General features: G+C 39.3%; 1 long non-coding RNA gene across 1 annotated transcript; it reads left to right on the top strand.

The window, feature by feature from the left end:
* Positions 1-30792: 30792 nt before the first annotated feature.
* On the top strand, positions 30793-55175 carry LOC129032371 (uncharacterized). The gene is made up of 3 exons (XR_008501349.1): positions 30793-31082; positions 32274-32365; positions 55131-55175. It is a non-coding gene; the product is annotated as an uncharacterized LOC129032371 (long non-coding RNA).
* The last annotated feature ends 11522 nt before the right edge of the window (positions 55176-66697 follow it).

The following is a 66697-nucleotide window of genomic DNA, read 5'->3' as shown; positions in this document are numbered from 1 at the left end:
CATGAAGGCCCATGGACCCCATGATAGACTCTTGATCTAAATTAACTTCTATCCTTGCTCAATATTGACTTATAATGAAATGGCAGGTGAGAGAGACTGGCTCAGAAATTGGACAAGCACTCCTGCTCACATCTTTCAAGTCCATGGTGTTATCGCCACTGTTCTGGGCTTGGTTCGGTGAAACCCCTCTAAGGTAAAGGGTTTTAGTGGTGTCCTGACAGGGTGTTTGTTAATTTCCAGTCACTCATTCTTGCCCTGTAGGTGTAATGGACTGTCTAACACCTAGAAGAAATCATTTGGATTTTCTAGCAAGTGGTCACATATCTCCATCTTCTAAGTTTTTACTTAGAAATTTAAGTGGCAATGACTATGAAGAAATTTAAGAATGCAACGATTCCATCAAGAAAGGAAGCATCACTCTTTTTCCAAACAGGTGCACAGCCACCACCTCTAGACCCTGTGATGCCTGTGAGGTGATGTGCTCTTCTGCGCCTTTACCTTTTTCATTCTGTAGATGCAGCTCCATTGGATTTAGGGTTCTAATAAAGGAAGGAAGAAGTGTGAGACAAAATTATTTTCCTTCCTTTGCAGGTAAAAAAAATATTTTTTTTCTGCCTGGCTTTTTACAGTGTTTTAATTTTTAATTTTTGTGGGTACATAGTAGGTATATATATTTATGGAGTACATGAGATATTTTGACACAGGTATGCAATGCGTAATAATCACATCATGGGAAATAGAGACTCTATTACCTCCAACATTTATCCTTTGTGTTGCAAACAATCCATACTCTTTTAGTTATTTTAATATGCACAATTAAATTATTATTGACTATAATCACTCTGTTGTGCTATCAAATACTGGATCTTATTTATTAGATTTTTTTCAAACCCATTAGTCATCTGCACTTTCATCCCACTCCCCTACTACCCTTCTCCAGCCTCTTAGTAACCATCTTTCTACTCTCTATTTTTAGCTCCTACAAATAAGTGAGAACATGTGAAATTTGTCTTTCTGTGCCTGACTTATTTCACATAACATAATGACCTCCAGTTCCATCTATGTTATTGCAAATGATAAGATCTCATTCTTTTTTTGGGGGGAGGGTGAGGGAGGGATACATATATATTATCAAAGGACTTAAAAAGACTTTTTAAAATTGTTCATTTCCATGTGGTTTTTGTCTTTGGTTCTGTTTATATGCTGGATTACATTTATTGATTTGCGTATATTGAACCAGCCTTGCATCCCAGGGATGAAGCCTACTTGATCATGGTGGATAAGCTTTTTGATGTGCTGCTGGATTCGGTTTGCCAGTATTTTATTGAGTATTTTTGCATCAATGTTCATCAAGGATATTGGTCTAAAATTCTCTTTTTTGGTTGTGTCTCTGCCCAGCTTTGGTATCAGGATGATGCTGGCCTCATAAAATGAGTTAGGGAGGATTCCCTCTTTTTCTAATGATTGGAATAGTTTCAGAAGGAATGGTACCAGTTCCTCCTTGTACCTCTGGTAGAATTCGGCTGTGAATCCATCTGGTCCTGGACTCTTTTTGGTTGGTAAGCTATTGATTATTGCCACAATTTCAGATCCTGTTATTGGTCTACTCAGAGATCCAATTTCTTCCTGGTTTAGTCTTGGGAGAGTGTATGTGTCGAGGAATTTATCCATTTCTTCTAGATTTTCTAGTTTATTTGCATAGAGGTGTTTGTAGTATTCTCTGATGGTAGTTTGTATTTCTGTGGGATTGGTGGTGATATCCCCTTTATCATTTTTTATTGCATCTATTTGATTCTTCCCTCTTTTTTTCTTTATTAATGTTGCTAGCGGTCTATCAATTTTGTTGATCCTTTCGAAAAACCAGCTCCTGGATTCATTAATTTTTTGAAGGGTTTTTTGTGTCTCTATTTCCTTCAGTTCTTCTCTGATTTTAGTTATTTCTTGCCTTCTGCTAGCTTTTGAATGTGTTTGCTCTTGCTTTTCTAGTTCTTTTAATTGTGATGTTAGGGTGTCAATTTTGGATCTTTCCTGCTTTCTCTTGTGGGCATTTAGTGCTATAAATTTCCCTCTACACACTGCTTTGAATGCATCCCAGAGATTCTGGTATGTTGTGTCTTTGTTCTCGTTGGTTTCAAAGAACATCTTTATTTCTGCCTTCATTTCGTTATGTACCCAGTAGTCATTCAGGAGCAGGTTGTTCAGTTTCCATGTAGTTGAGTGGTTTTGAGTGAGATTCTTAATCCTGAGTTCTAGCTTGATTGCACTGTGATCTGAGAGATAGTTTGTTACAATTTCTGTTCTTTTACATTTACTGAGGAGAGCTTTACTTCCAAGTATGTGGTCAATTTTGGAATAGTTGTGGTGAAAAAAATGTATATTCTGTTGATTTGGGGTGGAGAGTTCTGTAGATGTCTATTAGGTCTGCTTGGTGCAGAGCTGAGTTCAATTCCTGAGTATCCTTGTTGACTTTCTGTCTCGTTGATCTGTCTAATGTTGACAGTGGGGTGTTAAAGTCTCCCATTATTAATGTGTGGGAGTCTAAGTCTCTTTGTAGGTCACTCAGGACTTGCTTTATGAATCTGGGTGCTCCTGTATTGGGTGCATATATATTTAGGATAGTTAGCTCTCCTTGTTGAATTGATCCCTTTACCATTATGTAATGGCCTTCTTTGTCTCTTTTGATCTTTGTTGGTTTAAAGTCTGTTTTATCAGAGACTAGGATTGCAACCCCTGCCTTTTTTTGTTTTCCATTTGCTTGGTAGATCTTCCTCCATCCTTTTATTTTGAGCCTATGTGTGTCTCTGCACGTGAGATGGGTTTCCTGAATACAGCACACTGATGGGACTTGACTCTATCCAATTTGCCAGTCTGTCTCTTTTAATTGGAGCATTTAGTCCATTTACATTTAAAGTTAATATTGTTATGTGTGAATTTGATCCTGTCATTATGATGTTAGCTGGTTATTTTGCTCGTTAGTTGATGCAGTCTCTTCCTAGTCTCGATGGTCTTTACATTTTGGCATGATTTTGCAGCAGCTGGTACCAGTTGTGCCTTTCCATGTTTAGTGCTTCCTTCAGGAGCTCTTTTAGGGCAGGCCTGGTGGTGACAAAATCTCTCAGCATTTGCTTGTCTGTAAAGTATTTTATTTCTCCTTCACTTATGAAGCTTAGTTTGGCTGGATATGAAATTCTGGGTTGAAAATTCTTTTCTTTAAGAATGTTGAATATTGGCCCCCACTCTCTTCTGGCTTGCAGAGTTTCTGCTGAGAGATCTGCTGTTAGTCTGATGGGCTTCCCTTTGAGGGTAACCCAACCTTTCTCTCTGGCTGCCCTTAACATTTTTTCCTTCATTTCAACTTTGGTGAATCTGACAATTATGTGTCTTGGAGTTGCTCTTCTCGAGGAGTATCTTTGTGGTGTTCTCTGTGTTTCCTGAATCTGAATGTTGGCCTGCCTTGCTAGATTGGGGAAGTTCTCCTGGATAATATCCTGCAGAGTGTTTTCCAACTTGGTTCCCTTCTCCCTGTCACTTTCAGGTACACCAATCAGATGTAGATTTGGTCTTTTCACATAGTCCCATATTTCTTGGAGGCTTTGCTCATTTCTTTTTATTCTTTTTTCTCTAAACTTCCCTTCTCGCTTCATTTCATTCATTTCATCTTCCATTGCTGATACCCTTTCTTCCACTTGATCGCATCGGCTCCTGAGGCTTCTGCATTCTCCACGTAGTTCTCGAGCCTTGGTTTTCAGCTCCATCAGCTCCTTTAAGCACTTCTCTGTATTGGTTATTCTAGTTATACATTCTTCTAAATTTTTTTCAAAGTTTTCAACTTCTTTGCCTTTGGTTTGAATATCCTCCCATAGCTCGGAGTAATTTGATCGTCTGAAGCCTTCTTCTCTCAGCTCGTCAAAGTCATTCTCCGTCCAGCTTTGTTCCGTTGCTGGTGAGGAACTGCGTTCCTTTGGAAGAGGAGAGGCGCTCTGCTTTTTAGAGTTTCCAGTTTTTCTGCTCTGTTTTTTCCCCATCTTTGTGGTTTTATCTACTTTTGGTCTTTGATGATGGTGATGCACAGATGGGTTTTTGGTGTGGATGTCCTTTCTGTTTGTTAGTTTTCCTTCTAACAGACAGGACCCTTAGCTGCAGGTCTGTTGGAGTACCCGGCTGGCCGTGTGAGGTGTCAGTTTGCCCCTGCTTGGGGGGTGCCTCCCAGTTAGGCTGCTCGGGGGTCAGGGACCCACTTGAGGAGGCAGGCTGCCCGTTCTCAGATCTCCAGCTGCGTGCTGGGAGAACCACTGCTCTCTTCAAAGCTGTCAGACAGGGACATTTAAGTCTGCAGAGGTTACTGCTGTCTTTTTGTTTGTCTGTGCCCTGCCCCCAGAGGTGGAGCCTACAGAGGCAGGCAGGCTTCCTTGAGCTGTGGTGGGCTCCAACCAGTTCGAGCTTCCCAGCTGCTTTGTTTACCTAAGCAAGCCTGGGCAATGGCAGGCGCCCCCTCCCCCAGCCTCGCTGCCGCCTTGCAGTTTGATCTCAGACTGCTGTGCTAGCAATCAGCAAGACTCCGTGGGCGTAGGACCCTCTGAGCCAGGTGCGGGATATAATCTCCTGGTGCGCCGTTTTTTAAGCCCATCAGAAAAGCACAGTATTGGGGTGGGAGTGACCTGATTTTCCAGGTGCCGTCTGTCACCCCTTTCTTTGACTAGGACTCCCTGACCCCTTGTGCTTCCCGAGTGAGGCAATGCCTTGCCCTTCTTCAGCTCGCGCATGGTGCACGCACCAACTGACCTGAGCCCACTGTCTGGCACTCCCTAGTGAGACGAACCCGGTACCTCAGATGGAAATGCAGAAATCACCCGTCTTCTGCATCGCTCACACTGGGAGCTGTAGACCGGAGCTGTTCCTGTTCGGCCATCTTGGCTCCTCCCTGCTAAAATTGTTCATTTCCATAGGTTCGTGGGGAACAGGTGGTATTTAGTTACATGAGTAAGATCCTTAATGGTGATTTGATGCACCTATCACTCAAGCAATATACACTGAACCCAATTTGTAGTCTTTTATCCCTCACCCCCTTCCTACCCTTTCCCGCTGAGTCCCCGAAGTCCATTGTATCATTCTTAGGCCTTTGCATCCTCATAGCTTATCTCCCACTTATGAGTGAGAACATACAATGTCTGGTTTTCCATTCCTGAGTTACTTCACTTAGAACAATAGTCTCTAGTCCCATCCAGGTTGCTGCAAATGCCATTAATTCATTCCTTTTTGTAGCTGAGTAGTATTCCATCATATATATATACACCACAGCTTTTTATCCACTTGTTGATTGATGGGCATTTGGGCTGGTTCCACTTTTTTTTTTTTTTTGAGATGGATTCTTGCTTTGTCACCAAGGCTGGAGTGCAGTGGCACCATCTTGGCTCACTGCAACCTCCACCTCCCGGGTTCAAGAGATTCTCCTGCCTCGGCCTCCCATGTAGCTGGGACTACAGGTGCCTGCCACCATGCCCAGCTAATTTTTGTATTTTTAATAGAGATGGGGTTTCACTTTGTTGGCCAGGCTTGTCTCAAACTCCTGACCTCAGGTGATCCACCTGTCTCGGCTACCCATAGTGCTGGGATTACACGCATGAGCCACTGTGTGTGTCCTTGGTTCCACATTATCGTAATTGTGAATTGTGTTGCTATAGACATGCATGTGCAAGTGTCTTTTTCGTATAATGACTTCTTTTCTGCTGGGTGGATACCCAGTAGTGGGATTGCTGGATCAAATGGTAGTTCTACTTTTAGTTCTTTAAGGAATCTCTACAATGTTTTCCATAGTGGCTGTATTAGTTTATATTCCCACCAGCAGTGTAGAAGTGTTCCCTTTCCACTGCATCCATGCCAATGTCTATTATTTTTTGATTATTTGATTATGGCCATTTTTGTGGGAGTAAGGTGGTATTGCATTGCGGTTTTGATTTGCTTTTCCCTGATCATTAGTGATATTCAGCATTTTTTCATATGTTTCTTGGCCATTTGTATATCTTCTTTTGAGAACTGTCTATTCATGTCCTTAGCCCGCTTTTTGATGGGATTGTTTGTTTTTTTTGTTGCTAATTTGTCTGAGTTTTTGTAGATTCTGGATATTAGTCCTTTGTCTGATGTATAGATTGTGAAGATTTTCTCCCATTCTGTGGATTGTTTGTTTATTCTGCTGACTGTTCCTTTTGCTGTGCAAAAGCTCTTTAGTTTAATTAAGTTCCATTTATTTTCATTCTGTTGCATTTGCTTTTGGGTTCTTGGCCACAAAATCTTTGCCAAGCCAATGTCTAGAAGAGTTTTTCCAGTGTTATCTTCTAGAATTTTTATAGTTTCAGGTCTTAGATTTAAGCCCTTGATCCATCTTGAGTTGATTTTTGTGTAAGGTGAGAGATGAAGATCTAGTTTTATTCTCCTACATGTGGCTTGCCAATTATCCCAGCACCACTTGTTGAATAGGGTGTCCTTTCCCCACTTTATGTTTTTGTTTTCTTTGTCCAAGACCAGTTGCCTGTAAATATTTGGGTTTATTTCTGGGTTCTCTATTCTGTTCCATTGATCTATGTGCCTACTTTTATACTAGTACCATGCTGTTTTGGTAACTATGGTTTGATAGTATAGTTTGAAATCAGGTAATGTGATGCCTTCAGATTTGTTCTTTTTGCCAAGTCTTGCTTTGGCTGTGCAGGCTTTTTTTGGTTCCATATGAATTTTAGGATTGTTTTTTATAGTTCTGTGAAGAATGATGGTGATATTTTGATGGGAATTGCATTGAATTTGTAGATTGCTTTTGGCAGTATGATCATTTTCACAATACTGATTCTATCCATCCATGAGCATGGGATGTGTTTCCTTTTGTTTGTGACATCTATGACTTCTTTCAGCAGTACTTTGTAGCTTTCCTTGTATAGGTCAATATACCTCCTTAGTTAGGTATATTCCTAAGTATTTTATTTTTTATTTTTGCAGCTATTATAAAAGGGGTTGAGTTCTTGATATGATTCTCAGCTTGGTCACTGTTGCTGTATAGCAGAGCTACTGATTTGTGTACATTAATTTTGTATCCTGAAGCTTTGCTGTATTCATTTATCAGTTTTAGGAGCTTTTTGGAGGAATCTTTGGGGTTTTCTAGGTATACAATCATATCATCAGCAAACAGTAACAGTTTAACTTCCTCTTTACCAATTTCGTTGCCCTTTATTTCTTTCTCTTGTCCGATTGCTCTGGCTAGCACTTCCAGTACTATGTTGAATAGAAATGGTGAAAGTGGGCATCCTTGTCCTGTTCCAGTTCTCAGAGGGAATGCTTTCAACTTTTCCCCATTCAGTATTATGTTGGCTGTGGTTTTGTCATAGATGGCTTTTATTACATTGAAACATGTCCCTTGTATGCTGATTTTGCTGAGGGTTTTACTCATAAAGGATTTTGTCAAATGCTTTTTCTCCATCTATTGAGATGATCATGTGATTTTTATTTTTAATTCTATTTATGTGGTGTATCACATTTATTGAGTTACACATGTTAAACCGTCCTTTGATCCTTGGTATGAAACCCACTTGATCATGGTGCATTATCTTTCTGATATGCTGTTGGATTCGGTTAGCTAGTATTTTGTTAAGGATTTTTGCATCTATGTTCATTAGGGATATTGGTCTGTAGTTTTCTTTTTTTGTTATGTCCTTTCCTGATTTTTGGTATTAGAGTGATAATGGTTTTATAGAATGATTTAGGGAGGATTTCCTCTTTTTCTATCTTGTAGAATAGTGTCAGTAGGATTGGTACCAATTATTCTTTGAATGTGGTTGAATTCAGCTGTAAATCCATCTGGTCCTGGACTTTTTTTTTGTTGGCAATTTTTTAAATAACTATTTCAATCTCACTGTTTGTTATTGGTCTGTTCAGGATTTCTAATGCTTTCTGATTTAAGCTAGGAGGGTTGTGCCTTTCCAGGAATTTATCCATCTCCTCGAGGTTGTCTAGTTTATGTACATAAAGGTGTTCATAGTAGCCTTGAATGATCTTTTGTATTTCTGTGGTGTTGGTTGTAATATCTACTGTTTCATTTCTAATTGAGCTTATTTGGGTCTTCTCTCTTCTTTTCTTGGTTAATCTTGCTAATGGTCTATCAATTTTACTTATCTTTTTAAAGAACCAGCTTTTCATTTCGTTTATCTTTTGCATTTTTTTTGTTCATTTTAACTTCATTTAATTCTGCTCTGATCTTGGTTATTTCCTTTCTTCTGCTGGGTTTGGGCTTGGTTTGTTTTTGTTTCTCTAGTTCCTTGAGGTGTGACCTTAGATTGTCTGTTTGTGCTCTTTCAGACTTTTTGATGATGTAGGCATTCAAGGCTATGAACTTTCCTCTTAGCACTGTCTTTGCTGTATCCCAGAGGTTTTGATACGTTGTGTCACTATTATCATTTAAGTTTGAATAATTTTTTAATTTTCATTTTGATTTTGTTGTTGACGCAGTAATCATTCAGGAGCAGGTTATTTAATTTCCATGTATTTGCATTGTTTTGAAGGTTACTTTTGAAGTTGATTTCCAGTTTTATTCCACTCTCTCAGTGGTCTGAGAGAGTACTTGATATAATTTAAATTTTCTTAAATTTATTGAGACTTGTTTCATGGCCTATCATATGGTCTCTCCTGGAGAAAATTCCATGCACTGATGAACAGAATGTGTATTCTGTGGTTGCTGGGTAGAATGCTCTGTAAATATCTGTTAAGTCCATTTTTCCAGGGTGTAGTTTAAATCCATTGTTTCTTTGTTGACTTTCCTCTTGATGACCAGTCTAGTGCTGTCAGTGGAATATTGAAGTCTCTCACTGTTATTGTGTTGCTGTCTATCTCATTTCCTAGGTCTAATAGTAATTGTTTTATATATATATTGGAGCTCCAGTGTTAGGTGCATATGTGTTTAGGATTGTGATATTTTCCTATTGGACAAGGCCTTTTATCATTATATAATGTCCCTCTTTGTCTTTTTTAACTGCTGTTGCTTTAAAGTTTGTTTTGTCTGATATAAGAATAGCTCCTGCTTGCTTTTGGTGTCCATTTGCATGGAATGTCTTTTTCCACCCCTTTACCTTAAGTTTATGTGTGATAGATGAGTCTCTTGAAGGTAGCAGATACTTGGTTGGTGAATTCTTATCCATTCTGCAATTCTGTATCTTTTAAGTGGAGCATTTAGGCCATTTACATTCAATGTTAGTATTGACATGTGAGTTACTATTCCATTCATTGTGCTATTTGTTGTCTATATACCTTGGGTTTTGTTTGTTTGTTTGTTTTATAGGTCCTGGGAGGTTTATGCTTTAAAGAGAGTCTATTTTGATGTGTTTCCAGGATTTGTTTCCAGATTTAGAGCTTCTTTTAGCAGTTCTTATAGTGCTGGCTTGGTAGTGGCAACTTCTGTCAGCATTTGTTTGTCTGCAAAAGACTGTATTTATCCTTCATTTATGAAGCTTAGTTTTGCTGGATGCAAAATTCTTGGCTGATAATTATTTTGTTAAGGAGGCTGAAGATAGGGCCCCAATACCTTCTAGCTTGTAGGGTTTCTACTGATAAATCTGTTGTTAATCTGATAGGTTTTCCTTTATAGGTTACCTGGTGTTTTTGCCTCACAGCTCTTAAGATCCTTTTCTTTGTCTTGACTTTAGATAACCTGATGACAGTATGCCTAGGTGATGATCTTTTCGTGATGAATTTCCCAGGTGTTCTTTGAGTTTTTTTTTTTTTTTTTTTTTTTTTTTCTGAGACAGAGTTTCACTCTTGTTGCCCAGGCTGGAGTGCAATGGCATGATCTTGGTCTCTGAGCTTCTTGTACTTGGATGTCTAGGTCTCTAGCAAGGCCGGGGAAGTTTTCCTTGATATTCCCCCAAATATGTTTTCCAAACTTTTAGATATCTCTTCTTCCTCAGGAATGCCAATTATTTTTAGGTTTGGTCATTTAACATAATCCCAAACTTCTTGGAGACTTTGTTCATTTTATTTTATTCTTTTCTCTTTGTCTTTGTTGGATTGAGTTAATTCAAACACCTTGTCTTTGAGTTCTGAAGTTCTTTCTTCTGCTTGTCTGATTCTATTGCTGAGACTTTCCAGAACATTTTGCATTTCTCTAAGGGTGTTCTCTATTTCCCGAAGTTGTGATTGTTTTTTATTTATGCTATCTATTTCACTGAATATTTCTCCCCTAATTTCTTGTATCATTTTTTAAATTTCCTTAAATTGGACTTCACCTTTCTCTGGTGCCTCCTTGATTAGCTTTATAATCAACCTTCAGAATTCTTTTTTCAGGTAAATCAGGGATTTCTTCTGGGTTTGAACCCATTGCTGGTGAGCTAGTGTGATTTTTTGGGGGCTGTTAAAGAATCTTGTTTTGTCATATTACCAGAATTATTTTTCTGATTCCTTCTCATTTGGGTAGGCTATGTCAGAGGAGAGGTCTGTGGCTCAAGGCTGCTATTCAGATTCTATTGTCCCACATTGTGTTCCCTTAATGTCTTCCCTTTTTCCTAGGGATGTGGCTTCCTGAGAACTGAGCTGTAGTGATTGTTACTTCTTTTCTGGATCTAGCCACCCAGCAGGGCTACCAGGCTCTGAGCCGGTACTGGGGGTTGTCTGCACAGAGTGCTGTGATGTGAACTGTCTTCAGGTCTCTCCGCCAGGGATACCAGCACAGTATTTGGGTCCACAGGAGCAATCCGCTTCCTTCAGAAGGTCTGTGGATTCTCTCGGCTTTCCTGGTATATTCATGCAATAGTTCTGGAGCAAAAGTTCACAATGCAAGTCCTCACATGCTGCTCTGTCCATCTGAGTGGGAGCTGAAATCCAGTCATGCCTCCTATTCACCATTTTCCTTCCTTCAGTTGATCTCATTCTTTTCTATAGCTGAATAGTACTCCATTATGTATATGTACCACATTTGCTTTATCCTTTCATCTGTTGATGGACACTTAGGTTGCTTTCAAATGTTGGCGATTGTTAATAGTGCTGCAATAAACATCAGGAGTGAAGATATCTCTTTGATATACTAATTTTCTTTCTTTGGGTTTTGTTTTCCCTTTCATTTTTCTTTTTCTTTTTTTTTTTTTTTAGATAGAGTCTCATCTTGCTTTGTTGCCCAGGCTGGAGTGCAGTGGTGTGATCTGGACTCACTGCAACCTCTGCCTTCTGGGTTCAAGTGATTCTCCTGCCTCAACCTCCCGAGTAGCTGGGATTATAGACACGCACCACCACACCCAGCTAATTTTTGTATTTTTAGTAGAGACAGGGTTTCACCATGTTGGCCAGGCTGGTCTTGAACTCCTGACCTTGTGATCTGCCCGCCTCAGCCTCCCAAAGTGGTGGGACTACAGGCATGAGCCACTGTGCCCAGCCTTGTTTTCCCTTTCTTATTTACTACAGGAAAATTAATTAAGCTTGTCAACCATATTAATTATTCTGTTTTCTGCCTTGTTAATTCTGTTCTCCACTGCTTCCAGTTCAGCATGCAGTTTCACAATTGCATAGTTATTTTGAAAATGTTCTTTCTTTAGTCACCTGGTTCTCCTTTTAGTCACCTGATTTCCCTTTCTAGCTTAGCTAATTCTTTTCTCAACTCTGCCTGTTACTGATCAATTTATCTTTTATCACTTTTTTCAGAGTATACATGCATTTTGAAAATTAAGAGCACAATATAGATGCATTTAAAAATTTATGTTTCTAAAGTAGATAGGTTTCTATAGTCTGATCTTCCTCCACCTTTTGCCTGCTATGTTTTCTTTCCTTTACACTACAAATTCTCCTGTGGGGTTATGGAAGAATCTGCTAGTTGTCCCTGTGTGTTCCAGCCTTCCTGGTAGCTAGATGTGCTCATAAAACTAAGTTCCAGGGGCTTATGCCTGTAATCCCAACACTTTGGGAGCCTGAGGTGGGCAGATCACTTGAGGTTAGGAATTCGAGACCAGCCTGATCAACATGGTGAAACTCAGTCTCTACTAAAAATACAAAAACTAGCTGGGCATGGTGGTGCATGCCTGTAATCCCAGCTACTCAAGAGGCTGAGACAGGAGAGTAGCTTGAACCCGGGAGGCAGAGGTTGCAGTGAGCCAAGATCATGCCACTGCACTCCAGCCTGGGCAACAGAGCGAGACTCTGCCTCAAAACAAAAACCAAACAAAACAAAAACTAAGTTCCAGCCAAAGGGATATAAATGGATATGCTATGTACAACTTCTGAGGAGTGTCTTTAAATAGAAGGAGGAGTGCCTCTTTGCCATATTTTCTTGTAGCTGGAATTCAGATGTAATGACTATAGCTCAAGCAACCTTCTTCCACAGTGAGGTAGAAAACAAGTGCCAAGGATGGCAGAATAGTAAAATAGAAGCATCCCAGGTCCTTGACACTATTGAGCACTGTAGCAGCTCTCAACTGCCTGCTTTTGAACTTCTTTTAGATGACAGTGAACTAAATTTCATCTTGTTTAAGTTAGCATTATTTTGAGTTTTCTGTCACAGCTAAACCTAGCCCTAGCTATGTGAGAGTTTTCTGTTTATTTATAATTAAGCAATGAAAATTTGTTCTAGTTATCTCCCCCACAAAAGCAGGTGAAGGGATTTTTAAAAACCTTTTCCTTCTTTTTTGGGGAATACTTTAAGGGATCTCTTAAATCTGAAAAGGAGGATTGTGACTAGTTTCTTAATCTAACAATTTCAGGGAGTCAGGACCATGTATAAACCTGGAAAGGCACCTCTTTCCTACATCTCCACCCTTTTTTAGTAAGACTGTAACTTACATATCATAACGTTAAGTGTATGGCTTATTGAATTTTAAGATATGTATATATTCATATAATCACTATCCAGATATAGAAAGAAAATATTTCCTGCAACCCAACAGGGTCTCTCTTGCCCTCCCCTAGTCAAATCCCCATGCTCTTCTGACCTCTGTCACTGCACATTATATGTGACAGCTTTAGACTTCATGTAAGTGCAATCAGAATGTACCTGTGCACAGAATATACCTTGTGGCAGTCATAGAGGTGTATTGCTCAGATCTCCTTCAAGAGAGAATCTGCTACAAGAGAGTGCAGTTGTTTAACAGTCTCCAAATGTATGAGCTTCAGCGTCTGTCTTGGCTTTTGAGACATGACAATGTGCTCTCTGGGTAGCAGCAGTCAATGATTGAGCATGGATATGGTATAAAGACTTCCCATTTCTGGCCAGTGAGTGATTCCTATATGGATAACTCTGTATTGAAGCTTCTCATTGCACTGGAAAAGACTTTCCCACAGCTGTACTGGAGGCTGAGGCCCTTTCTACCCAATTCTCCATCCTTCACCCTCTAAATGTCAGGATTAACGGCTTTTCATGTCCACTTATATTCCCAGCAAATCTTTTGCACTTCTAACTCAAATTTGGCATCCGTTTCTTGAAGGACTCAACCATTGTCCTATTTTTTGAGTCTGGTTTCTCTTGCTCAACATTACGTTGATGAAATTCATGCATGGTTTTGCACATGCAGGTAGTTTGTTCTTTTTCTAATGTAATCTAAAAATGGTATACTTAGGCCAGGCGTGGTGGCTCACGCCTGTAATCCCAGCACTTTGGGAGGTTGAGATGGGCAGATCACCTGAGGTCAGGAGTTTGAGACCAGCCTGGCCAACATAGTGAAACCCCGTCTCTACTAAAAATACAAAAATCAGCTGGGTGTGGCAGTGTCTGGCTGAGACACTAGAATTGCTTGAACCCAGGAGGCAGAGGTTGCAATGAGCTGAGATGGCGCCACTGCATTCCAGCCTGGGCAACAAAGTGACACTGTGTCTCAAAAAAAAAAAAAAAAAAAAAAAAAAAAAAATATATATATATATATATATATATACTAGTTCTACTATAAGTTTTTGACATCATAAATAAAGCACCTGTGACCATGTTTGCAATGTATTTTGATAGATTTAAACACTCGTTTTTGTAGGTTTCATACCCAAAAGTGAAATTCTGGGTAATAGATTATACATATGTTTAGTGTTAGTCAAACATTTTTCCAAAGTATTTAAAAAATCTGTTTACACTTTTACCAACGATTTTTGAGAATTCCAGTTGCCCTACATCTTTGTCAACACTTCTTACTGTCAGCTATTTGTCTTTCCCTGTGACTGGTGGTTATTCACTTTTTGGTCAACCATCCATACGCTCTCCACTTCTGTAAAGTGTCTGTTAAAGTATTTTTTTTAACTTATTTTTAAGTGGTTTTTAGTTATAGTCTTACTGATTTGTGGAAATTCTTTACATAGTCTGGGTATGAGTCCGTGGTTGGTTAAATCTATTACAAATATCTTCTCCCAGCCTGTGGCTTGCCTTGTCGCCCTCCCCATATTGTCTTTTGATAAACATAAATTCTTCATTTTAATGAGGTTCAATTTTTTTCAATCTTTTATTTTCTAGCTAGTGTTTTTGGTGTCCTATTTAAGAAACTTTGCCTAAACAAAGATCATAAAGACATTATGTTTTCTTCTAGAAGCCTTATTTATTTATGTTTTACATTTAAATCTATGGCCCATTTCAAATTAATTCTTACATATTATGTGAGGAGGGGTCAATTTTTTAAAAATATATTTATCTAAACTTCATCTTTATAGGGTTTCTTTTCTTTTCTTTTTTGAGATGGAATCTCACTCTGTTGCCCAGGTTGGAGTGCAGTGGCATAATCTTGGCTCACTACAACCTCTGCCTCCTGGGTTGGAGCAATTCTCCTGCCTCAACCTCCTGAGTAGCTGGGATTACAGATGTATGCCAACACGCCTGGCTAATTTTTGTATTTTTAGTAGAGACAGGGTTTTGCCATGTTGGCCAGGCTGGTCTCGAACTTCTGACCTCAGATGACCCACCCACCTCAGCCTCCCAGAGTGCTGGGATTACAGGCGTGAGCCACCGCACCTGGCCTATAGGGTTTCTTTTCGTATTTGGTGAAAGTGCTGGGCTAGTTGATAGATTTTGTGGTGAGCTTCCTATCTAGGGCTTCTGAGGGCCCCCAGGCTCATTTCTGGCATGTGATATAGCTGCCCTGATCCTACTTCCCAGGCGAGGTCTCTAGCCAGGTGCCCACTGCCTTATCAAAGAATGTTGCTGTCAGCGATGGCCTGCTATGTGGGGTAGCCACTTAGGCCTTGCCTTCAGGGCCTGCTCCACGGAGACTGTGAAAAATCTCCAGAGCTTTGGGAAATCATCCAATATTACAGCTATTGCCACCATGCATGGGCTTTCTGCTTGAAATATTTACCACTGTTTTCCAACTCTAATACCATCAAACTCTCACCATTTTCAAGAGCCGAAAGAATCACTGACGGGGTCCTGCTGTCGGCCTCCAGGCCTCATCCCTCCAGGTCAAGCTGCTTCTTTGGTGATGGCAAATTGGCCTTTGTTGTCCTTCTTTAATCAGGTCCAAACTGCACAGGATTTAAAAGAAATTCTTTGAAGTTTCTGGCATTTATATGGCTTCCTTCCCTAGCTTCCAGTACTGATTTAAGATTTTACATATTTTAAATTTTCTAGGTCATTTTGGATGGAACTGGGAGGCAGGTGGTTCAAATATGTGCTCTCAGCCTCCAATATTACCCTTAAAATGTAGTAAGATGTGTTTTACTTTAAGCCTTATGAGAATTGTGAAGAGAACAATGCTCTGTTAGTTCTAGGAGAAAAGATTTCTTATTAATAGTAAACATTATTCATTAATATTTTTAATTAGTACTTAATACTCATTTATTTACATACTTGTATATTTCACTCTAGACTTTTCTAAGCTCCAGAAATAGTAAATATTATTCATTAATATTTTCAATTAGTACTTAATCCTCATTTATTTACATATTTATTATATATTTCACTCTAGACTTTTCTAAGCTCTAGAACTAGTAAACATTATTCATTAATATTTTCAATTAGTACTTAATACTCATTTATTTACATATTTATTACATATCTCACTCTAGACTTTTCTAAGCTCTAGAAGTTGTAAACATTATTAATTAATATTTTCAATTAGTACTTAATACTCATTTATTTACATATTTATTATATATTTCACTCCAGACTTTTCTAAACTCTAGAAATAGTAAACATTATTCATTAATATCTTCAATTAGTACTTAATACTCATTTATTTACATATTTATTATATATTTCACTCTAGACTTTTTCTTTTTCTACTTTTGAAATGTAGTTGAGATCTTGCTGTACTGTATCAAATTTTATGTTGCTTGTAAAACTTGTTATTGTAAAGTAAACATTTCTCCATGCTATTCATAATTTTTCTTTTAAATATGTGTTATAATCCAGTTTTTTAAAGTCTTCGTGTATCTGAATACATATCTGCATGTGTTTGTATAGACAAAGGAAAAATTATGGAAAGATATGCACCAGATTGGAAAGAGTTAGAGATATGGATCTAGAATAGGAGAGGGAGAGTATTACTTCCAGTTCACGAACTTCTATATTGTTTAAATTGTTACCGCAAAATGCTTTTTAATATAAAAATGCTATCAATTTCTTGGGTTAATTTCTCAATCTCTTGAGTTAATTCAATTTTTTGAATTAATTTTTAAATTCAATGGTTACATCGTATTTTATTACCCATTCCATTATGTTGCATGTTTAGGTAGTTTCAATTTTTTTGCATGACTTAAATGTCTTTATTCTTAAAGCTACACACACACACACACACACACCACACATACACACAATTGTTTTGTTTTCTTAGAATTTATTCTTGGAAGTAGAATCACTCCAGTGAGAATATTACAAGCCAAATGCTTAATCATTTTCCAAAATAATTTTTCACTTTTTATTTTACTAGCAGAGCATATAATTACCCATCTGTTTAAATTATAATTAGATTTGGTAGTTTATAATAGAAAATTAGAACCAACAGTGGCTCAAATACCTAACGACAAAATTTCACATACAATGCACAAAAACCCCTTCACAAAATTGTGAAATCCAGAGGTAGCAATACAGGGGATATGGCGTCCTTTGAAATCAGTAGACACCCAGCTTCTCTTTGTGTTTCACCATGCTTCCATCCACAAGGCCACAATATGATTGTTAAACTCTAACCATTGCACCCCCATTCCAGGCGGCTGGAAGGAGAAACGGGGATACAGAAAGAGGAATACCTACTATCTGAGCCTAGTTTCTTAAAGATCCGTTATTTGGCGGTCCAGTAACATTGACATTTCAGTGGTTTTATCTTAGTCATATGGACACACCTAGCTACAAGAGAGGCTAGAAAATATACCTTCTGGTAGAGTACATTACTGCTTCAAATAAAAAAAGGATTATGTTACTCAGTAAAAAGAGGAGATGGACTTTATACAGAAAACTAACATGTTCTGCCACACCCCAGTGGCTACCATCCTGCTCTCATCATAATTATGTTTTCTGGTTTTAATTGGAGCTATCGTTTGTCATTAGTGAGCTTTTGTATTTATCTACCTATATACCACAAGCAGAATTCTCCAGAAAGCAGACTCTGAGATAGACATATGTAAACAGAAAAGTCCCTGGGACCAATACTTGTGGGGCAAGGAATAAGCAGGACTGGACAACAGACGACAGAGGAAAAAGTTGGGCTGAGGGGCAGTCTCAACAAATATCTCAACTAAACTATAGGGAACTCTGAAGCTGGGATGTCTCTTCAGAATTGTTCCAAGTTTGACTGAGGGGGTCAGACTTTTATACCCCGCACTGGCCAGTCACTGGATGAAGGTTGACTGGGTAAAGGAAGCATGCCAAAGCAATTCCTGAAGCTGGGGGAATAAGTTATTCAGTCCAGAAGGGTAACCTAGGTGGGGAAATTTTATGTCCTTTTGTGATTTGTCTGTTTATTTCCTTTGCTCATTATTACAACAACATTAGACTTTTAAAAGCCAATTTAAAACTTCAGTGTAAGGGTGGGCACGGTGGCTCACGCTTGTATTCCTAACACTTTGGGAGGCCGAGGCGGACTGATCACCTGAGGTCAGGAGTTTGAGACCAGCCTGGCCAACATGGTGAAACCCCGTCTCTACAAAAAATAGAAAAATTAGGGCTGGGCACGGTAGCTCACGCCTGTAATCCCAGCACTTTGGGAGGCCGAGGTGGGCGGATCACGAGGTCAGGAGATCGAGACCACGGAGAAACCCCGTCTCTACTAAAAATACAAAAACTTAGCTGGGCGGGGTGGCCGGCGCCTGTAATCCCAGCTACTTGGGAGGCTGAGGCAGGAGAATGGCATGAACCCGGAAGGCGGAGCTTGGAGTGAGCAGAGATCGCGCCACTACACTCCAGCCTGGGCGACAGAGCAAGACCCTGTCTCAAAAAGAAAAAAAAAAAGAAAAATTAGCTGGGCGTGGTGGTGTGCACCTGTAATTCCAGCTACTTGGGAGGCTGAGGCAGAAGAACACTTGAACCCAGGAGGCAGAGGTTGCAGAGAGGCAAGATCATGCCACTGCACTCCAGCCTGTGTAACAGAGTGAGACGACGAATCAAAAAAAAAAAAAAAATTTCAGTGTTTCTTTTGTTTAAATATTTTGTTATTATCTGTTCATTAAAATTAGACGTTCAAGAATCTCCTATCCAGATTTCACACATTACTATTAATGGTATATTTGCTTCAAATCTCTGTGATCCTCTCTTTTTAAAAAAACCCCAAATCTTTACCTACACAGCTGAAGTCTCACCTCCGATACTTTCTCACTCTCTCCCCCTCTAGAAATGGCTTGTATTTTATTTGTAGCCTTCCCATACATGTGTTTATACTTTTAGCACAAATATGTGGCCATTGATTAATTTTTACAACTTAATAGATTATTAACATTTTAATACATAAATAATTTGGTATCTTTTTTTCTTTTTTGAGAAAGAGTCTCACTCTGTCGCCCAGGCTGGAGTGCAGTGGCATGATCTCGGCTCACTGCAGTCTCCGCCTCCTGGGTTCAAGTGATTCTCCTGCCTCAGCCTCTCAAGTAGCTGGGATTACAGGTCCATACTCCGACACCTGGCTAATTTTTTATTTTTAGTAGAGATAGGATTCCACCAAGTTGGCCAGGCTGGTCTCGAACTCCTGACCTCGGGTGATCTGACTGCCTCAGCCTCCAAAAGTGCTGGGATTACAGGTGTGAGCCACTGCACCCAGCCAATATGATGTCTTTTAATGAGAATTCAAAATAAATAGAACATTATATTTATAAATATTATGCCTAAATTTTCTTGCAAATCATAATAAAAAGATATCTCTTCACAAAGCTGCCTTTGTTTATTGCATTCTTATTGTTATCCATGTCTCTTTTTATTAGAAAATATTAAAAATTTTCACTTGGCAGAAGCACCAAAAGGAGTGGAAGAAATCACTTTACAAGTCCATGAACAAATCATATTCAACCCCTTCCACAATAATTCTTCTCAGTGAGACCAAGAGAAATTGGAATGAGGTGAAGTTCTCGGAGTACAAATTGTTCTGTATTTGTTAAAAAACAATGCCAAGTCTATGCCAAGGAAAAAAGAGACAATATTCAAATTACTAAAATCAGGAATGAAAAGGGGGACATTAATGTTGACTTTACATAAGTATAAAGGGATTATAACAGAATACATTGAACACCCTTATGCCAACAAATTAGATAACCTAGATGAAATCAACAAATTCGTAGAAAGACACACTTACCAAAATTGACCCAAAGAGAAATAGAAAATCTAAATAGATGTATAACAAGCAAAGAGATTGAATTAGTAATAAAAAATTTCCTCCCAAAACGTCTCAGGGCCAAATGGCTTCACTGATAAATTCTACCAGATGTTTAAAGAATTAACACAAATCCTTCACAAACTCTTTCAAAAAGTAGAGGAGAAGGGAACACTTCCCAATTCATTCTATGAGGCTGATACTACCCTGAAACCAAAACTAGGCAAAGACATCACAAGGAAAAAAGGACATACGTATCTTTTATGTATACAGATGCAAACATCCTCAATGATATACTAACAAACAAAACCCAGCAACATTTAAAAAGATGATACATCATGACTAAGTAGGTTTTATCCTACAGATGCAAGTTTGGCTCAACCTGTGAAAAGCAATTACTATAATATACCATATTAGTAGAAAAATTCAGATAATCATCACAATATCGCGTAAGTGTTTAATAAAAATACCACACATTTCATAATAAAAACTAGGAATGGATGGGAACTTCTTCAACCTTACAAAGGACTTCTACAAAATATCCAAAGCTAACATTATATTTAATGATGAAAGACTAAAAGCTTTCTTCCTAAGATCAAGAAGAAGATAAAGATATCTGTTTTTGCCAGTTCTATTCAGCATGGTACTTGAGGTTATAACCAGAGCAATTCAGCAAGAAAAAGAAGGAAAAGAAGGCATTCGGATTAGAAAAAAAGAAGTAAATCCATTTCCAATTGCAGATGATCTTGTATGTAGAAAATTCTACAGGATCCACAAAAAAGCTATTAGTATTAATATTAGTATTAATAAACAAGCAATGTTGTAGACAGAGGATCAATATACAAAAATAAACTGTATTTTTATATACTGGCAATGGACAAAATGAAATGAAATGGAAATAACTCAGAAACAAAGTTAACAAAAAACTGCAAGAGTTACATACTGAAAACTACAGAACATTCTGAAAAAAAAAACTTTAAAAAATCTAAATAAATAGAAAGATATTCCTGTTCCTAGATTGAAAACTTAATATTGTTATGGTAATATCTCCAAATTGATGTACAAATTCAGAGCAATGTCTTTCAAATTCTCAGCACTCTATCTCTCTCTCTTTTTAAGGAAAAGCTGTGTGGTACTGGCATTAGAGTAAACATATAGATCAATGGTATAGGACTGAAGATTTAGAAATAAACTCACATTTATGGTCAATTGATTTTTGGCTAGAGTGTCAAGATTATTCAATGGGGGAAAGATAAGTCTTTTCAATAAATGGTGCTGGTGCAACTAGAAATTCATACGCAAAAGAATAAAGTTGGATTCCTAACCTTACACTATATAAAAAATTAACGAAAAATAAATTAAAGATCTAAATGTAAAAGCCAAAACTCTTTAGAAACATAGATATAAAGCCAAAAGTGGTGGTGTATGCCTGTAGTCCCAGCTACTCAGGAGATAAGCCAGGAGGATCACTTGAGGCCAGGAGTTTGAGGCTACAGGACACTTTGATGCTTGCACCTGTGAACAGCTACTGTACTCCAATCTGAGCAAAATAGCAAGACCTTGTCAAAAAAAAAAAAAAAAAAAAAAAAAAAAAAAAGAAAAAGAAAAAGAAAGAAAGATGAAAGAAAAAAATAAGAAAACATAGGTGTAAATCTTTGTGACCTTTGATTAGGCAAGGTTTCTTAGATATAATACCATAAGCATGAACAACCCTGCCCCTACCCACAAAAGGCAAGTTGAACTTAATCAAAATAAAAACTCTTGTGCTCTAAAGGACATTATTAAGAAAGTAAGGTCAGGTGTGGTAGCTCATACCTGTAATCCCAGTGCTCTGGGAGATGGAGGCGGGAAGATAGCTTAAGTCCAGGAGTTCAAGTCCAGCCTGGGCAATATAGTGAGACCGTCTCTAAAAGAAAATAAAAAAATTAACCAGGCATGGTGGCACACCTGTCAACCTAGCTACTCAGGAGGCTGAGGCAGGAGGATTGCTTGAACCCAGGAATTCAAGGCTGCAATGAGCTACAATTGCACCACTGTACTTCAACCTGGGTGACAGAGCAAGAACCTGTCTCTAAAATAATAATAATAACAATAAAAGTTTAAAAAAAGAAAATGAGAAGACAACATACAGAATGGAAAAAATATTTGCAAATCATATATCTGATAAGAGTCTAGTGTCCAGAATATATAAAGAACTCTTACAACTCAACAATAAGACAAATAGCCCAATTTAAAAATAAGTACAACATCTGAATGGATACTTCTCCACAGAAGATATGTAAATGGCCAATACAATGTGAAGATGCTCATCATTAGCCTATCAGGCAAATGTAAATCAAATCCTTAATGATACACCACTTTGCAAACGCTATTTGATAGCTATAATAAAAAAGAAAGATACCAATAAACGTTGGTAAGAATGTGGAGAAATTGGAACCCTCATACACTGCTGGTGTGACTTTAAAATGGTGCAGCTGCTTTGGAAAATAGTTTGAGAATTCATTAAATGGTTAAACATAGAGTTACAATATGATCCAGTAATTCTACTCCTAGGTAAATACCCAAGAGAAATGAAACATATGCTCACCCAGAAACTTGTACCCAAATGTTTACAGCAGTATTATTCATAACAGCCCCAAACTGGAAACAACACAAATGTCCATCAACTGATGAATGGATAAACAAAATTGATATATTCATACAGTGGAATATCACTCAGTCATAAAAAGGAATGAAGTACTCATAAATGGCTGAGCTTTGAAAACATTATGGTAAGTGAAAGAAGCCAGTCATAACAGCCCACATGTTGTGTGATTTCATTTGTATAATATAGCTAAAGTAGGCAAATCCCTAGAGATTGAAAGTAGCTTAGTGTTTGCCAGGGTCTTACTGCAGAAGGGGTGGAGTGTGACTGCTTTTAGGGGTATGGAGTTTCTTTTTGGATCATGAAACTCTTCTGGAATCAGATAATAGTGATGGTTGCATAACTTTGGGAATATGCTAAAAACCACTGAATTTTACATTTTAAAAAGATAAATCTTATGGAATGTGAATTATATCGGAATTCAGATATAGCAGACTCCCTTTATCCTCAGGAGATGTTTCAAGACCCCCAGTGCATGCCTGAAACTGCAGATAGTACTGAACCCTATATATGCTATGCTTTTTCCTATGCATACATACACACCTATGAGAAAGTTTAATTTATAAATTAGACATAGTAATAAATTAACAGTAATAATAATGAAAATAGAATAACAACATACTGTAATAAAAGTTATGTGAAAGTAGTTTTTCTCTCTTAAAATATTGTATGTAATATTTTTGGACTGTGGTTGAATGTGGGTAACTAAAACACAGAAAGGGAAACTGGATAAGGAGGGAGTATTGTAAAAGCAAGCATCTAGCATCTAGGTGTTGTGAAAGGCATTCAGGAACATTCTTTCCATAAGAAGCAGTCTTGTAATGCTCTATCCAATAGAATCCCAATTTTATTTAAAAATGGCATAGGAAAAATTAAAACTAGGATATAGTAAACAATGCTCACCTCTAGACTATTAATCATTTCATTTGTCCTTTTTTACATTTATTCTTTAAATAGGTCAAGCTTAGATTACATGTCATGTAAAGAAATAGGAAAATAAAAATAAAAACAAAACAATTCCTAAATGTCATTGCTAGGAGCTTTTGCTAGCTGGTGGGAAGGGCAGTGGTAAGTAAATGTTTCACAGACCTTATTCCACTTAGAGACAAATGGTGCAATAGAAATCCCTACCTAAAAATTCAAGCTGGCCTAAGTCTAAACCTGTACGTTCAAAGTGTCTGCCAGTATTTTTGTGTAGTTCAGGGTAAAGATCAGGGGTGAATGGGTTTTCTGTTTGAGCAGGACTTGTGATGGGCAGTGTCTTTGTCACTAGCAAACCCTTGGGCCATAGTTTGGAAGTTGGAGATTGAAAAAAGGAAAGGAAGAATGGCATTAGGTAATCATGTAAAGGTCTACTTTCAGGGTTTATTTTAGGATAAGTCTTTGTAGATTGTCAGAGCTGTTAGGAAGATTTTTCCATTTAATGTGATTTAGTTTAGACAGTATGATATTTAAGAACTATTTGTCTTTCGGAAGTATGTGGGTGTGTGTTTTACCCACAGGGTACTGGAGTCAAGATCAGAAGATCTAAGTATATTCAGAAAGAGAATGAAGAGTCATATTGAGAGGTGACAATGTGCTAGCAGCCCTTGCTCACTCTGGGCACCTAATCATGCCACAGCCTCCACTCTGGCTGCGCTTGAGGAGCCCTTCAGCCCGCAGCTGCATTGTGGGAGCCCCTCTCTGGGATGGCCAAGGCTGGAGCCCGCTCCCTCTGCTTGCGGGGAGGTGTGGAGGGAGAGGCGGCGGCGGGAACCAGGGCTGCCTGCGGCGCTCGCAGGCCAGCTCGAGTTAGGGGTGGGCGCAGGCTCGGTGGGCCCTGCACTCGGAGCTGCTGGTGGGCAGTGAGAGGCTTAGCACCCAGGCCAGCAGCTGCAGAGGGTGCGCCAGATCTCCCAGCAGTGCTGGCCTGCTGGTGCCACGCTCGAATTCTCGCAGGCCTCAGCTGCCTCCCCACGGGGCAGGGCTCAGGACCTGCAGCCCTGCAGCCCGGCCATACCGGAGCCTCCCCCCACAGCCCCCCATAGGCTCCCATGCTGCCCAAGCCTCCCGGATGGGAGCTGCCCCCTGCTCTGTGGCTCCTGGTCCCATCTACCGCCCAAGGGTTGAGGAGTGCGGGCACACTGTGCAGGACTGGTGGGCAGCTCTGATGGCGGCCCTGGCGCAGGATCCACTAGGGGAAGCCAGCTAGGCTCCTGAGTCAGGCGGGGACTTGGAGAACTTTTATGTCTAGCCAGAGGATTGTATATGCACCAATCAGCACTCTGTCTCTAGCTCTGGGGGCATTCCTGGATGCACCAATCAGCACTCTGTATCTAGCTAATCTGGTGGGGACCTGGAGAACTTCTATATCTAGCTGGAGGATTGTAAATGCACCAATCAGCACTCTGTGTCAAGCTCAAGGTTTGCAAATACACCAATCAGCACCCTGTCAAAACGGATCAATCAGCTCTCTGTAAAATGGACCAATCAGCAGGATGTGGGTGGGGTCAGATAAGGGAATAAAAGCAGGCTGCCCCAGCCAGCAGCAGCAACCCACTCTGGTCTCCTTCCATGCTGTGGAAGCTTTGTTCTTTCACTCTTTGTAATAAATCTTGGTGCTGCTCACTCTTTCGGTCAGCACTGTGTTTATGAGCAGTAACACTCACCATGAAGGTCTGCAGTTTCACTCCTGAGGCCAGCAAGACCACGAACCCATCAGGAGGAATGAACAATTCTGGAGGGGAGGAACAAACAACTCCAGATGCGCTGCCTTAAGAGCTGTAACTCTCACCACGAAGGTTTGCAGCTTCACTCCTGAAGCCAGCGAGACCATGAACCCACCAGAAGGAAAAAACTCTGAACACGTCCGAACATCAGAAGGAACAAATTCCAGACACACCATCTTTAAGAACTGTAACACTCACCGCGAAGGTCCGCGGCTTCATTCTTGAAGTCAGTGAGACCAAGAACCCACTAATTCCAGACACAATGTCTCCACTTGACCCTGGCAGAGGGACCTTGAAAATTTTGGGAACTGGGTCACCAAAGGCTACTCTGGATGCACTTGTAATCTAGAGTGAATAGAAAATTCTATAATTGCTATTCTAGATAAAATTACTCAGATTTGAGAACTGGATTCCTTTTAGCTATTGTGTCCTATGTATTGTTCTGGTTGTTGAGACGAATTTTTGGGCAAGGCAGGCCATTGTGGTGGTGAGGAGGTTGGGGTTTAAGTGAATGAAGATTCTCATTGTGAAGATTTGAAATATGACCCTGACTAGGAGAGGAAGGGACTAGAGGAGTCGTTCCAAGCCAAAAAAGCCAGCCCAGGCCGGGCGTGGTGGCTCACACCTGTAATCCTAGCACTTTGGGAGGCCGAGGCAGGTGGATCATGAGGTCAGGAGATCGAGACCATCCTGGCTACGATGGTGAAACCCCGTCTGTACTAAAAATACAAAAAATTAGCTGGGAGTGGTGGCTGGCGCCTGTGGTCCCAGCTATTCAGGAGGCTGAGGCAGCAGAATGGCATGAACCTGGGAGGCGTAGCTTGCAGTGAGCTGAGATCATGCCACTGCACTCCAGCGTGGCAGCAAAGCTTTTGTCTTCATTTTTATTTTTGAGTAGGTAATAAACACATTGAGTACAAGATTTAAAAGCTACCCAAAGCATATACTGTGAAAGGAAGCCATGCTCACTTCCCGCCTCCTCCAGCCACGAGTTCTCCCTAGAAGCAATAATTGATACCAGCTCCACAGGCATCTTTCTAGAGATACTTCCTCTAACCAACATCAAACCTTGAGTATAGATGTTACACCCAACAGCCTCATGTCAATGGTGCTCTGAGGAACTGAGGGGTGAGACAATGAAGGAAAGTGCAGCCTGCCCATCCCATGCCCTCCTGTGGAGCCAGCTTGGTAGTCCCAGTATGGTTTAGGGTGGGGAGCAGGTAGTTGTCTAGGAGTCTGAGGTGGTACCAAGCACCAGGGTAGGAGGGAAGCTTTCATCCTGCTCTTATAAGAATGAAGCTGAGCCACTTGGCAAACATGTGGATCAAATCAAGAACCACTACACTCACCACGAACACATACAACAGGCATTTTTAAGCTGTTAGAGCCACACAATTATTTTTTCCTACAACCTTTGACTTCTGTTGGATCGCTCTGTGCTCTTCCACACTTCTTTCACCTCTTTCTCTAGGCTTCACCTCTGTCCCTTTATTAGGTCAACATGTGTACTTCTTGCATTACTGTATCATTTATCTTTATCCCAAGAAGTATGTAATTTTAATAGAAAAGAGAGTTCTCATTTAACTCTCTAATGACACAATTTTTTGACTATTTAAAGCAAGTCATTTAGCCTTTCTGAACCTTAATTCTCACATCTGTAAAACTGATGACTACTTACATATTTCCCAGGCTTGCTGAGTAAAGCAATTATAAAACACTCATCAATGTGAAAAATAAGGTAGAAAGGTTCTGTTCTCCATGCTTCAAAAACCTTTGCTGCTAAGAAAGCTGCCAATACCTGCTTTGGGCATTGTGGGTGCTGCAGACTAGGAGCTCCAAGGCATGTTCCCAATGCAGAACAACCAGTCCCAGAGAAGATACACTATGGGAGATTCCACTGGTCTTACAAGAGAGGTGTAAGTGTAGAAGAACCTCTTTCTTCCAAAGAAAGAAGAAAAAAGGAGATAAATTAGTACAGCCATTATGGAAAACAGTATGGCAGTTCCTCAAAAAACTAAAACCGGAACTACCACATGATCTAACAATCCCACTACCAGATATCTCCAAAGAAAATGAAATCAGTATGTCGAAGAGATACCTTTACTCCCATGCTTAGAGCAGCACTATTTGCAATAACCAAGATATGAAAACAACCGAAGTGGCCATCATGTATATAATTGATATGGTTTGGGTCTGTGTCCCTGTTCAAATCTCATGTCAAATTGTAATCCCCAGTGTTGGAAGTAGGGCCTGGTGGGAGGTGATTGGTTCAGGGGCCGATTTTCCCCTCGATGTTGCTTTCAGATAGTGAGTACTTGTGAGATTTGGTTGTTTAAAAGTGTGTGGCACCTCCCCCATCTCTCTTTTCCTTCTGCTCCAACCATATAAGACATGCCTGCTTCTTCTTCACCTTCCACCATGCTTGTTAATTTTCCTGAGGTCTCTCCAGCCATGCTTCCTGTACAGCCTGCAGAACTGCAAGCCAATTAAACCTCTTTTCTTTATAAATTACCCAGTCTCATGTATTGATGGCATGCAAGAATGGACTCATGCAATAATGGAATATTATTCAACCATAGAAAAGAATGAAATCCTGTCATATGTGGCAATGTGGGTGAGCCTGGAGGACATTAAGTGAAAGAATCCAGGCACAGAAAGATAAATACGATAAATATCACGTGTTCTCATTCATCTGTAGAAGTTCAAAAATTTCATCTCATAGAAGTAGAATAGTGGTAACTAGAGGCTGGAAACTAGTGGCTGGGAGGGGAGATAGGGAGAGGTTGGATAATCGGCATAAAATTATAGGTAGACAACAGGATTAAGTTCTAGTGTTCTATTGCACTGTAGGGTGACTATAGTTAACAATAATTTATTGCATATGTTCAGATAGCTGGAAGAGAGGTTTTTTTTTCTTTTTTTTGAAATAGAAAAAAAAAGATCATTCTTGTTGCTCAGGCTGGAGTGCAGTGGTGCAATCTTGGCTCACTACAACCTCCGCCTCCTGGGTTCAAGCAATTCTCCTGCTTCAGCCTCCCGAGCAGTTGGCATTACAGGTGCACACCACCATGCCCAGCTAATTTTTGTATTTTTAGTAGAGACAAGGTTTCACCATGTTGGACAGGCTGGTCTCAAACTCCTGACCTCAGGTGATCCACCTGCCTCGGCCTTCCAAAGTGCTGGGATTACAGGCGTAAGTCACCACGCCCGGCCTAGTAGAGAGGATTTTGGATGCTCCCAACATGGAGAAATAATCAATTTTGAGGTGATGGATATGCTAATTACCCTGATTTGATCATTACATATTATATACAAGTATTGAAATATCACTCAGTACCCCATATATATGTACAGTTTTATGTCAATTAAAAATAAGAATAATAATAAAAGAAAATGGGAGAAAAGAGCTGAGGTCTTGAGGAGCAGGCCACTGGGAGAAGCAGAGCTGCCTTGGGGTGGCTGCTGGTGGAAACTGAGATTTGGATCTGGTCTGAGGTGGGGATGTACGGCCGGGGATTCTGCACTGAGGCAATGGCAGCAAATGATTTACAATAGCCTGAGAACACCTTTCCTGGAGTAACTGTGTAAGTTTCAAATCAAGGAACAAAAGTGGAAATCAAATCTGTACGTCTGTAAGTCACAATTTTATGTACTACATAAATAACTTTTTATTATTTTCTTTTTGTTTTAAATGTTCTATAGTGTGTTTGTATACTCAGAAAAAAATGACTTTAAAAAATTTGAAAATGAAAGAAATATAATAGCCTAAACATAGAAATGGTAATATAATGATGGCATTTTAGGAGTCATCAAAAAAGATACAATGAAGATTGAAAATCAATAGGAAAAATGGTATAATGATACCAAAAAAACAAGTGTGTGTATATATTGTATAATTAAAACTATATAAAATACATACAAAAAAACTAGAAGGGAATAAATGAAAACATTGATAGTTGTGTTTTGAAGGTTTTAAAAACGTTTGAGCAATTTTAAAAATTTTCCCCAATTTTTAAACCTTCTTTAAGATTGTTTTATTACTTCAAATCTTTAAAAATATCTCAGGGTTCTTGGGGACAAAGGACAGCTAGGATTAAAACAAATCCAGAATACAAATTATTCACATGGAATGTTGTGACTCTGGGGTGGTGAGATTTAGGGATGGCTTCTACCAAGTGAAAGAAATGTGGCACCATGGATGGAAAATATAGAGTGTTCTCACTTCTTTCCGAGGGCCCACAAGGATGAGATGGGCCTTATGATCTTCAGAGAGTGAGCTGTATCTTAAGAATTATCAGGATTCATGTTGCTCTCCAGATGTATTTACTTTGTGTAATCCCTGAGCCTTCAGTAAACACTGGTTTAAACACACTGGCCTCGTTTCTGCTTGTTGTGGGCAAAAAGGGAAGATCACTGTGGCCATCTCAGATTCCACTGGGCCAGAATGTCGTGCAAGGGAATGGATTAGGAAATGGAGTCAGGGTCTCTGGACTCAGCTCTTCCCTTCCTAGTCAAGAGAGTGTCCTCCTGGTGAGGCTCTGGAAGCTTCAGGGCTTTATTTGCGCTCTGGTTGGAGGCATTTCCCATCAGCTGTCAGGTGGCTTAGAGTAGTGGGAGGAGGTGGTCCAGAGCCACAGGATAGCGCATCTGTGGCTGTTGCTCGAAGTTGCTAACTTTGTGGTTGCTAAGCGGCCAACATTCATTAGCAGTCTTCAATTCTGTCCAGTTTCAAAATGGCACTCAAGATGCTTAATCGCCTCTTAAAACAGGAGCGCTTTCAAGCTGTGGCTGACGATTCCATACATCAGGATATTCTCAGCAATGTTTTTTTTTTTTTTTTTTCCCTCAGAACCAATCATTCACTAAGTTGCTACCTCTTTAAAAATTTTGATCCACTCCTGCTTCTTCAACCCTGCTGCCACTTCCTGGGTGCCCCCACGATTTTATGTCTATGTTATTGCAATTGTCTGGGAATTATTTCACTGCCTTCATTCTTAGGAATCTCACCCCAAAATGACCAGAATGCTTTTAAACATAGATTTGACCTGTTACTCCCATATTTGAAACCCTTCATTGATTACAGGATACAGTCCACATGGCCCTTCATTGATTACAGGATACAGTCCACATTTCTTAGTCTGAAATTTTAGACGCTTTAAAATTTCTCCCCATCCACATTTCCAACCTCATTTTTTTTAACCACTGGTAATATGTTTTAACTACCCAATACTACTTAAAAGTCCTTTTTTCTTACCATCTTTTTTCTTTCCTTACTTCCTTTTTACCTCTGTCCTTTCTCTTCATCTTATTTCTTAAAACAGCAGGAACAACAACAAAAATCTCCATAAACGTGGAAAATAAAAATGAAAGAAAAATTTACAATCGAATGACCTCAACAAATAATTACTTTAATATATTAGATAGTAGTCCATTATTTCTTATGCACATACAAATGCTGGGTTCTAAACATTTTAATTATTCTTCTTTCAAAGAAGTGGAGGTTCAGAAAAATCCAGACAAGTTTTCCTCGTTTTTTTATGTCACTCTTCACCTCTTGTTTCAATCACAGGTTTAGGAGGTATAAAATTTAGTCCTTAAATGCAGAAAAGCAAAATACCTACTTTTCTTTACTTTTCTCTGACTCCATACATTGGTTTCTGTTTCAAATTCCATTCTTGCCAAGCCTCCCCACCTTTTCCCTGAGTTGCATCAAATCCTCACCGTCATCTAGCCACAGCTGCATCGGCTGAGACCTTCATCCTGATTGTTCCTTGGGTGCTGTTTAGTGCCAGCCACTGAAGAGAACCCCCTTGTTTCCACCCACGTGGCCCCATCTGGTTTCAGGGCCTCCTCTGTGCTATTTTGGGGTGTGAGGAGATCATTTTTCAACGCCTACAGCATGCCGGGACTGGGAACTCTGCATCCTCCCCAACACTTTTCGTGCCGCCATTTCTTCTCAGGGTCTTGCCTCCTTTCCCAAGCTCAGCCTGTGGAGTAAAGCGCAGGCCCATCTCTCAGGTACCTAATGGCGCCACTGCCCTCTCTGCTTCTCCAACTCTCCTTTTCCAATCTTTTTCTAGTTTGAGTCCTTTCTGTTCTCCTAAGGAGCTAGACTTAAAAAACGTAGAAATCTGAAAAGACTCCTTTTTGGTGCTTGTTGCCATCCTGAATTCTTCCTGAGATGAAGGTCAAATCTGGTGTTTGAATGGAGGTTAGGGTCAAGGCAGAAAACGAAACACTGGGGAAACCTTTAATATTTCTAAAATACTCTTCTGACACAATAGCAGAGAGAAAATTTTGCTTTCTGCCCTTTTTTTAGTTGACCATAAATATCACCAAATACTATTACTTAGCCTTTAAAATAACTTTTAATACTTGCCTAATCATACATTGCCTAAATTCCAAGAGGCATGGGATTTGTTTTTTGTTTGTTTGTTTGTCTGTTTTTTGTGACAGACTCTTGTTCTGTTGCCCAGGCTGGAGGGCAGTGGTGTGATCTCGGCTCACTGCAACCTCCACCTCCCTGGTTCAAGTGATTCTCCTTCCTCACCCTCCTAAGTAGCTGGGATTACAGGCATGCACCATCATGCTCAGCTAATTTTTGTATTTTTGGTAGAGATGGGGTTTTGCCATGTTGGCTAGGCTGGTCTCGAACTCCTGACCTCAGGTGATCCACCCGCCTCGCCCTCCCAAAGTGCTGGGATTACAGGTGTGAGCCACCGTGCCCGGCTTTGTTGTGCTTTTTGGTTGTGAGGAATGTTGAAGCTCACTCTGAGGGGGCCAGAGGGGTAGAGAGGACACTGGGAGAGGGATTCTGTATCAAAGGTGACTTCAGGGTCCTCAGTTTCTGGCTATCACTGCCAGCAATGGAATGATAGAAACATGAACGTAAATTAGACACATTTATTTGAGTTTCTGTCTGTGTTTATATTAAACAAAGAAGTTCTATGGTTGCGGGCTCCCCAAGAGCCTGATACTTTCTGAAAGATCAAATATGTACCTCATATCTTTTTGTTGTTGTTGTCATTGTTATTGAGACAGAGTCTTACTCTGTCGCCCAGGCTGGAGTACAGTGGTGCAATCATAGCTCACTGCAGCTTCGACCTCCCAGATTCAAGTGATCTTCCTGCCTCAGCCTCCCTAGTAGCTAGGACCACAGGCATGTGCCACCAGTCCCAGCTAATTTTTTTTTTTAATTATTATTTGCAGAGCCGAGGTCCATTATATTGCCCAGGCTGGTCTCAAACTCCTGGGCTCAAGTGATCCTCCCACCTTGGCCTCCCCAAATGCTGGAATTACAGGTATGAGCCACCATGCCCAGCCTACCCCATGTCTTAGTGCAGTTCACAATTGGGTAGATAACACCAAATAAGAGCATCATAGATATATGGAGAGCTTGAGAAAATAAGCAAAAAGGCTGTTTGCTGTTTTAAAAATTTAATCTGCTGGCCCTGATATGACTCTGATCCAATGGTTCAAGTTCAAATTTACTTAATTTTGTTTGCATATAACATGACATATTGCAAAGTACTTTCATGTGTAGAATTTTTACGTAGAATGAACTCCAAGGTGGCAAATTTGTTGGAAGAGAGATGAGAAGATCAAGTGAATTATTTTGAAGCAGGCTTTACATAACAAACTCAAGACTTTTCTTAGATTGTGTATTTGGGCCCAATAGGTATTGATCTCCAGCCACCCTGGGGCACAGCTACTGAAGGTAGGTACAGGCTTGGGTGGTCTGACAGTCCTTACTTGTTATGTGATCTTGAGCAACTTACATAACTTCTTTGGGTGTTAATTTTCTCATTTGAAATATGAATAACCATATCTACCTATTAAGGTTATGATAAGGATTTGAGACAAAGTAAAGTGCCTGGCACATAGTAGGCATTCAGTAAAAAGTAGGTATTATTGGTAAATATTATTCCCGCAAAAGCATTTATGAGCACAAACAGGATAATTATGGAGGAAAGATGAAACTAAGAAAACAAAACAAAACTAACACCAACAACAAATTACTCAGTCTGTGATGATTGTCCTTTTGGGAGTTTTAAAAGCTGATCATTGCTTGATTTCATGATATTACCCTTCCCCAGGCCCCACAAAGCATTATATGACATGTTTATTAGTTTAAGTGGTTTTGCTTCTTGAGACTTTAGAATTTTGTAACACCCTTTGTGCTACTAAGATTCTCTGGGGAGTCACAAAACCAGTATCGAAATTTCCTTTTAAAATATTAACAAAAAAGTAAATAAATTATCTCTCTCTAACACAGGCAGAGCCAAGATAACATCTAATAAAGGGCTGGCTTCATACCTAGGCTGACAACAGAATGCTATTTAACCACCTTGTCCCTTCCTTCTGTCTTGCTTCCCCTCGCCCTTCCCACAAATAAGCACTGGAAATTAAAAGCTGCAATTCTACCCCAAAGTAATTAACTTGATGCATAGATAGGACATTCCAAAGGGCAGAGAAGGGCATGTGCTAACAATAAGAAAAGAAGAAAAACCAGAGAGTGAGGACCAGTGAGCATAGGATTCAAGGAGTAGCTCTGGACAAGAGCAGACAGGATGAAAACCCTAAAGAGGATTTGGGAGGTGGAACACAGCCGAGGAGAAAGGATAACAATATATACAACCCAGTTTACCCTCCTGTTGCCCATACAGCAATTGGGTTCACCAGTCTCCTGAAAAAAAAAAAAAAAAAAGCTTCTCCTCCCAAATCTCTCCAAAAGCATAAATGCTAACTGCAGAAATGTCAATGAAAACTCTTACCTGAGCGTATTCTAACCACACTTAGAAATCAGAATTTCTTGGGAAACTTGAGTGCTTAGCCTAGTTCTGCTATTAATGATTTGGGAGAGTTTGAGGAAATTACTCTACCTGTTTTGACCCCAGTGACCTCATTTGTATTCTTCTGTTGAACAAGTATTTGTGTAGCAACTACCAGAGGACAGGTGTTATGATACATCTTGATGGCAAAATGGAGAATGAGAGAGACATGGTTTTTGACCTTATGGAACTCACTGTGTAGCGGAAGTAGACTAAACACAAACACAGTGATGGTGAGTCCAGTGAAAGGTGAAGAAAGAACATTAGGCTGAAGCTGCATGATGGCCAGGGGCACCGAGGCTGGTGAGACAGGTCAGCCTGAGGACTAACAGGGGAGGGGCCCCAGGGAGAGCGGGCTGAGGCAAAGCCTGAAAGGCCACATGCTGCAGGGCTGTGGAGGTATAAGGAAGGCCAAACCATGGATTTCATTTGAAACACAATAGGAAGGCCCTGGAAGAACAAAAGCAGAGGTAGGATGGTTTATAAATATGTATGCTTTATAAATATGTCACATTCCTAGCAGTTTGAAAATTCTATTATTCTGGCTATCCATCCTAAACACTTATGGCCCAAGTAGTCTCTTTAATATAAGAGAAATTTCTCCAACCTGAAGAATATTCTTTGGATTAGAAAATCTCTTTCTAGGTACCCTGTGACCTCTCCTCTCACCTTCTACATTCACCTGGCATGTTTATCTCTCTACCTTTGTGACCATTCCCATGTCTGCAATTTCTTGGCATCTTCCTTCAAGCCCCACATCCAAGTATACTTCTCATACCTTATTGACATCTGATGAACTACGTTCCAACTTGCCTTCAATTCCCTATAAACCTGGAGTGTCACCTGACTGAAGCCTCTAGCTTTAGCATGCTAAGCCATGAGAATTCTTCTCCATGAAATCATTTACTTTCCCATAAAATTTGCTTGAGAACTGTTTAATAGGCTCCTTGTCAAGGAAGAGAGAAGGAACTCAGCAAACATTTGTATTGTACCCTGTATCTCCCACAAAGATAAAGTTGTTGTCTCCAAATTACGGCCTCTGTAGACATCCTAAACCCTTTAGGCTTAAGTGTTTTAGGATATCCAGTGAGAATCCAACAAACATCACATGGCGGGGAACCATAACCACAATGCCTGCTTTTCAGCACTTTTAACTCGTGGGATCTGAGCAAAGAACTGGCCTTTCAAGACTCCATTTCTCACAGAAGTACAGTAGTTTCTTCCTCATGTGTTAATTTAGTTTGGCAATATATTGCAGCTATTGTGCAGCTTTTGCGTTTTACGGTCTGACACAAGAAGGGACAGTGCTAATACCTTCAAATTTTGTATGGACTGTGGGTGCCCAAAGCCGACATTTTCCAGCAGCTGGTAAACAGCTTTAAGATTGAGAACCTCTTCTTTTTGCTCTCATTTGCCTGGAGAGTCGTAAATGTCAGAGTCTTGTAACTTATGCACAAATAAAGCCCATTGGTAAGTCAGTAAAAGCAGTCTGGACACATGCTCACAATGAGCATATGAAGACACTTCATTATCTCTTTTCCTGGTGGCAGTGCAAGGAAAGAGCGTGGAAGAGATACCCACCCAGCTTCCAGATGAACTGCATGTTTAAATCTTAGTTGAAAGATATACTTAGCATTCAACTGAAACATGCAAGTCTGATGAAAGAGCTATTGTCATCAGGTTTTCCTATAGTTTAAACAATTTGGAATAAAAAGATTGGATTGTTAGATCAGAAAGAAGGGCAATTACAATGCACAGATCATTTTCTAAGAATAGTTGTTCTTATTGATTAAGAATTAAAAAAGCAAAACCTCTTTCGTTGTCTTTTACATTTATTCTCATCTTTTTAAAAAAAACTATCTCTTTTTGTAGGATTCTGTCTAACTACTGGTTATTTTTTAAAATTTCAGTTTCTTCAGAATTATCTGTTCATTTGTTTTCCAGAATGTTAAGTCCTCCTTGCAAAGTCTTGCAATCTATTTTCCTTGAACCTATAAGAACCTTGTTAACTGTGTGATATGCAGCAAACCAAACATTTGTGTAGTATCTGTCTGCCTAGGAGATAAAGCTGTTCTTGCAATTAAAGTCCTGGAAGACATCAATAACCCCCTTTTGCTTTAGGCATTTCAGGAGAATCGCCAAGAGAGAAAGGGGGAGGGGAGACAGAGCTGGAGAGGGGGAGAGAGAGAGAGGAGACAGAGAGAGAGGATCAACTCTAGATGTATGGAGAACCTCAACCTCAATCTCTTGCAGCAAGAAAATGAGTATACTAGGGCAAATAAGCACCTTGAAGAAAATATTGATACAGAAATTAGTATGATGACTATTTTTATTCTTCAAAAGTAACATAACAGCAAAAGTTCTTCAGAGCAAATTGTTTTTTATTAGGTTTTTAAAATAAAATTACTGCTTGATCTAATGCAACAATCTTGATTCTTCTATTTTAGTTTAATGTATAGCTGTGTGTTGAATTTTTCTAAGAGAATAAAAACTGCTCATTAATTCCAGTAAATTCATAGAAAGAAATGTCAATTTATAATAATGTCCTTAGTTTTACCCAAAGATTATGGATATGATGGGGCCTAATTCCAGATTTTTTTATAGACCACTTTTCCAAATGCCACAAATCCAAATAGTTAAAGTTCAATTTTAAAGGCTTCTGTACATTTCAAAAGTTTTCTCCAGAGTCGAGCCAATTTGTAAATTGTCCTCAAAGCCACAATGACCTACTTTGATGATTGAAATGCTTTGTTTGGGAAGCAAAAGATATAGTTTATGAAAAATGCTTACATTGAAGAACACGATTATTACAACAAAATGATTATAAAAATGACTGCCCTATTGTTCAGCGAATTATAGTTTTCTGTTATTCTAGAAATGAATGTTAGTTCCTTCGTTTTCTAAATTGGAATCTTCTGTATGTGTAATGTATGTTGGTGGTAACTGGTGTGCATGTGTGTGTCTGTTCCCTACGGTTCCCCTTACATCAATGCCCAGCAAGTTGACACGGCTGCAATTTGTGAATATAACACATCAAGAATCTAAAAGAGTCAACACGAACTCTCTAGCACCTCAACTTACATTTTGGGTAATTTCCTATGCGAGTCCTTAATGAAAGGCGTTCTCTTCCTTCCTTCCCTTTTCTCTCCTCTCCTGTTCTCCCTTGATGTCCCTCAGATAGCACTGGGGAAGACACTGCAATGTATGCAGCTAGTTTCTGCTGACCTGCAGCCTGCTCTTGAATTTGAAATTAGGTCTTCAACATGAGGCTGTCAGCATTTTACCAAAATACTTCATTGATGTGTAATAACACATTTAACAAATGGCAAAAAATCAATCACGATCTGAGAGATTTAGATCTAATTTCTGAATAGAGTAAGTTGAAGATTTCCCAGACTTGTTTTCTTCTAATAGCATCAAAGCTATATTGGGAGCGGCCCAGAAAGCTGTTAAATTGTTGCAGGGGTCCGATATCAAACTTCTTTCAGAGGAGCTAAACTAAGTGGCTTCTTGAGCTCTTGAGCTCCTTTCTTACAGGATTCTGGAATCTGGAGACCTAGAAGCTCTGGAATTTTTCAGAAGCAGTCACAAGAATTTCTGAGTTTTTGCTTCCAAGGACTGTTGAAAGTGACAGGTATTCCAATTACTAAGTAGACCAGGGCTAAAGGAAAGAAGGAAGGAAGAGAGGGAGAGAGAGAAAGGGAGTAGAAAAGGGAGGGAGGGAGGAAGAAAGGGAAGAAAGAAAGGAAGGAGAGAAGGAAGGAGGCAGAGGCAGATGAGGGAGGAAAAACAATGAAAACAGAAATTTGTTTAATATTTAAAGGTTAAACTTGTGGCACGTTTACCTCTGCACATTTTCTCTCACGCACACACGCACTGTGTGTGTGTGTGTGAGAGAGAGAGAGAGAGGGAGAGAGAGAGAGAGAGAGGGAGAGAGAGAGAAAGAGAGAGAGAGACAGAGACAGAGACAGAGAAAGGGTACAGTTTGCCTATACTTTGATTTTCATTGCTTCACCCAGCCATCTTCAAATTCGTTCTCTTCTTCTCGCAAACATTTCTCCTACTCTTAAACACCTATTTACCATTCCATTCCCCACTCTGCCACACTGCTTGCTCCAGTCCACCAAGATTCTGTGCTTATCCTGCCTGTTCAGCCTTCCCTGACCACCCTAGCCCAGAGCTGTTTGTCCCCTTGGTCTCCCACTTACAGTCTGAACTAGCCATTTGGCCCATATCAATGACAGCCTGGTGGTGCCACTTATCTCGTCTCGTGTATATGTCTTATCTGTCCAATTAGATTCAGAACTCTTAAAAGCAAGAACTATTATCTTTCTTTTTTTCTTTTTTTAAATTGTATCGCACATAAGAGCTTACACATAGTGGTAGGTGGTCAATAAACATTTGTTGATTAGTTGGTTAATTAAACAGTTGAGAATATAATGTTTTATCAAGGCTACCTTTTTGGCTAAATAACTTGTCAGTTTAACAACCTTCATAAGCAAGAAAATTTTATTTGTGAACTAAACTCCTTCAAGGTTCAAATTTGTGAAACTTCAGGATAGAAACAGAGGATAATTCTACCTCTGTTCTTGTAGCAATGCCTTAAATTTCTTAAACAAAATATCTACCCTAGCTGTAGTATCCATTTCAAGTTAGAATTTTTGAGGAGATATGTGTTGGGCTGCATAAAAAGAAAGAAAAGAATCAGTTACCGGTGTAGCATTATTTGTGATTTCATAACCCCTTTCAATACAGCAAAATTTCTTTCTTCAAATTTCTCCCTAGAAGTGCAATTTTCACAGTAGCCAAAGATCTACTTAAGACTAATTTCCCTTCCTGCTGTATTTTTGTCCAGATTGTACTGTTCAATTCAGATTAGAAGTCAGGGGGTATTTCTTTGTTGTTTCCTGGACAGGACTGAAAATAGAGTTTGTCACAACAAGAAGTAATTACAGAGCACTTAATATTTGTAAAGTGCTTTCCAATCTTGTACCAGTTTGTCTTTGAAACAGTATTGTTGATGTGGGCTACTTATCTCCTGAATTTCCAGATGGAGAAAGGGGCAGAGAGGTTAAGTGGCTTGCCTGAAATTTAATAGTATGTTACTTGTAGTGCTCCAGTATTCAGTATTAATGCTTCACAAGTCTTGAGTGAAAAATTTTATCCATATTTCCTTTCTAATTTTGAAGGCAAATATAATTCTAGGGCTACCCATTAGCCACTGTTTTGCAGGATAGTAGAAGTGTTTGGTTTGTGATTTTTAGTCCTGAAGAGATTAGAAGATACTTTAACAAAATAAAATTAATTAAAGAAGTGTTAAGTAACTTAGTGCATGAAAAAAATCGTTTTGTGGTATAGAGGTGCATACAAAACTATACAGGACTTTTTCACCACAGTAGCCAAGTACTTGAAACATCAATTTAAAAGCTAACAATAAAGCTCTCTCTCACTAAATAGTTTTTAGGCAATAAGACTTCAATTTTACTTGCGATAATTTTATGCATTGAGAGAAGGGGGTAGGGCCAGCCTGCGGGTGGGGGGGTGAAGGGTGTTGGTGCAGGTAGCCTGCTCTCACTGGATCTCAGCTTTCAGATGCCAACTTCCAGACCTGTCACTGCTAAACTCAGTGAGTGGCTTAGAGCCTTAGATTTTTTCCTCTCTAAACTTATCATAGACACTTCTTTGCCCACAATCACAGAAAGCCATCTTGGTATTCTGTTTTACTCTGAGAAGTCGTCTTGTGTTATTGGTTTCTTTCTTGGGAGATGGGGTGCAAATGGAGGAGGGGAGCTGTTAATAAATGGACTTTTACCCAGGTTAATTATTACCTTTGCTCATATATATCCAGTTTTCAGTTTGGAACAAGATTAAATGCCTCTAATTTAAACATCATTGAGGAAGCATTCTATGAAGCCCCTAAACAATATTTAAATTCTTGTCCCACAAGCCAAATAGGGCCAAGGAATCTCACCCCTTTCAAGTCCATTAGCCAAGAATAACCTTAACCACACTTTCAGGAAATCCCCTGTTTGGTGGGGCTCTGGAAAAGCTGAATGAATAGTTACTGTTATCCTTACTTTACTCTATATATCAAGACACATTTTTGAAGGAAGAGAGATTTGCATACCCATTAAGGTCTCCACAGCTCAGATATTCTTGGCCCCATCTTTGAAACATCATCAAGTAGGTGTTGGTAATCCTGATATATTTTGGTGGGGAGGTGGGGATCAAATCAAGTAAGCTATAAAATCTTTCAAAAGTGACTTCTAGGAAAAAAATAAAAGTAAGTTCTCTTATTTGAAGTGGTCAGTCTTTTTCACTCTCTGAGAAAAGGCTTTTTGCCTACCTTAGCTAAATAAGTTCACAGTAATCCCTAGAATTTATGTAGAATAAAATGTAAAAGGTGTTGTCTTTAGTTCTTATGACAGCTACATTCATCTTGTGTCTGCATAAAGCCGAGTCTTTAGAAAAATGGCCTTTGGTCCCTCTTAGTATATCAATTAAAGTTGAAAAGATTTTATAATCTTAATATTGACTTATTTTTAATGAACTATAATTCTTCTTCCTTCTTTTGCTACTGTATCATTAAAGGCTTATTAAATTAGAGAGACTTTTTTTTTGCCCAAGGAGATATAGAGTATACAGAGTCAAATGAAAAATTCATTTTGGAAGTGACACCCCAAAGCAATCTCACTATGATAATCCAAGAATGTGACCACGGAACACATTTCTCTTTAATTTCACAGCTGGCATGTTTATTACCTATTTATTTAACTCCGTCCATCTCTGGAAAAACCTTAACATTAAAGATGTTATTCATTTTTTGAAGTGTGCTTTTGGGGACAAAGGGGCAGAGCAAGAACGTGGAATACAAGGCCCCACCAATCATCTCCCTGCCTTCCCTCCTCCCAGAAACACCAAATTCAACAGCTATAAAAAGCTCCTTTGTAAGACTTACCAGAAATCAGGTGATTACTCACAGTACTTGGTTTTAACTTCATAAGTTTGAAAGAGGCACTGAAGAGAGTGGGAAAGACCCTATTGAATCATTGATACCACCCCTACCCCATCCTCTAATGGCTGCATGGCGTGGATAAACCTGTGTGCTTGAAAGGAGGAGACTGCAGTGATCATGAGACTATGCATTGAATTCAGTGCTGTCCTGTCACAGTGGAAAGCAAAACCTGTCTGAACTCAGATGATGCCTGGCCATGGAGGGAGTATTTAAACCAGCCCTAGCCAGAGGGGAATCATCCACCCCAGTGGCTGGAACTTGAGTTTTAGCAAGCCTCGCCACAATGGGCTGAAGTGCTTTGGGGCCCTAAATAAATTTGAAAGACAGTCTAGGCTACAAGTACTGCAAGTCCTAGTGCTGAACAGGCTCAGAGCCAGTGGACTTGGGGGCACATGACTTACTGAGACATGGGGAAGCTAAGGAAGTGCTCATACCACTACTCCCCCAACCCCAGGTGAAACAGCTCTCAGCCTCAAAAGAGACCCCTTCTTTCCACTGGAAGAGAAGAGAAGGAAAAAGTAAAGAGAACTTTTGTCTTATATCTTGGATACCAGCTCAGCCACAGTAGGATAGGGCACTGGTCAGAGTCATGAGGCCCCAATTCCAGAATCTAGCTCCTGGATGACATTTCTAGACATACCCTGGGCCAGAAGGGAACTCACTGCCTTGAAGGGAAGGGCCCAGTCCTTGCAGGATCCATCACCTTATAACTAAAGAGGTCTTGGGCCCTGAATAACCAACAGCAATACCTAGGGACTACGCCATGGGCCTTGGGTGAGACTATGAGATGTGCTGATTACCCAGCACATTCACAGCTCCTGTAGCTGTGTGGAGAGAATCTCTGCTTGACAAAAATTATTTCCTCAAAATTTTGAAATTTCTGGTTAGGGAGGAGATTTCAGTCTGATAGTCTTTAGCAGTGGCAATAACGATGCATAATGGTCTATCCCCACCTCTACCAGTAAAGTTATTTCAGGAAACCATGAGGGGTTTTTAGTGGTGGATTCCACCTTACAGTCAGTGGTTTAGAAACCTAAAAAATAATATAACCTCAGGGAATTTCAGATTTGGGAATTAATTTATTTAATGGATCAAATTACACTGAATTTCAATGTGCATATACATTAGATATATATGTAAAAAATGAACCTTGATCCCTACCTCACACCATACTAAAAAAGTAATTCTAGGTGGATTATAGAACTAAATGTGAAATGAAAAGCAATAAAAATTATAGAACATAGGAAATTATGTTGGTAACTTTGGAGTTGAAAAATATTTTTTAAACAGGATACAAAAAAATACTAACAATAAAGGAAAAGATTGACATGCTGAACTTCAGCAAAATTAAAAGTTTCTGTCATTCAAGACATCGTTAAGCTATTTAAAAGGCAAGCCACAAAATGGGAGGATATATTTGCAATGCATAGAACCCACAAAGGACTCATAGCCAGAATATTTAAGGAACTTCTATATGTCAATAAGAAAAAGACATTTCCGTAGAAAATGTGCAAAAGACTTAGCAGGGAAGTTATAAAAGAAGATACCCATTAGCTAATAAATATTAAAAGTCATCAGGGAAATATAAATGTGATTTCACTGTATCCTCATCAGAATGGCTAATATTAAAATGACCGACAATAACAAGGCATGGCAAGGATGTAGAGTAACTTACACTTCTGGTGAGATTGTAAGTTGGTACCATTGCTTTAGAGAACAGTTTGGCAGTATTTCCTAAACCAGAACATACATATATGCTATGCCAAATGATTTCACTTCTAGATATATAGCTAATAGAAATGCATTAATTTTTTTTTAAAAAACATGTTCATAGCAGCATTATTCATACTATCCCCAAACTGGAAACAACCCAATTGTTCATCAACAGGAAAATGGCAAAATGAATTATGGCATATTCAGACAATGGTATACAATGGAGTAATGAAAAGGAATGTACTGCAGATATATGCAGCAAAATGGATGAATTGCATAAATGTAATGCTGCTTGAGAAAAGCCACACACAAAAGAATACTTACTGTAAGGTTTCATTTATATGAAGTCCAAAGATAGGCAAAACTTACTAATGGTAATGGTAATAAAAATCAGGGTAGTGTTCATACGAGCACAGCATAATCTCACCTAGTCTGACTAATACAATATAAAAAATGTCATCTTCCCTCTGAAGCTTTACCTGATATTTTCCTTCTGCAATTACAAGGAGGTATTATTTGTGTTTCTATTTAGCATTTACATAATTCTGTCTTGCTTCATAATTAGCTTTGTAAAGAGTGTCTGCTTTTCAAAAGAAGACATACATGGAGCCAACAAGCATATGAAAAAAAATTCAATATCACTGATCATTAGAGAAATGCAAATTAAAACCACAGTGAGACACCATCTCACACTAGTCAGAATGGCTATTATTAAAAAGTCAAAAGATGACAGATGCCGGAGAGGTTGTGGAGAAAAGGGAACACTTACACACTTACACTGTTGGTGGTAATGTAAATTAGTTCAACCATTGTGGAAAGCAGTGTGGTGATTCCTCAAAGAGCTGAAAACAGAACTACCATTTGATTCAGCAATCCCAATACTGGGTGTATACTCAGAGGAATATAAATCATTCTACCATAAGAACAAATGCAACAAATGTTCATTGCAGCACTATTCACAATAGCAAAGACATGGAATCAACCTAAATGCCCATCAGTGACAGACTGGATAAAGGCAATGTGGTACATATACACTGGAATACTACACAGCCATAACAAAGAAAGAGATCATGTCTTTTGTGGGAACATGGATGGATCTGGAGGCTCTTTTCCTAAGCAAACTAACCTAGGAACAGAAAACCAAATATCTCATGTTCTCACTTATGAGTGGGAGCTAAATCATGAGAACTTATGAACACAAAGAAGGAAACAACAGACACTGTTGTCTACTTGAGGGTGGAGGGTGGGAGAAGGGAGAGGAGCAGAAAAGATAACTATTGCAAACTGGGCTTAATACCTGGGTCATGAAATAATCTGTACAACAAACCCCTGTGACATGAGTTTACTTATGTAATAAACCTTCACATGTACCCCCAAACCTAAAATAAAAGTTAAAAAAAAAGTGTTTTGTTCTTCTATTACTAACTCCATTCCGTTATGTACATATGTATTCACACAGTACCCTCATTTCAATAAATACGTTCAGATAGTGATAAAGAAGACAAAGTTGAGAGTATGTAAGAATAGTACCAATAAAGTTTTAAAATTAATCTTTTTAGTGAGTATAGCATACATTAGTCCCTCCTTATCCATAGGGGATATATTCCAAGACCCCAGTGGGTGCCTGAAACTGCAGATGGTACCAAACTCTATATAGACTATGTTTTCTCATGCATACATATCTATGATAAAGTTTCATTTGTAAATTAGGCACAGTAAGAGATTAACAACAATAACTAATCATAAAATATAATAATTGTAACAATATACTGTTATAAAAATTATGTGAACCTGATCCTTCATTTGTTCTGAGTCTCAGAATTTCATATTGTACTGTACTGTGGGTAACTGAAACCATGGAAAGCAAAACCAGAGGTGCGGGGGGCACTTCTTTATGCATAAAAATGCATAAATCCTAGGTGTAAAGATCAATTAATTTTCACAAATTGAACAACCCAATGTAATAAATACACAGATTAAGATATCAAACTTTTTCAGTACCCCAGCCATTACAGCTCCAAAAGTAACAGACATTTCCAAATTACAAGTTATTGGGGCTATTTCTCAGAAGTAGGATGGACCACCACCCAAACTTTGATTCCAGTATCAAGAATGATGACACCACACACACTCCAAGAAGGTATGAGAAGGTTTATTGAATAGTGAGACTTTCTGGGGAGAATATGGTAGGCCTCCCACACTGGTCTGAAAATGGCCTGGAGAGAGCAAGAAAGTGAGACAGGCCTAAGGCGGTTGGGGTGGGGCCAGGGTGAGTGTTCCTTCATGGAAAAAGGTGTTTGTAGGGTTTCAACCACCCACTGTTATCAAAGAAGGGAGCGCCAAGATTTGTAATCAATTTGGTCAGATGTGTGGCAGAAGGGAAGAAGGAAGGGCATGGTTTTAAAAATATCCACAGTCCAACATCAAGACATGGACTCAGACTTTTTAATCTTTATTAATTTATTTTATTTTAATTTTATTTCATTTTATTTTGAGACATGGTCTCCCTCTGTCTCCCAGGCCAGAGTACAGTGGCATGATCATGGTTCCCTGCAGCCTCAACCTCGTGGGCTGAAGTGATCCTCCTGCCTGAGCCTCCCAAGTACCTGGGACCACAGGCACATGCTATCACGCATGGCTAATTTTTGTATTTTTTGTAGGGACAGAGTTTTGCCATATTGCCCAGGCTGGTCTCAGACTCTTGGGTTAAAGCAATCTGCTCACCCCAGCCTCCCAAAACGTTGGCATTACAGGCATGAGCCACTGTGCCCAGCCAGACTTTTTATTACACAAACACAACCAACGTTCATTTCTTGCTCATGCTACATGTCATGATGGTTTGGGAAGGGACTCTGGTCCATATCATCTTTACTCTAGATTGTCAGAGAAACTATTCTGTGGAGTATTGCTGACTTTCTAGCAGAGAAAAATGAAAAAATAGCCAGTTTCATGCAAGATCTTAAAGCTTCTGCCCAGAAGTGATGTGTGTCAATTGCACTTATATTTGTTCACCAAAGCAAGCCACATAACTCTGCTGGATACAATAAGGGAAGAAGCGTGCAATCCACCATGTGTTTAGAAGGAGGAGCGCCACTGTGGAAAGATTATCCTAACACGAAAATATAAAAATAAAATATAAAATAGAAGGAGGAGCACCAGAAAAAATGATGAACAACACTGTTGTCTACCCCAGGTGGATGTTAAAGGTTGAGTAGGGCATTGACAGGTGAAGAAAATAACACTGTTGAAATGGAATGATTAACATGAGTAAAGATGTGAAGGGTGCGTGGTATGGCCCAACCAGAGTGCCTAAAATGGACTCATGGAAATGACCTTAGAAAGCCTTGAACATTAAGTATTTTGAATTTATAACATGTGATGGCAAAAATAATTTTTAGAGTATTAAAAAGTGTTTTCAGTAAGGTGATTTAGATATAGTAAATAAGAAATTGGAATTCTATTATAATAGAGGAGAGCGAACGAAGGTATAAACTAGACAGTGGCAGTGGGGATGAAAAAGTGGAGGCTGCACCTCTGGAGGTCCAATTGGATATGAGATGAGAATAAACAGTGATAATTATTCCATTTTCTTCTGCCTTGGTTGACTGGAAGAATGATGGTGGCATGTCATAGGGCACAAAGAACCACCCGGGGGAAATTAATGTTTGCTTCTGAAAACACTGAGTTTAAGATGATGGAAGTACAAAGAATAGACCCTCAAAAACTACTGTGTAACACCTAAGAACAGAAACAAAACTGGACTCATAGATGCTAAAATCAACATCCAATAGGTGACTTTTGAAGCCATGGTACTGGATGAAGTTGCCCAATGAGAGAGATTACAAAGTTAGAAGAAAAAAAAGCTGGCCAGGTGCGGTGGCTCACGCCTGTAATCCCAGCACTTTGGGAGGCTGAGGTGGGCGGATTGCCTGAGGTCGGGAGTTCAAGACCGTCCTGACCAACATGGAGAAATCCTGTCTCTACTAAAAATACAAAAAATTAGCCTGTGGTGGTGCATGTCTGTAATTTCAGCTCTCAGGAGGCTGAGGTAGGAGAATCACTTGAACCCGAGAGGCAGAAGTTGCAGTGAGCTGACATCGCACCATTGCACTCCAGCCTGGGCAACAAGAGCAAAACTCTGTCTCAAAAAAAATAATAAAAAATAAAAAAGAGAAAAAAGCTGAAGATGGAACTTTGGTGAACACCTACATCTGGGGACCATGCTGATCATATAAAAGCTAGTAAAGAAAACAAAGAAGAATCTGTCTGAGACAGGAAAAGAGCACAAGATTCAGGAGGAGAGATTCAAGAAAAAAAAAAAAAAAAAAAGGAGTGGTTCACAGTGGCAAATGCTGCCAAGGGGACACATAGGAGGAACACCAAAAAGATGACAGTGGAATGCCTGTGAGAGGTGACAAGTGATCTTTGTGAAAACCATTTTACAGAGAAGTGAAATTAGAAGGCAGGAAGGTTACAGCAAGAGAGGGGAATAAGTAAATATAGATTATACTTTTGGTAAATTTGGGATTGAAAAGGCAAGCTAAGTATGGGAAAATAGCTTAAGAGAGTTTCTGGAAAGTTGAGCTATGTAACTTGGCATGCCATCTTGCACACTTTCTTTAGAGCAAGTGTTTTCATTAAAATAAATTATGCTAGAATCTAACTACAATTCTTGGTAGGTTCTGAGACACATCATTAGTACCTAAGAGAATTCCACAGGGGTGGGTGTGAGACTCAAGATGGACGAAACAGAATCAGCCCCAGAACTGTTTCTGATCCAGAATGCGGCTGGGTTTGGAAGCTGCCCGAATCTAAGATGAGACCTGCCAGTGGTCCTCTTACCTTACATTCATTGAATCAGCCTGAGAAAGGGGCCGACACAGAGGAAAACAGCCCAGTGAGACAGAGTCTGGATAGAAATGCATACATCCCTGCCTCTAGCTGGGCTTGAAGCAAGATCTGAGTGTGTACTTTTCTGTTATGATACCCAATCAACCCCCTCTGTTAAAATTAGTTGGAGTTTAGTATTCTGTTATTTGCAACTAAGAGTCCTAATACATAACATCACTTAAAGCCATGTACACATCCTTCTATACCACAGGTGGGATTTTAAAGAACTAACATTTGTTGAAATCTGTGAAGTCGCAATGGTGAGAAGGAAATTCAGAATAGAATTGAATTGAACATTTGTCTTTCCTTAAATTATTAATGGTTTCACTATGTGAATAGGAAAAATGTTGCAATAAGGTAAACATTAACTTTTGAATCATCAGTGTACACAGTTTTCGTTGGGATACAGTTATGGAGATACTTAGTTGTTGTTTTCCTCAGCCTTTAAAAAAATAACGACATTGCCACAAACAAAAGGATCATATCTTTGATCTTTTCAAAGGAAAAAATTTCCATCTTTATGATATAATTGCAAGGTCCCAAGATCTAAAAGGATCTTTACCCATACAGGCTGCATGGACTGGTCTTCCTTATTTGTTTTTGGATTAGTTCCCAATTGACATCAAACACAGTAGCAAGACCCTTTTCTCTTTTGTGTTACAAGCAGCATCAATTTGTGAATTGTAAATACCCAAACTCTCTCCTGAAGATTAGCTTAACTAAATTGTCCTGGGGCAAGAGATGAGGCATTCATCCTCTACTTGCATGATTAAAAAAAAAATTAACTTTCAAAAGGAGCAGGAAGAAGCTTGTCCACAATAAATCACTAGCAAGCAAGTGTTCTGAAGGGGAAAAAGTTGATATTAATAGAGGCAGCATTTTTCTTTCAGTAGAAAAGTTCTTTCAGTGAATTTGGAACTGACAGCCTTCAAAACTTAGGAAGTTAAGTATTTGAATGGCACAAATTTAATAAGAAATATTACTGTGTTTTATATACTTGAAGATGTTTCTTCCTCTAATTGGGAGGTAGTTACATTCAAATGTCCAAATTATCTACAGCGTCTGTAAACTCCACATATCTAAGGCCACAGTTCACTTTTTGTGTATATGTAAATTAGTTTGACTGATCCATTTAATTATCAATGAGAATAAAAGTATCAATGGGGATACAAATGTGGCTTGATAAAGAGATGGTCTTTAGACTCGGCATATAATTATACAGAAAATTTTTTAGTGCATTATCATACATTAGAGAGAAAAAGGCAATGGCCTGGGGTCAGAAGACTGGTTGCTTTACTGCTACCAAATTAGTAACTTGGATAAATTAGCTAATCTCTCAGGATCTCAATTTCCTCATCTGTTACAGGTTATTGGGGAGGATTCTATTGAGACTTCTGCTGATATTTTAGCTACTATTGCTATGTAACAAATTATCCCAAACTTATTGGCATAAAACAACATTTTATCATACAAATGAGTTCTATGGGTCTGATATTCAGGCAGGGCTCAGCTGGGCAATTTTTTTGCTTCTTGAGGCAATTGCTAAGGTCATCTCAGCTGGCAGATGAGATGGTCCAAAGAGTTCAAGACAACTTCACTCACCTTTCTTGGCAGAGCTGAGTTCAGTCTGTCAACTGGAGTGCCTGTACATGGCTTCTCTAGCATCCTGGTCTCTCTGACTTGTAGGTTTTAGGGTGGTCATACCTGTTACATTGCAGCCGGCTTCTCCCACAGCAAGCACCCCAAAAGAACCACGTGGTTCCAACATAGCAGCCTTAGAAGTCACACACCATTTTTGCTGCTCTCTATTCATTGCAAGGCTGCTCAGATTTAAAGGCAAAGAATATCAATTCGAACTTTCGATGAGAACAACATCAAAGAATTTTACATCCGCATTTTAAAACCACCACACCTACTTATAAGGCTCCAGATATTACCTGTCATCATCATTCTCCAACACACTGTGGCCTCTCCTATATTTCATTCGTTCATTCATTCATTTATCAAATATTTTACTTCATATAGACATAGCAGGTAGCCTGTCAAAAAATTGACTGGCAAAGCAGAAACATAATCTCTGCTCTCACATAGTTTATGGTCCAATGCAGGACACATGTATTAATCAAACACAGGCAAATATACAATTATAAAATCTACTACAAGCCACAAAGGAAAAGTACAGGGATCCCTGGGTACACAGCAGAGAGATCTGGCTCAATTGAGGTAAAGGGGAGGCTTCCCTGTGGAAGGAACGTCCACTTAGAAATATAAAGAATGGATTGGAGCTGGGTAGGTGAAGAGTATCAATATTGCCCCTAAATCTTGGTCTCCTAATTTAGAAGAACCCATTGTTTCCACCTGACTTGTTTCTTAGCAGTCATTGATTTCAGAAGGTATTGATATTTGATACAGAATATGTAGCCTCTGATTTGTTCTCGCCTTCTTGGACCTCTACTAGCTCCCTACTGTTAGCTGAATAAAATCAGTAGGTTTAGTAAGGCACTGGAAGCCCTTCATGTGCCAGCTGCGTCCTAACTTCATGGCCTCATTTCCTCCATCCATTTTGGATTCCACGCTCCAGCTACACCAGCCTGCTTGCTATTCCCAGGGCATGCATTAATTTTCATGCCTCTGTGCTTTTATTCTCACTGACCTCTCTTTCTGAGATGTGTTTCCTCTTTGTCTCCACCATTAAAATGCTATAATCTTTGCAGGTCTTGATCAAGTGCCACTCCATTGTGAAGGCTTTCCTGATTCCAGGGCATAATTACTCTAACCTCAGAGTGTTCTCTATAGCTCTTTACTGATACATCTTTTCAATTCTGCTTTGCTGTCTGTTTCTTCACTCCTACCGAATTTAAAATCCTTGAAGACAGGAACTGTGTATTAAGTAGGCCTTGGTCCTGCAAAGTGCCTATCACAGTATTTTCCACACAGTAAGCGCTCAATACTTGTTTGGAGATTGAAGGAATGAATGAATACTTGGCCCTCCCTATCCAGGGGTTCCACTTTCATGGATTCAATCAACGACAGATCAAAATATTTTTTAAAATAAATGAAAAAAATACAACAATTAAAAATGACAGAAATAATATAACAACTATTTACATTGCAGTTACATTGCATTAAGTATTGTAAGTAACCTATAGATGATTTAGAGTACAAAGGAGGATGTACCTAGGTTATACGCAAATACTACTTTTATATAAGGAACTTGAGCATCTTCAGATTTTGGTATATGTGGGGTCCCAATCCTGCCCCCTTACTGAGGAACAGCTGTATATCACTTTGAAGATTACAGGGCTATCAAGTGCAGGGCCATTTGCTACCTTTTTGCATACTCAGCACTTAACGTCGTGGGTGGTGTCCAATATTCACTGTAAATAAGCTTGTAGCATTTCATATGTGCATATTTTAAATGCTACTGAACCTACTAGGTATTTTTTACACAATTCTGGTTACATTTTTATGCACTTCCACTAAATTAATAAACTCTTTGGGGCAGGAATTGTGCCTTCTCTGTATTTGAGCCTTTATTCTCCCAGATATTTGTTTTACATATAAATTACTGATGTAAAATAAATATATTTGTTAGATATTTCTTAGATTTGAAAGTTACTCAGATACTCTCACGTTTATTAGATACGTATCACTGTGCTAAGCAATATGGGAATATGGGTTCATATATGCATACATAGCAGAATTGTGTAAACATAGTTTGTTATGGATTTGGATATGCTCTGAAGGAAGAGATATATTTTGGGAAGTAATAACCACATCCAGCTGTCCAGCAAGTCTTTGCAAGTCTTTGATATAACTCAATAATACTTAAGTAGGACTCAATCCTGTCCTTCAGAATTGCCATTATACAAGTGTTTTCACTGTCTTTATTTGCATACTGTTTTTTATTGTATTTGAAGAGGATGGTAAGGGCAACTCTCTGGATGGAGTGGTAGAGCCAGAAGGCTGAAAAGAAAATTGATAGTCATAAAATCATAGAGAGTTAGAGTCAGAGGGGCTAGAAGATTACAGTAGTGGATCCAACTCCCCTATTGCACAGATGAGAAAACAGGCTCAAGTGCACACACTTGCCTTTGTACCCCATGGTGCTCAATCTTTGGGAGCCTGCAATCAAAAAGAAGACCTCACAGGTGAAAGGAAGCAGTTTTCTGGCTGTTTTTCTTTGAAGGGTCTCTTCTGTTTGCACTGTTCCAGAACACACCTGTTGGATTCCTGTCAGAGCTTAGCAAGTGCACACTTATTTATACCACCAATGACATCATTCATTCATCTTGGAAGCCCTAGTGCTCTCCCCCACAGGTTCTCAGCAGTTACTAAGATGTCCCCTGATTTCACTGACCTCTGTGTGTCTTCAATCCTTGACCTTTAAGGCTCCCTGGTGCCAGAATGTCTGCAGCTGTAGGATCAAAGACACTTGGGGGAAAAATCCATTCTCAAAAGAGAGGAAGATGGGGTGAGTTATTAGGAAAACCAGCTATATGCCCCAGAGCCTTTGTTCATCTGGAAAATGCCTGAACTATATGCTGAGTATAAACATCAAGCCCTAAGACCGAAACACAGCACAAGTCAGAAACAGAGCTGATATTAAAGCTCAAGTCTCCTGCCTGCCAGTCCAGAGTCACATTCTGTCTGTCTTTAAAAGAACTTGATGTGTCTTATACAAAGTAAGTGCTCAATAAATATCTTTGAACTAGATGAATGAATGAGGTGGCATGTAATGACAGATACAAATACAGCAAAATTTTCAAGATAAGAGTAAAAGACAAAGCGGTAATTTAAACATAAAAGACAAGGTTAGACCTTTTAGTGTATGTCCTAGATTTAAATCTAAATTCTGTTTCCAGCTTCCTGGCAGGCAAAGCAAAAAGGGCAAAGCACTGGAATTGACCAAGATCTCATTGCATAAGAGACATAGCACTCCAGAGCATCACATGTTTTCCTCACTGTTCTATCTCTGGGAGAAATGAGTCTTGTGGGAAATCTTACTATACCAAAGTGTTGTTTATGTTTTGAGAACATGTGAAGATTCTTCCTTGGTGTACAGACAAAGTGCTTCTTTGCAACAGTTTAGTCCCCTTCCCAAGTGTTGGTTGTTCAAAGAGAATAACTCCATTTTGGTTACCATTCCCCTGCTGCCTGCAACTGCTGTTTCTAAACCTCAGCCAAGACCCATTGTTTAAGTGGAACCTCAGAACATTCTTAAAATATTTCCTAAGCACTCTCTAGTTATAGATGTCCTTCCTTTGCTAGTCTTACAAAGCTAGATGCTAGGATATTTTTGCAATCTATTATACTTAGCACAGTTTATAATCCTTGGCTTTGTTATCTCAGGCACCCCATTAAGAATCCCTTAACAAATACAGTAACCTGAGTAGAATAAAATCCTTGTTGATTGATTGATCTGAGCTTTGCAGTGCACTCAGCCCAATCTCACTTTGCAGCTCTCTGCTCTGGCTCCCTCCTGCCCAGGCCATCCATTCCATTTAGGCATTCTCTCCTATTTATGGCCAAGCTCCATATTTTTCCTCCTGTTTTTCACTATGTCTATGATATTGTCTATCTCCATATCTGAAATCATAATTCAACTTTGAGCATATTTTCCTGATGAAATTTGCCAAACAAAGCATGTGAAAGCTCGTACACATTAAATTCACTTGAAATACTGGCACATATTTCTTTTAGTCCCAGAATTTTCTACATTCAATTAACTGGCTCCTTTGTTTAATGGGTGAGAGAATAGAAACCCAAAAAAGTAAAATGATCTGCTTTTCAGTCCTTATCCTGGTAAGTATTTAAGCTGTTCAAACATCTTTGTTATGTTTACTTTTATATTATTTTTATTTTGTGGACTGGGAGATTTCATTTCCCAATTCATTGCATCTTGACCCCTGGCTGGCATCCTGCATATTCTTTTTTTCTTTTTTTTTTTTTGAGACAGAGTTTTGCTCTTGTTGCCCAGGCTGGAGTGCAGTGGCACGATCTTGGCTCACTGCAACCTCTGCCTCCCGGTTTCAAGTGATTCTCCTGCCTCAGCCTCCCGAGTAGCTGGGAATACAGTGCCTGCCACCGTGCTTGGCTAATTTTTATATTTTTAGTAGAGATAGGTCTTCACCATGTTGGCCAGGCTGGTCTCAAACTCCTGACTTCAGGTAATCCACCCATTTCTGCCTCTCAAAGTGCTGGGATTACAGGCATGAGCCACTGCGCCTGGCATACATATTCTTAATTTTTAATAAATTAATGAACTAAGTGAAATTAGAATTATTTTATATTCTATTGCAACCTAAGAAAAAAATGAATGAATTAATAAATTAGGGTCACTTTAAAGTAAAAATAAAATATATAAAATATTTGGGTCACTTGGGTGTTTCAAGGCAGATTTGATAACATAAATTTTTTCATTTTTCTAAATCAGTTTTATCATTATAACATATCAATTATGAATACCTTTCTTCACCTACCAATTCTGACAACTTTTTCTATTGAAAATATCTATTTTTTTAATGCTATGATTTAAAAAAATCATCATAAAGACTCTATCCTCATAGGTAAATTATACCTTCTAGGATGCCAAATGGGCAATGCAAGTCTTATTTTTAAGAAGTGGATTTATAGAATAGAAAAACAATGCAGTCTTTGCAGGAGCTTCTACAGACAGGAGATCTGAGAAGTGTTAAAAACAAAGACGGGGTCATCTTTAAAAATATAGGAAGTTTTGATCTTTCTCATTGCCTAGAGCAAGGTGAAAGGGTAGTCTTAAACTAAGTCTGATCTGTATATTTAAGTTAAACAACACTTTCAACATGTATGGGCAAGCAGAAGCATTATTCAAATGGTAAAAAATACAGGCTCCAGATTTTGTAACTATACGAATATATCATGCAAAATAAATACCTTTTTCTCTCTCCTAGGTTTAACTATAGGAAAATGAATTCTTAAAAAGGAATGATTCGATGGTGTAAGAATGCAAATTTGGCAAAGCAATAAAACGCTAGCAATTCTGGACATTTTACATTCTTGCCTATAACTGAAAGTTCTGTACTTCTTTCTAGGGTTGGTATGCTTCCCAGCCTTACAACCACTGATACTTTTGACAGATCTTGGAAAGAGTGACTCATTTATGAAGACGCACAACATTTAAGAAAACAACCACAGGATAATGAGGGAAAGGTGTGACAGCTAGGCTTGTGTTTTGACTAATCTTGGGGAAATGTATAAGCCTTTCAGATATTCGCTAATTTCTCCAGGAAAGAGCATATTTGTCACTGCAAGGCCCATCGAATTACTGTGAAATGATTTATAGAAGCACTCTTGATTCGTGAGGGCTGACACCTAGCCACTCAACTGCTATAGAGAGCTTAAATCTGTTTGGCAAACCTAGCACAATATCTAAAAACATTGCTTAGATATATAAATCTATCAAGGATACTAGGAATTTACATTTCTGAAGTCATAAGTGTTTGATTTTTTTTTTTTTTGCAATAGAAACTTCTCACCCCTGCTTGCTCTCGTTCACTGAAGTAAAAGTGTCTTAGTAGTTTGTTTTGAAATGGAAAAAAAGTATTAAGGAGTTGTTCTCTTCTATCATGTTTGCAGTTATTGCTTGATGGATTTTGCTAACTCCCAGGAGAATCCAAGTGGGAGGACAAGTAGAAGAAAAAAGAGTCCAAAGGCTGGAGCCCTCAGTTTGTTGTTTATGGAACATTCCTGCAGTCCCCAGAAGGGGCATGGTAAGTGGACTAGACACCCAGTTTCAGGCATTACTCATCGGGCACCCAGACACTGGAAAAGAGGTATGTAGCAGAAGCCCAGTTATCTAAACCCAGTCATAAAGGCAGAGATGGAGAAGCAAGAGTGTGGTTTGATGCGGAGTCTCAGTATGTTGACTTAAGCCCTTAAACTCTTCTGGCTTCGATTCAGGTCTCCAAACTGGTTTTTAAGGGCTGGAGCAGGTCCGTCTGCATGTGGAGTCCAGGTCAAGGTCTACCATATGGGAGGCCAGTAGTGTCACTACAATTGTGCGATTTGCACAAAAGCACCTGGCCAGGCTGAAACCTAGCCCAGGGCTCCTGTTCTCCAAACCACGTGTTTCACACAGCCTGTGTTGTCTCATCAACAACACCTTTTTATAAATCTGAAAAGATTCCCTATGTGCCTGGGGTGACCTGCCAGGAGGCTCATCTGGCCCAGGACTCACAATTAGGCAGCTCCCCAAATTTATACTTCTGGAGATACCCCCAAGATATGTTATTCCTACAGTCAGACAGATACTTAGGATTGAAAGCAGGAAACTGGTTCATCGTTCACTTAAACCTATGCCCTATTGTAAGACCACCTATCACTTGTGGTGTAACATTTGTGTGAATCAGAAAAAGGCAGATACAGCCCTGCACCAGGTTTGGCAATTGTGAGCTAAATTTTAATCCCCACTCTTCCTCTTGGTCAATCTGCACAGTCATACCAGGTAGCTCTGCCTAGAGGTCACTTTAAAAAATAAATCTGGAAACTATTTTGTAAATTGCAAGCTTATATTACATATATTTTTTGTTGTAGAGTGTTAATTGCTTTAATAATGAAAAATTACACAGTTTTTATAACTAAGTTTTAGCATATCTTCATTTAAAAATATACCAGGACTATTAAAAAAAATGGAAGTGGGCTTGGTTTCTCACTCTCTCTTTCCCTCTTGCTTCACCTTTGAGAAGGCCCAGCCAAGGAAGAGCACGGAAGGAGGCTGGAGCTGGAGGCTTGCAGGCTTGACACCTTCCACTCCAAATATTGGAGCTAACTGAGGCTGCCTGTCATCTCTAATAATTTTTCCTCCAGGAAATGTCATTGCTTCATTGCATTGCAAGTAAATGATGTCATAGTATAGGGCCCTGATCCGTTTCCTGACTTTTAACCTGAGTTTCATAACCTTTTTCAGCTGTACTGAACCCAGAGAAAATGAAACACATCAAAATGTGAAGGCCAGCACATCTCATAAAGGCCTTTGAGGCCCCAGGGTGGGGTTAACTTATGCATATATATTAATGATCAAAATACAGTCTTGTTTGGGTGTCACATCCTGGATACGGCATGGACCCGGTACCTAGGAAATGGAAAGGAAATAGGCTTCAGGATGTGTCTGTAATTTCTTGGCAGAAACCCTTCCTCTTCCTATATTGGGTTTAATTAGTAGTGACAATGTTAAATTTAATTAGGATGTCTTGCTTGTTTTTTCTTCTGATGGTGGTTTTTGTTGTTAAACTCTGTGTGAAAATCAAGAATCGTCCCTGAACTGATATTTGAAATCTTACATACTGCATTTGTGTCTCTACGTCTTAGGACTGGTTACAAGCCCAGCCCAAATGACATTATGGAGCTATTTCCTGGAATGTCAACGGCTGAAATTGCCCTGTCAAGAATGAGTCTGTTCTTTCAGGGATTTCAGAAAGCAAGGGCTCAGATTGCATTCTTGCTCTGTTATTATAAGTTTTTCCTGGCAGGAAACCACTGGGTCTCAGATAATTTGCATATATCCAATGAGAGTGATCTACTGTTCTATGGAGGTTTTCAAGATTGCATGACAACACCGTGGAAGAATCTTATATGGGGAAAGGGGATTTTTTTCCCCCTTTCCCTAAGCCCCATTTTAAATAGTTTCCTTCCCGCAAGCTGATGTGTCCACATTCAAAGAGTTATAAGTAACCCAGCCCATTTTCCTGCCTTGGCCTCTGCCACTAGTTCTATAATATCAACAGCCACACAAAACTGGAAGCAGGTTGTTTAAAGTAAAGATGCTTATTCCTTCCAGTCTGTAAAACAGACTTTTGTGGCATATGAAGGCAAGAAATAACCTTTTAGTTCTCCCAGGCGAGGGCATAGCAAAATGACTCTTCATTTCTTGTTAACTGTAAGGGCAAGAAATACCCCCACATATTTCGTGATATCTGAATATAATTTTTAATGTTATACATGGGATTTCGGTTAGCCTAAAAGACATGGTACTGGACTACTTCACTTGGTACCATAAAAGTTTTGTATCTGTTTGGAATCCTCAGAATTGTGTACAAAAATATGAAAGTAATTCAGATAATGTACTGACACATTTGAAGTCCCTACTTGTGTAATCACCAGACCCAGGACTAGATATTTTATTGCTCCATTAAAGTGACAAATAAACATGTGTTGACTGAAGAGCCAGGGGCTGGGAGGCACTTACAGGACTTCCAGACACCAGCAACAGGACTTCCTTTTATGTCACAGGAACCCAGTGAAGAATGACTCAAGTAACTGCATCATGCTCATATTATTTGAGCATTCCTACCCATTATTGGGTGCTCTGGTTATTTATTTGCTTATATTTGCTTTCTTATTTATATCCCACTCTGTTCTGAGGAAATTTAAGGTGACCGCTGGCCATTTTATCAAGAATTGGAGCTCAGGCTGCTAAGGCATCAATTGTAGGACCAGCTGTGTGCCTTTGAACATGTCACTTAGCTTCTCTGAAAATTGGATTTTTCATCTGTAAAATGAAGGTATTTAACAGCTTCATGTCTAGAGTGTTATATGTAAACTTTTTTCTCAACTTGTTAATTATCAAACGAATGGACTCTACGTAGACTGTTACTCAAAGGCATCCAATAAATGCGTTGCATGACTCTATAACACTACATGCCAATTTTGAGTGCTCACAGTATGTTGGATTTTCTGCTCTGTGCTTTACCTATGGGGTATCATTGAATTCTCTCAGCACGCCTGTGAATTAGCTGCCCCCATCAGCTCCATCTGACCAGGAGAAAACTGAGGGGTTGCGCTAAGATCACAGAGGGCCAGGATCTGGGTTTCTGGGCCAGGGGTTCCTCATTCCAAAGCCCCACCCACTTTCTACTATAGGACATCAGTGCATCCCAAACTTTAGTGTGCATCATTGTCATCTGGAGGACAACTTCCTAAACCAGATTGATGAGACCCAAGCCCACACTTTCCAGTTCATGCAAGTTCGCAGGTGATGCCGATGCTACTGGTCTGGGGACCACAGTCTGAGAACCACTGCATTATGCTATAAAGAACTACAGTTGCAGGACCAAGACATAAAGAATGTAAGAAGCAGATCTCTAACCAAATGAAGAAAGAACCTGGACATTTCAAGCTACTCAGTAGCTGAATGGGTTGCCTCTTGGGAATGGCTGAACTGTAAGGGGCATATAGATCTTGGGACATTTGATGAGAAGTTGGCCTAACGGACCTTGAAGGTGCTTTCTAACTATTAAACTGTCATGGGTGCCAAAGACAAGAGACAGAGAGTCTAGGAGGGAGGGTCACACTCCCTATGCAGGAGACCCTTCTCATTACGGCACAATTCAGTGTTTTAACTGTGCTTTGAAGATATTGAGTCACTTTGGTAATGGCAATGAAGAAAAGCTGAGAAAAACGTTTCCTCAATTTAGGTAATACGGAATTACAGTTTAATCAAACACCACACAAGGAACAAGAGAAACTTCAAGACAACATTCATTCACTGTAAATTTATATTTCGAATTTTAAAATTTCTATAACAATAATAATACAATTTCAATTTTTATGTCATAATATATAAATCAGAAAAAAGTTAATTTTAAAAGGCTAACATGTGAAACTATTTAAATTTTTATTTTATAAGGACGTAGAGGGAAAGAGTTTAAAGATTAAAATTATTTTGTAAATATTTCAAAATAAAGATCACATATAAGGCAAATTTAGGAGGAACACTGCTCCAAATTTACTGTCCATTCTTTTGACCCTAGGAAGAAAAAAAAAGAAGTGTTTATTTCTATAGTTTATCAAAGAAAAGAAAGTGTCTCTTCTGACATTTAATTTAGCCTTTTTTTTAATGTCACAGGAACCCAGTGAAGGATGACTCAAACAACTGCATCATGGTCCTACTTAAGGATTTAAGAGGAATCAACAGAGAACAAAATTGGTGGTAGTGGTGAGAGGGGGTGGCAGAAAGATATAAAAAAGAAATATATGTACAATAAAATGATCTGGCATAATCATAAAACAGGAAAAGCCATCACTTTTGTGGGTACGCCTGTCTAAGGAAGTGGGAAAGCTCTCTGTTGTATATTCTGTTGGTCATTTGCTGTTAGTTTTGTCTGGTTTGGATTGGGTTGGAGGTTTTCAAAAATTAACAGAAGGTTAAAGGGCACTATGCAAAATCTCTGATAGAGAGCCAAGAATTTAAATTTCATTAGGAGTGTGGGGGAGGAATATTTCTTGGGCACCTATCAATTGTATGCCCTGTGTCAGACTCTTATAAGAAATTATATCCTTTTCATTCTTGCAACATGTGAGGTAGGGGTTATCTCCATTTTATAAATGGGGAACCTTAGGCTCAGAGAGGTTTGCTACCAGTTTGCTCAAGGCTAGTCAGATGATTAGTAACAGAAGAGATAATTAAACCTCAAACTGTCTGACTTCAGAAGTGCCACTGCACACCAGGTTCTCCATGTCTCATAAATAATGGTGAAAACAATTCTTCTCCAACAAACCACTGCTCTTTGGCATGGAAATGCAAAGCCACTTTTTCTCTCTACCCTTTCCTGGAGAATTCTTAGATTCCATAGTACATTCCCTATGACATGTAAGTTGATTTTAGATTTGAAATACTCCTGCTGTAAGTTTAGGTAAGATTTAAGCTATGGCTAGGAAGACATAAAAATGAAATTTAGTATTGCAACCTGCTACTCTTTTGACCCCCACACTCCTCGTCCAACCTTTCCTAGTCTCTTTTTTATTTTACGCTGCACTTACCCTCTTCTAATATACTGTTTAATTTTTTATGTTTATTATTTATTGTGTGTCCTTCTGCTTGAAAATAGACTCCACATTTTTTTGTCTGTTTTCTTCATAGATGCATATCAAGTTTCTAGAAAAGGGATCAGCAAACTTTTCTGTAATGGGCCACACAATTAATATTTTAGGTATTGTGGGCTATGCAACTTCTGTTGCAACTATTCACCTCTACCATTGTGGTGTTAAAGCAGCCATAGACAATATGTAAACAAGTGATCACGGCTATGTTCTAGTACAAGTTTATTTACAGACACTGACATTTGAGTATGATATAATTTTCATGTGTCATAAAATTTTTAGTTTTTTCCCAATTGTTTAAAAATATAAAAACTATTTTTAGCTTGCAGGTCGTATAAAAACAGGTGGATGGCAAGTTTGGGCCCTTGGGCTATAGTTAGTTTGCCAACCTCTGGTCTAGAAAATCATACCTGGTACCTATTACTAGTATGTGATCAGAAAATAGAATTTATTGAAGTTATTCCAATAATAAACATTATATCCCATTATCTCCCTGAATCTGAGACTAGCTCCCCATCCCAAGAAACAATAGGTAGCTCAGGCAGCACTCCAATGCATCCCCCAGGTCTATGGGAATGGCTGCTGCTGCAGAGCAGGATTGAATTTACTAAGACACAAATTGTTTGACTAGACGAGACCTCTGAGAGTATCTGAATGGCACTTCCCAACTGCTGGTGGCCACACCCCTGGGAGACAGAGAAGACCTTTTACAAAAAAAGTTATTGCATCGTTAAAAGCTTTAGAATGTCTATTTTAATTTCAATTTAAACGTTAACAATAAATCAATTTGCTTTTGGAGAATCCTTTGCGGCTGGGTGCGGTGGCTCACGCCTGTAATCCCAGCACTTTGGGAGGCTGAGGCAGGCAGGTCACGAGGTCAGGAGTTCAAGACCAGCCTGACCAACATGGTGAAACCCCTTCTCTACTAAAAATACAAAAAATTAGCCGGGCATGGTGGCAGATGCCTGTAATCCCAGCTAATCGGGAGGCTGAGGCAAGAGAATTGCTTGAACCTGGGAGGTGGAGCTTGCAGTGAGCCAAGATCGCACCACTGGACTCCAGCCTGGGCGACAGAGCCAGACTCAATCTCGACAAAAAAAAAAAAAAAAAAAAAAAAATTCTTTGGGAACATCAGGTGGGTGTTGGTTTATTTCTCATCTGAACATTGTTTTATACTACAACTGTTTTAAACTATCATCCATTTTTAATTGTCTTCTTTGCCTAATTCATATAATCATCATGGTATTTGTTTGTTTGTTTTGCGATGGAGTCTTACTCTCTGGCCCAGGCTGGAGTGCAGTGCTGTGATCTCGGCTCACTGTAACCTCTGCCTCCCGGTTCAAGTGATTCTCCTGCCTCACCTTCCCGAATAGCTGGGAATGCAGGCATGCGCCACCATGTCCAGCTAATTTTCGTATTTTTAGTAGAGATGGGGCTTCACCATGTTGACCAGGCTGGTCTCAAACTCTTGACCTCAAGTGATCTGCCCGATTTGGCCTCCCAAAGTGCTGGCATTAAAGGTGTGAGCCCATAATGGTCTTTGGAAATAGACAGATGGTATGTGGAACACTGATGTTGAAAAAGGAACATTGATGTTGAAACAAAAAGCATAAAAATGATAATAATTTTCCCGATGTTCTTCAAGATTATCTTCACCAAACCCCTATGTTGCATTCATCTGCTTAGTATTCAAAGTACATCAGAATGTATCTCATAGTTCTGTGTTAAAAAGAAAAAATAAACTGTATGTAGTGGTACACACCTGTAGTCCCAGCTACTTGGGAGGCTGAGGACTGGATTGCTTAAGCCCAGGAGTTTGATGCTGCAGTGAGCTATGATTATGCCACTGCATTCCAGTCTGGGTGACAGAGCAAGACCTAGTCTCAAATATATATATATATACACACACACACACATATATATACACACATACATACTTATATAGGCATATATACACACATACATGCATGTATATTTATATTTATATAAGATTATATGTGATTTAGTTTTACTTTTTTTCTTTTCTTTGTTTTTTTTTCTTTTTGAGATGGAGTCTCACTCTGTTGCCCAGTCTGGAGTGCAATGGCATGGTCTCAACTCACTGCAACCTCCACCTCCTGGGTTTCTCTGCCTCAGATTCTCCTGCCTCAGCCTCCTGAGTAGCTGGGATTACAGGTGCTCGCCAACATGCCCAGCTAATTTTTGTATTTTTAGTAGAGATGGGGTTTCTCCATGTTGGCCAGGCTGCTCTTGAACTCCTGACCTCAGTCAGGCCTCCCAAAGTGCTGGGATTACAGTCGTCAGTCACCGTGCCCGGCCTGATTTAGTTTTTCATTCATTGTCACTGAAGTCTAGCAATATCAGCAAGGTGCTAGTCTCAGAGAAATGCTCACAAATACTGACTTGATACTTTTTCTCATATCCCTATTTTATTGATAAAACAAATCAGATGTAATAATTACAAACCTTAAATCATATAATATATTTTGGTTGAATTTTGACTGAGTGTAACACATAGTTAAATGTAATTCTAAAGTTTAGTATACTTTGGCCTCCTAAAGTATACAAAATCCTAAACATAATACGATGTAACTATAACATTTGTCCAAAAAATCATGTTTTTATGACACATTCAGTTTAATCTTAATTAAGTAGAATGGTACTTGTTAAATGGAAAAAGTACAAATTTACCTAACTATATTGTGAATATTATAAATATTATATTAAATTTTGTGTTACAATATTTTAAAACAACTTAGTACCATAATAAAATGATGAAATTTTTTAACTAAGAGTTTTTAGGAGATTATTATTATGAAAGGGGCTTTAAACCCCCTTTCATAATAATGATGGGAAATACTGATCTAGTCCACTTTGTTTTATAGATGAGTTAACCAAGACCCTGAAAAGGAAGTGGTTGGCTCAGTCCGTTAAAATTAAGCCTAGGCTCCTTGATCAACTGGCAAAGCTTCATATTACGTAACTCTAGGGGATGCTGTTCATATTGTTGTGGTGCCATTTTCATAGACTAATGAGATTGGTGGCCTCCAGAGTTGTGCAGTGCCATGGCCTTGGCTTTTAGTTACTCAATGCTTAATCCGTGAAAATCCCTGTTGTTAAATCTTGCTTAGATATTTTCCCGAAGTTTTCAATATATTATTTGCAAGACCTCTAAGTTCTTAATTTCCTTTTTCCAAACTGAGGCCCACATGAGAAAAGGCAATAAAGAAGCATTAGCAGCTGGGCGCGGTGGCTCATGCCTGTAATTCCAGCACTTTGGGAGGCCGAGGCAGGTGGATCACGAGGTCAGGAGTTTGAGACCAGCCTGTCCAATATGGTGAAACCCCATCTCTACTAAAAAAAAAAAAAAAAAAAAAAAACACAAAAATTAGCCAAGTGTGGTGGCGCACGCCTGTAGTCCCACCTACTCGGGAGGCTGAGGCAGGAAAATCGTTTGAATCCAGCAGGCAGAGGTTGCAGCGAACCGAGATCGCACCACTGCACTCCAGCCTGGGCGACAGAGTGAGACTCCGTCTCAAAAAAAAAAAAAAAAAGAAGCATTAGTTCACTTGACAGTTAATCAGATTCTATTTTTCTTTTTAAATCAGGCCTTATGCTGGGGGCTACAAATCAGAGTTGAACTACCATGCTCTCTGCCCTCAAAAAGTTTGAAATCGGTCAAGAAGCAATATATCAAGAAAATGATAAGGGTGCACTATTAGGGATCTGCCATAGACTGCAATGCTGGCACAAAGGAAGAAGTGATCTGTTCTGTCTGGGGATGGTTGAAAGAAGAAAAGCCGCACAGAGAAGGTAATACTGTTCGCCATGGGAGGTTTAATAAAAGAAAAGCAGAAGTTAGTTGTAAATAAAATTGACCTAGATTAAAACTGTCTTGTAGCCCACACCATTCAGTGCTAGATAAATTCAAAGCAAGGTATCATTTGTATCTGATATGTGACCAGGATTAACTAGAGAGTATTCAGGGCAAGCTTCAGTACCTCTTTGCCTAGAGTGGTAGGCAGGAGGCCTCTAATTTCCTCTATTAAGTTCTTACAATGCCTTTTGATTAATGATGACATGTGAAACTGAGTATTTACCCTCAGTGACAAGAGTGTGACCCACATTAAATCCAATCACTTCGTCTGGGTCTCTCATGGGCCTGACACTTTTAGCATCTTTCTGGATTCCTCTCTTGTCCCACGTGCTACTACCAAGTCCTGTGGAGTCTACCTTCTAAATATCTCTCAAAGCTATCACCTCTGCTGGGCGCGGTGGCTCACACCTGTAATCCCAGCAATTTGAGAGGCTGAGGCGGGTGGATCACGAGGTCAGGAGATCGAGACCATCCTGGCTAACACAGTGAAACCCTGTCTCTACTAAAAAATACAAAAAATTAGCCGGGCGTGGCAGCGGGCACCTGTAGTCCCAGCTACTCTAGAGGCTGAGGCAGCAGAATGGCGTGAACCCAGGAGGCGCAGCTTGCAGTGAGCCAAGATTGCGCCACTGCACTCCAGCGTGGGCGACAGAGCCAGACTCCGTCTCAAAAAAAAAAAAAAAAGGGTATCACCTCCTCTCCCTACCCACTGTTGCTGATTAATTCAGATCCTGTTATTCTTCATCTGTTCTCTTGGTCATCCTGGCCCAAGCCTCATTTCCCTTTAATCCCTGTAAGTCAATGGTAGGCAGGATGTGGCTTGCTCACATTTCTGTCTCTAACCTTTAGCTAGATATCAGGCACATAATATATACCCAATAAATGTTGAGGAGTGAGTATGAATAATAAATATTGTATTTAGGCTTTGCGTTCACAATCTTTGACACATGACAAGAGAAGAGTCATGCTCTAGTGAACAGAAGATACTCCTCTTGTCAAAGGCATTAATTTCAGTCCGGCACCTTGTAATTTCATTGCTCTATCAGCTTTTTTTTTCAGCTATCACATTAGGATTGTTATATGATGTAAGTGAGGAAAAACATTTAAAAACAATTTTTTTGACCAGTCACGGTGGCTCACTCTTGCAATCCCAGCACTTTTGGAGGCCAAGGCGGGCAGATCACGAGGTCAGGAGATCGAGACCATCCTGGCCAACATGGTGAAACCCTGTCTCTACTAAAAACGCAAAAATTAGCTGGGTGTGGTGGCATGCGCCTGTAATCCCAGCTACTTGGGAGGCTGAGGCAGGAGAATTGCTTGAACCCGGGAGGCAGAGATTGCAGTGAACCGAGATCATGCCACTGCACTCCAGCCTGGCTACTCCATCTCAAAAAGTAAAAGATTTTTTTTTTTTTGGTAAATAAACTGAAATTTTATATGTAAATAATATAAAAGTTTTTTTTAGGACTGCAGTTAGCTTGTTATGACAGACTGAATATTGAGCAAAGAAAGATGCTGCCCTAAAGTGGTTAAAGTGATCTGGGAATCTGTGATAGATCTCACATAAGTAACATTCCCAGCACGTACTGTGTCTTGAGCTAACACAGCAACACGGTGATGTGGTAAACACCAGGGACACATCAGTGTGGCTTAGGACAGGTAGATAGCCAGCTGTTCCATTCTTCAAAAATTATCTTTTTCACTTGCTTTATGTAGTACCTCCTTGATGCTAATCTACTCAAATGGAGTGAAGTTTCATTTCAAAGTCACAGATTAGGACAGATCTGGAAAGGTCCTTGAAGGTTGGCTGGGGTCTGAGAGATGAGGAAGCTTAAGTCCCAGACACCTGATTTGTGCAGCAATGAGCTGCCAGCTTGTCTACATAGTCCCTTCTGGCTTCTCTGGCCAGTCTGGGAGGGGAAGTGTCATAGTGTCGTTCCTCACCCCACACCCCTCCATTGTTTTCACCCTAATTACTTCCTCTGTTTCTCTCTCTCCTTTCCTATGGGAAAACCCAGGCATCCAGCAATAGGCCTCAAGTCATCTCCTCTTTAATTAGTAAAGCTTACAGTATCAAACCAACATTGTTACATTCTAAAAGGTATTGTACTCACATGTTAGCACCATTGTAATCATTCAGATATATTCATCAATATACATGCCGTTTTCTCTGCATTCTTTCATGGCTACAGAAAATGGAGACTTCTGCTTTTTACTCAAGTTTCTGCTCTTGTATAAAACAAACTCTTTTTATTTGTTTCAAATATATTTCTTATTTGTTTTAAATATGTTATATTTAATATCTATTCAAAAACATACTTCTGGCCAGGCATGGTGGTTCACGCCTGTAATCCCAGCCCTTTGGGTGGCCAAGGCAGGTGGATCACCTGAGGTCAGGAGTTCGAGACCAGCCCGGCCAACATGGTGAAACCCTGTCTCTACTAAAAAT

This window comes from Pongo pygmaeus, chromosome 2 (genome assembly GCF_028885625.2).
Source record: "Pongo pygmaeus isolate AG05252 chromosome 2, NHGRI_mPonPyg2-v2.0_pri, whole genome shotgun sequence".
Classification (NCBI taxonomy): domain Eukaryota; kingdom Metazoa; phylum Chordata; class Mammalia; order Primates; family Hominidae; genus Pongo; species Pongo pygmaeus.
This window is presented reverse-complemented; position numbering and strand designations above follow the sequence as displayed.